The sequence below is a fragment of the Gorilla gorilla genome, chromosome 4 (genome assembly GCF_029281585.2).
Source record: "Gorilla gorilla gorilla isolate KB3781 chromosome 4, NHGRI_mGorGor1-v2.1_pri, whole genome shotgun sequence".
Classification (NCBI taxonomy): domain Eukaryota; kingdom Metazoa; phylum Chordata; class Mammalia; order Primates; family Hominidae; genus Gorilla; species Gorilla gorilla.
This window is the reverse complement of record NC_073228.2, coordinates 190,587,416-190,659,504: the sequence shown is the minus strand read 5'-3', so window position 1 is coordinate 190,659,504 and position 72,089 is coordinate 190,587,416.

Below are 72,089 nucleotides of genomic sequence, written 5' to 3'. Positions count from 1 at the left end.
CCGCTATCTGCATGAAAATGGAAATATCTACACTGCTATCTGCATATACATGGAAATATCTACACAGCTATCTCTTTACACATGGAAATAACTACACCGCTATCTGTATGAACATGGAAATATCTACACCGCCATCTGTATGAACATGGAAATATGTGCACCGCCATCTGTATGAACATATAAATATCTACACCGCCATCTGTATTAAGATGGAGATATCTACACTGCTATCTGTATAAACATGGAAATATCTACACCGCTATCTGTATAAACATGGAGATATCTACACCGCTATCTATATAAACATGGAAATATCTACCCTGCTACCTGCATAAACATGGAAATAGCAGCACTGCTATCTGTATGAACGTGGAAATATCTACACCGCTATCTGTATGAACATGGAAATATCTACACCGCCATCTGTATGAACATGGAAATATCTACACCGCAATCTGTATGAACATGGAAATATGTGCACCGCCATCTGTATGAACATATAAATATCTACACCGCCATCTGTATTAAGATGGAGATATCTACACTGCTATCTGTATAAACATGGAAATATCTACACCGCTATCTGTATAAACATGGAAATATCTACACAGCTACCTGTATAAACATGGAAATATCAGCACCGCTATCTGTATGAACATGGAAATATCTACACCGCTATCAGTATGAACATGGAAATATCTACACCGCTATCTGTATGAACATGGAAATATCTACACCGCTATGTGTATGAACATGGATATATCTACACAGCCCTCGGGATGAACATGGAAATATCCACACTGCTATCTGTATAAACATGCAAATACCTTCACCGCTATCTGTATAATCATGGAAATATCTACACCGCTATCTGTATGAACATGGAAATATCTACACCGCTATCTGTTTGAAGATGGAAATATATACACCGCTATCTGCATGAAAATGGAAATATCTACACAGCTATCTGCATATACATGGAAATATCTACACAGCTATCTCTTTACACATGGAAATAACTACACCGCTATCTGTATGAACATGGAAATATCAACACCGCCATCAGTATGAACATGGAAATATCTGCACCGCCATCTGAATGAACATATAAATATCTACACCGCCATTTGTATTAAGATGGAGATATCTACACCGCTATCTGAATATACATGGAAATATCTACACCGCTATCTGTATAAACATGGAAATATCTACACCGCTATCTGCATAAACATGGAAATATCTACACTGCTACCTGTATAAACATGGAAATATCAGCACCGCTATCTGTATGAACATGGAAATATCTACATCACTATCTGTATGAACATGGAAATATCTACACCGCTATCTGCATGAACATGGAAATATCTACAAAGCTATCTGAATGAACATGGAAATATCTACACCGCTATCTGTTTGAACATGTAAATATCTACACCGCTATCTGCATGAAAATGGAAATACCTACAAAGCTATCTGCATATACATGGAAATATCTACAATGCTATCTCTTTACACATGGAAATAACTACACCGCTATATCTATAAAGATAGAAATATCTACACCGCTATCTGTATAAACATGGAAATATCTACACCGCTATCTGTATAAACATGGAAATATCTACACCACTACCTGTATAAACATGGAAATATCAGCACCGCTATCTGTATGAACATGGAATTATCTACACTGCTATCTGTATGAACATGGAAATATCTACACCGCTATCTGTATGATCATGGATATATCTACACCGCTATCTGTATGAACATGGAATTATCTACACCGCTATCTGTTTGAACATGGAAATATCTACACCGCTGTCTGCATGAAAATGGAAATATCTACACAGCTATCTGCATACACATGGAAATATCTACACAGCTATCTCTTAACACATGGAAATAAGAAGTCTGCTATCTCTATAAACATGGAAATATCTACACCGCCATCTGTATGAACATGGAAATATCTGCACCGCCATCTGTATGAACATATAAATATCTACACCACCATATGTATTAAGAAAGAAATATCTAAACCGCTATCTGTGTGAACATTGAAATATCTACACCGCTATCTGTATGAACATTGAAATATATACACCACTGCCTGTATAAACATTGAAATATCAGCACCGCTATCTGTATGAACATGGAAATATCTACACCGCTATCTGTATGAACATGGAAATATCTACACCGCTATCTGTATGAACATGGAAATATCTACACCGCTATCTGTATTAACATGGAAATATCTACACCGCTATCTGTATGAACATGGAAATATCTACACCGCTATCTGTATGAACATGGAAATATCTACACAGCCATCTGGATGAATATGGAATTATCTACTCTGCTATCTGTGTAAACATGCATAGATCTTCACCCCTATCTGTATAAACATGGAAATATCTACACCGCTATCTGTATGAACATGGAAATATCTACACCGCTATCTGTATGAACATGGAAATATCTACACCGCTATCTGTTTGAACATGGAAATATCTACACCGCTATCTGCATGAAAATGGAAATATCTACACTGCTATCTGCATATACATGGAAATATCTACACAGCTATCTCTTTACACATGGAAATAACTACACCGCTATCTGTATGAACATGGAAATATCTACACCGCCATCTGTATGAACATGGAAATATGTGCACCGCCATCTGTATGAACATATAAATATCTACACCGCCATCTGTATTAAGATGGAGATATCTACACTGCTATCTGTATAAACATGGAAATATCTACACCGCTATCTGTATAAACATGGAAATATCTACACCGCTATCTATATAAACATGGAAATATCTACCCCGCTACCTACATAAACATGGAAATAGCAGCACCGCTATCTGTATGAACATGGAAATATCTACACCGCTATCTGTATGAACATGGAAATATCTACACCGCCATCTGTATGAACATGGAAATATCTACACCGCCATCTGTATGAACATGGAAATATGTGCACCGCCATCTGTATGAACATATAAATATCTACACCGCCATCTGTATTAAGATGGAGATATCTACACTGCTATCTGTATAAACATGGAAATATCTACAAGGCTATCAGTATAAACATGGAAATATCTACACCGCTATCTATATAAACATGGAAATATCTATTCCGCTACCTGCATAAACATGGAAATAGCAGCACCGCTATCTGTATGAACATGGAAATATCTACACCGCTATCTGTTTGAACATGGAAATATCTACACCGCTATCTGCATGAAAATGGAAATATCTACACTGCTATCTGCATATACATGGAAATATCTACACAGCTATCTCTTTACACATGGAAATAACTACACCGCTATCTGTATGAACATGGAAATATCTACACCGCCATCTGCATGAACATGGAAATATGTGCACCGCCATCTGTATGAACATATAAATATCTACACCGCCATCTATATTAAGATGGAGATATCTACACTGCTATCTGTATAAACATGGAAATATCTACACCGCTATCTGTATAAACATGGAAATATCTACACCGCTATCTATATAAACATGGAAATATCTACCCCGCTACCTGCATAAACATGGAAATAGCAGCACCGCTATCTGTATGAAAATGGAAATATCTACACCGCTATCTGTATGAACATGGAAATATCTACACCGCCATCTGTATGAACATGGAAATATGTGCACTGCCATCTGTATGAACATATAAATATCTACACCGCCATCTGTATTAAGATGGAGATATCTACACTGCTATCTGTATAAACATGGAAATATCTACACCGCTATCAGTATAAGCATGGATATATCTACACTGCTACCTGTATAATCAAGGAAATATCAGCACCGCTATCTGTATGAACATGGAAATATCTACACCGCTATCTGTATGAACATGGAAATGTCTACACCGCTATCAGTATGAACATGGAAATATCTACACCGCTATGTGTATGAACATGGATATATCTACACAGCCCTCGGGATGAACATGGAAATATCCACACCGCTATCTGTATAAACATGCATATACCTTCACCGCTATCTGTATAAACATGGAAATATCTACACCGCTATCTGTATGAACATGGAAATATCTACACCGCTATCTGTTTGAAGATGGAAATATATACACCGCTATCTGCATGAAAATGGAAATATCTACACAGCTATCTGCATATACATGGAAATATCTACACAGCTATCTCTTTACACATGGAAATAACTACACCGCTATCTGTATGAACATGGAAATATCAACACCGCCATCTGTATGAACATGGAAATATCTGCACCGCCATCTGAATGAACATATAAATATCTACACCGCCATTTGTATTAAGATGGAGATATCTACACCGCTATCTGAATAAACATGGAAATATCTACACCGCTATCTGTATAAACATGGAAATATCTACACCGCTATCTGCATAAACATGGAAATATCTACACTGCTACCTGTATAAACATGGAAATATCAGCACCGCTATCTGTATGAACATGGAAATATCTACATCGCTATCTGTATGAACATGGAAATATCTACACCGCTATCTGCATGAACATGGAAATATCTACAAAGCTATCTGAATGAACATGGAAATATCTACACCGCTATCTGTTAGAACATGTAAATATCTACACCGCTATCTGCATGAAAATGGAAATATCTACAAAGCTATCTGCATATACATGGAAATATCTACACTGCTATCTCTTTACACATGGAAATAACTACACCGCTATATCTATAAAGATAGAAATATCTACACCGCTATCTGTATAAACATGGAAATATCTACACCGCTATCTGTATAAACATGGAAATATCTACACCACTACATGTATAAACATGGAAATATCAGCACCGCTATCTGTATGAACATGGAATTATCTACACCGCTATCAGTATGAACATGGAAATATCTACACCGCCATCTGTATGAACATGGAAATATCTGCACCGCCATCTGTATGAATATATAAATATCTACACCACCATATGTATTAAGAAAGAAATATCTAAACGGCTATCTGTGTTAACATTGAAATATCTACACCGCTATCTGTATGAACATTGAAATATATACACCACTGCCTGTATAAACATTGAAATATCAGCACCGCTATTTGTATGAACATGGAAATATCTACACCGCTATCTGTATGAACATGGAAATATCTACACCGCTATCTGTATGAACATGGAAATATCTACACCGCTATCTGTATTAACATGGAAATATCTACACCGCTATCTGTATGAACATGGAAATATCTACACCGCTATCTGTATGAACATGGAAATATCTACACAGCCATCTGGATGAACATGGAAATATCTACTCTGCTATCTGTGTAAACATGCATAGATCTTCACCCCTATCTGTATAAACATGGAAATATCTACACCGCTATCTGTATGAACATGGAAATATCTACACCGCTATCTGTATGAACATGGAAATATCTACACCGCTATCTGTTTGAACATGGAAATATCTACACCGCTATCTGCATGAAAATGGAAATATCTACACTGCTATCTGCATATACATGGAAATATCTACACAGCTATCTCTTTACACATGGAAATAACTACACCGCTATCTGTATGAACATGGAAATATCTACACCGCCGTCTGTATGAACATGGAAATATGTGCACCGCCATCTGTATGAACATATAAATATCTACACCGCCATCTGTATTAAGATGGAGATATCTACACTGCTATCTGTATAAACATGGAAATATCTACACCGCTATCTGTATAAACATGGAGATATCTACACCGCTATCTATATAAACATGGAAATATCTACCCTGCTACCTGCATAAACATGGAAATAGCAGCACTGCTATCTGTATGAACGTGGAAATATCTACACCGCTATCTGTATGAACATGGAAATATCTACACCGCCATCTGTATGAACATGGAAATATCTACACCGCCATCTGTATGAACATGGAAATATGTGCACCGCCATCTGTATGAACATATAAATATCTACACCGCCATCTGTATTAAGATGGAGATATCTACACTGCTATCTGTATAAACATGGAAATATCTACAAGGCTATCAGTATAAACATGGAAATATCTACACCGCTATCTATATAAACATGGAAATATCTATTCCGCTACCTGCATAAACATGGAAATAGCAGCACCGCTATCTGTATGAACATGGAAATATCTACACCGCTATCTGTTTGAACATGGAAATATCTACACCGCTATCTGTATGAACATGGAAATATCTACACCGCTATCTGTATGAACATGGAAATATCTACACAGCCATCTGGATGAACATGGAAATATCTACTCTGCTATCTGTGTAAACATGCATAGATCTTCACCCCTATCTGTATAAACATGGAAATATCTACACCGCTATCTGTATGAACATGGAAATATCTACACCGCTATCTGTATGAACATGGAAATATCTACACCGCTATCTGTTTGAACATGGAAATATCTACACCGCTATCTGCATGAAAATGGAAATATCTACACTGCTATCTGCATATACATGGAAATATCTACACAGCTATCTCTTTACACATGGAAATAACTACACCGCTATCTGTATGAACATGGAAATATCTACACCGCCGTCTGTATGAACATGGAAATATGTGCACCGCCATCTGTATGAACATATAAATATCTACACCGCCATCTGTATTAAGATGGAGATATCTACACTGCTATCTGTATAAACATGGAAATATCTACACCGCTATCTGTATAAACATGGAGATATCTACACCGCTATCTATATAAACATGGAAATATCTACCCTGCTACCTGCATAAACATGGAAATAGCAGCACTGCTATCTGTATGAACGTGGAAATATCTACACCGCTATCTGTATGAACATGGAAATATCTACACCGCCATCTGTATGAACATGGAAATATCTACACCGCCATCTGTATGAACATGGAAATATGTGCACCGCCATCTGTATGAACATATAAATATCTACACCGCCATCTGTATTAAGATGGAGATATCTACACTGCTATCTGTATAAACATGGAAATATCTACAAGGCTATCAGTATAAACATGGAAATATCTACACCGCTATCTATATAAACATGGAAATATCTATTCCGCTACCTGCATAAACATGGAAATAGCAGCACCGCTATCTGTATGAACATGGAAATATCTACACCGCTATCTGTTTGAACATGGAAATATCTACACCGCTATCTGCATGAAAATGGAAATATCTACACTGCTATCTGCATATACATGGAAATATCTACACAGCTATCTCTTTACACATGGAAATAACTACACCGCTATCTGTATGAACATGGAAATATCTACACCGCCATCTGTATGAACATGGAAATATGTGCACCGCCATCTGTATGAACATATAAATATCTACACCGCCATCTATATTAAGATGGAGATATCTACACTGCTATCTGTATAAACATGGAAATATCTACACCGCTATCTGTATAAACATGGAAATATCTACACCGCTATCTATATAAACATGGAAATATCTACCCCGCTACCTGCATAAACATGGAAATAGCAGCACCGCTATCTGTATGAAAATGGAAATATCTACACCGCTATCTGTATGAACATGGAAATATCTACACCGCCATCTGTATGAACATGGAAATATGTGCACTGCCATCTGTATGAACATATAAATATCTACACCGCCATCTGTATTAAGATGGAGATATCTACACTGCTATCTGTATAAACATGGAAATATCTACACCGCTATCTGTATAAGCATGGATATATCTACACTGCTACCTGTATAATCAAGGAAATATCAGCACCGCTATCTGTATGAACATGGAAATATCTACACCGCTATCTGTATGAACATGGAAATGTCTACACCGCTATCAGTATGAACATGGAAATATCTACACCGCTATGTGTATGAACATGGATATATCTACACAGCCCTCGGGATGAACATGGAAATATCCACACCGCTATCTGTATAAACATGCATATACCTTCACCGCTATCTGTATAAACATGGAAATATCTACACCGCTATCTGTATGAACATGGAAATATCTACACCGCTATCTGTTTGAAGATGGAAATATATACACCGCTATCTGCATGAAAATGGAAATATCTACACAGCTATCTGCATATACATGGAAATATCTACACAGCTATCTCTTTACACATGGAAATAACTACACCGCTATCTGTATGAACATGGAAATGTCAACACCGCCATCTGTATGAACATGGAAATATCTGCACCGCCATCTGAATGAACATATAAATATCTACACCGCCATTTGTATTAAGATGGAGATATCTACACCGCTATCTGAATAAACATGGAAATATCTACACCGCTATCTGTATAAACATGGAAATATCTACACCGCTATCTGCATAAACATGGAAATATCTACACTGCTACCTGTATAAACATGGAAATATCAGCACCGCTATCTGTATGAACATGGAAATATCTACATCGCTATCTGTATGAACATGGAAATATCTACACCGCTATCTGCATGAACATGGAAATATCTACAAAGCTATCTGAATGAACATGGAAATATCTACACCGCTATCTGTTAGAACATGTAAATATCTACACCGCTATCTTCATGAAAATGGAAATATCTACAAAGCTATCTGCATATACATGGAAATATCTACACTGCTATCTCTTTACACATGGAAATAACTACACCGCTATATCTATAAAGATAGAAATATCTACACCGCTATCTGTATAAACATGGAAATATCTACACCGCTATCTGTATAAACATGGAAATATCTACACCACTACATGTATAAACATGGAAATATCAGCACCGCTATCTGTATGAACATGGAATTATCTACACCGCTATCAGTATGAACATGGAAATATCTACACCGCCATCTGTATGAACATGGAAATATCTGCACCGCCATCTGTATGAATATATAAATATCTACACCACCATATGTATTAAGAAAGAAATATCTAAACGGCTATCTGTGTTAGCATTGAAATATCTACACCGCTATCTGTATGAACATTGAAATATATACACCACTGCCTGTATAAACATTGAAATATCAGCACCGCTATCTGTATGAACATGGAAATATCTACACCGCTATCTGTATGAACATGGAAATATCTACACCGCTATCTGTATGAACATGGAAATATCTACACCGCTATCTGTATTAACATGGAAATATCTACACCGCTATCTGTATGAACATGGAAATATCTACACCGCTATCTGTATGAACATGGAAATATCTACACAGCCATCTGGATGAACATGGAAATATCTACTCTGCTATCTGTGTAAACATGCATAGATCTTCACCCCTATCTGTATAAACATGGAAATATCTACACCGCTATCTGTATGAACATGGAAATATCTACACCGCTATCTGTATGAACATGGAAATATCTACACCGCTATCTGTTTGAACATGGAAATATCTACACCGCTATCTGCATGAAAATGGAAATATCTACACTGCTATCTGCATATACATGGAAATATCTACACAGCTATCTCTTTACACATGGAAATAACTACACCGCTATCTGTATGAACATGGAAATATCTACACCGCCATCTGTATGAACATGGAAATATGTGCACCGCCATCTGTATGAACATATAAATATCTACACCGCCATCTGTATTAAGATGGAGATATCTACACTGCTATCTGTATAAACATGGAAATATCTACACCGCTATCTGTATAAACATGGAGATATCTACACCGCTATCTATATAAACATGGAAATATCTACCCTGCTACCTGCATAAACATGGAAATAGCAGCACTGCTATCTGTATGAACGTGGAAATATCTACACCGCTATCTGTATGAACATGGAAATATCTACACCGCCATCTGTATGAACATGGAAATATCTACACCGCAATCTGTATGAACATGGAAATATGTGCACCACCATCTGTATGAACATATAAATATCTACACCGCCATCTGTATTAAGATGGAGATATCTACACTGCTATCTGTATAAACATGGAAATATCTACACCGCTATCTGTATAAACATGGAAATATCTACACAGCTACCTGTATAAACATGGAAATATCAGCACCGCTATCTGTATGAACATGGAAATATCTACACCGCTATCAGTATGAACATGGAAATATCTACACCGCTATCTGTATGAACATGAAAATATCTACAAAGCTATCTAAATGAACATGGAAATATCTACACCGCTATCTGTTTGAACATGGAAATATCTACACCGCTATCTGCATGAAAATGGAAATATCTACAAAGCTATCTGCATATACATGGAAATACCTACACAGCTATCTCTTTACACATGGAAATAACTACACCGCTATATCTATAAACTTGGAAATATCTACACCGCCATCTGTAGAAACAAGGAAATATCTGCACCGCCATCTGTATGAACATATAAATATCTACACCGCCATCTGTACTAAGAAGGAAATATCTAAACCTCTATCTGTATAAATATGGAAACATCTACACCGCTGCCTGTATAAACATGGAAATATCAGCACCGCTATCTGTATGAACATGGAAATATCTACACCGCTATCTGTATAAACATGGAAATATCTACACCGCCATCTGTATGAACATATAAATATCTACACCGCCATCTGTATTAAGAAGGAAATATCTAAACCGCTATCTGTATAAACGTGGAAATATCTACACCGCTGCCTGTATAAACATGGAAATATCTACACCGCGATCTGTATGAACATGGAAATATCTACACCGCTATCTGTATGAACATGGAAATATCTACACCGCTATCTGTATGAACATGGAAATAGCTACACCGCTATCTGTGTGAACATGGATATATCTACACAGCCATCTGGAAGAACATGGAAATACCTACACCGCTATCTGTGTAAACATGCATACATCTTCACCGCTATCTGTATAAACATGGAAAAATCTACACCGCTATCTGTATGAACATGGAAATATCTACACTGCTATCTGTATGAACTTGGAAATATCTACACCACTATCTGTTTGAACATGGAAATATCTACACCGCTATCTGCATGAAAATGGAAATATCTACACTGCTGTCTGCATATACATTTAAATATCTACACAGCTATCTCTTTACACATGGAAATAACTACACCGCTATCTGTATGAACATGGAAATATCTACACCGCCATCTGTATGAAAATGGGAATATGTGAACCGCCATCTGTATGAACATATAAATATGTACACCGCCATCTGTATTAAGATGGAGATATCTACACTGCTATCTGCATAAACATGGAAATATCTACACCGCTATCTGTATAAACATGGAAATATCTACACAGCTATCTGTATAAACATGGAAATATCTACACCACTACCTGTATAAACATGGAAATATCAGCACCGCTATCTGTATGAACATGGAAGTATCTACACCGCTATCTGTATGAACATGGAAATATCTACACCGCTATCTGTATGAACATGGAAATATCTACACCGCTATCTGTATGAACATGGAAATATCTACACCGCTATCTGTTTGAACATGGAAATATCCACACCGCTGTCTACATGAAAATGGAAATATCTACACAGCTATCTGCATACACATGGAAATATCTACACAGCTATCTCTTAACACATGGAAATAAGTACACCGCTATCGCTATAAACATGGAAATATCTACACCGCCATCTGTATGAACATGGAAATATCTGCACCGCCATCTGTATGAACATATAAATATCTACACCGCCATCTGTATTAAGAAGGAAATATCTAAACCGCTATCTGTATGAACATTGAAATATCTACACCGCTATCTGTATGAACATTGAAATATCTACACCGCTGCCTGTATAAACATGGAAATATCAGCACAGCTATCTGTATGAACATGGAAATATCTACACCGCTATCTGTATGAACATGGAAATATCTACACCGCTATCTGTATGAACATGGAAATAGCTACACCGCTATCTGTATGAACATGGAAATATCAACACAGCCATCTGGATGAACATGGAAATATCTACTCCGCTATCTGTGTAAACATGCATAGATCTTCACCGCTATCTGTATAAACATGGAAATATCTACACCGCTATCTGTATGAACATGGAAATATCTACACCGCTATCTGTATGTACATGGAAATATCTTCACCGCTTTCTGTTTGAACATGGAAATATCTACACCGCAATCTGCATGAAAAAGGAAATATCCACACTGCTATCTGCATATACATGGAAATAACTACACAGCTATCTCTTTACACATGGAAATATCTACACCGCTATCTGTATGAACATGGAAATATCTACACAGCTATCTGTTTGAAGATGGAAATATATACACCGCTATCTGCATGAAAATGGAAATATCTACACAGCTATCTGCATATACATGGAAATATCTACACAGCTATCTCTTTACACATGGAAATAACTACACCGCTATCTGTATGAACATGGAAATATCAACACCGCCATCTGTATGAACATGGAAATATCTGCACCGCCATCTGAATGAACATATAAATATCTACACCGCCATTTGTATTAAGATGGAGATATCTACACCGCTATCTGAATAAACATGGAAATATCTACACCGCTGTCTGTATAAACATGGAAATATCTACACCGCTATCTGAATAAACATGGAAATATCTAAACTGCTACCTGTATAAACATGGAAATATCAGCACCGCTATCTGTATGAACATGGAAATATCTACATCGCTATCTGTATGAACATGGAAATATCTACACCGCTATCTGCATGAACATGGAAATATCTACAAAGCTATCTGAATGAACATGGAAATATCTACACCGCTATCTGTTTGAACATGTAAATATCTACACCGCTATCTGCATGAAAATGGAAATATCTACAAAGCTATCTGCATATACATGGAAATATCTACACTGCTATCTCTTTACACATGGAAATAACTACACCGCTATATCTATAAAGATAGAAATATCTACACCGCTATCTGTATAAACATGGAAATATCTACACCGCTATCTGTATAAACATGGAAATATCTACACCACTACCTGTATAAACATGGAAATATCAGCACCGCTATCTGTATGAACATGGAATTATCTACACTGCTATCTGTATGAACATGGAAATATCTACACCGCTATCTGTATGATCATGGAAATAATTACACCGCTATCTGTATGAACATGGAATTATCTACACCGCTATCTGTTTGAACATGGAAATATCTACACCGCTGTCTGCATGAAAATGGAAATATCTACACAGCTATCTGCATACACATGGAAATATCTACACAGCTATCTCTTAACACATGGAAATAAGAAGTCTGCTATCTCTATAAACATGGAAATATCTACACCGCCATCTGTATGAACATGGAAATATCTGCACCGCCATCTGTATGAACATATAAATATCTACACCACCATATGTATTAAGAAAGAAATATCTAAACCGCTATCTGTGAGAACATTGAAATATATACACCACTGCCTGTATAAACATTGAAATATCAGCACCGCTATCTGTATGAACATGGAAATATGTACACCGCTATCTGTATGAACATGGAAATATCTACACCGCTATCTGTATGAACATGGAAATATCTACACCGCTATCTGTATGAACATGGAAATATCTACACCGCTATCTGTATGAACATGGAAATATCTACACCGCTATCTGTATGAACATGGAAATATCTACACAGCCATCTGGATGAACATGGAAATATCTACTCTGCTATCTGTGTAAACATGCATAGATCTTCACCCCTATCTGTATAAACATGGAAATATCTACACCGCTATCTGTATGAACATGGAAATATCTACACCGTTATCTGTATGAACATGGAAATATCTACACCGCTATCTGTTTGAACATGGAAATATCTACACCGCTATCTGCATGAAAATGGAAATATCTACACTGCTATCTGCATATACATGGAAATATCTACACAGCTATCTCTTTACACATGGAAATAACTACACCGCTATCTGTATGAACATGGAAATATCTACACCGCCATCTGTATGAACATGGAAATATGTGCACCGCCATCTGTATGAACATATAAATATCTACACCGCCATCTGTATTAAGATGGAGATACCTACACTGCTATCTGTATAAACATGGAAATATCTACACCGCTATCTGTATAAACATGGAAATATCTACACCGCTATCTATATAAACATGGAAATATCTACCCCGCTACCTGCATAAACATGGAAATAGCAGCACCGCTATCTGTATGAACATGGAAATATCTACACCGCTATCTGTATGAACTTGGAAATATCTACACCGCTATCTGTATGAACATGGAAATATCTACACCGCTATCTGTTTGAAGGTGGAAATATATACACCGCTATCTGCATGAAAATGGAAATATCTACACAGCTATCTGCATATACATGGAAATATCTACACAGCTATCTCCTTACACATGGAAATAACTACACCGCTATCTGTATGAACATGGAAATATCAACACCGCCATCTGTATGAACATGGAAATATCTGCACCGCCATCTGAATGAACATATAAATATCTACACCGCCATTTGTATTAAGATGGAGATATCTACACCGCTATCTGAATAAACATGGAAATATCTACACCGCTATCTGTATGAACATGGAAATATCTACACCGCTATCTGTATGTACGTGGAAATATCTACACAGCCATCTGGATGAACATGGAAATATCTACTCTGCTATCTGTGTAAACATGCATAGATCTTCACCCCTATCTGTATAAACATGGAAATATCTACACCGCTATCTGTATGAACATGGAAATATCTACACCGCTATCTGTATGAACATGGAAATATCTACACCGCTATCTGTTTGAACATGGAAATATCTACACCGCTATCTGCATGAAAATGGAAATATCTACACTGCTATCTGCATATACATGGAAATATCTACACAGCTATCTAATTACACATGGAAATAACTACACCGCTATCTGTATGAACATGGAAATATCTACACCGCCATCTGTATGAACATGGAAATATGTGCACCGCCATCTGTATGAACACATAAATATCTACAACGCCATCTGTATTAAGATGGAGATATCTACACTGCTATCTGTATAAACATGGAAATATCTACACCGCTATCTGTATAAACATGGAAATATCTACACTGCTACCTGTATAAACATGGAAATATCAGCACCGCTATCTGTATGAACATGGAAATATATACACCGCTATCTGTATGAACATGGAAATGTCTACACCGCTATCAGTATGAACATGGAAATATCTACACCGCTATGTGTATGAACATGGATATATCTACACAGCCCTCGGGATGAACATGGAAATATCCACACCGCTATCTGTATAAACATGCATATACCTTCACCGCTATCTGTATAAACATGGAAATATCTACACCGCTATCTGTATGAACATGGAAATATCTACACCGCTATCTGTTTGAAGATGGAAATATATACACCGCTATCTGCATGAAAATGGAAATATCTACACAGCTATCTGCATATACATGGAAATATCTACACAGCTATCTCTTTACACATGGAAATAACTACACCGCTATCTGTATGAACATGGAAATATCAACACCGCCATCTGTATGAACATGGAAATATCTGCACCGCCATCTGAATGAACATATAAATATCTACACCGCCATTTGTATTAAGATGGAGATATCTACACCGCTATCTGAATAAACATGGAAATATCTACACAGCTATCTGTATAAACATGGAAATATCTACACCGCTATCTGCATAAACATGGAAATATCTACACTGCTACCTGTATAAACATGGAAATATCAGCACCGCTATCTCTATGAACATGGAAATATCTACATCGCTATCTGTATGAACATGGAAATATCTACACGGCTATCTGCATGAACATGGAAATATCTACAAAGTTATCTGAATGAACATGGAAATATCTACACCGCTATCTGTTTGAACATGTAAATATCTACACCGCTATCTGCATGAAAATGGAAATATCTACAAAGCTATCTGCATATACATGGAAATATCTACACTGCTATCTCTTTACACATGGAAATAACTACACCGCTATATCTATAAAGATAGAAATATCTACACCGCTATCTGTATAAACATGGAAATATCTACACCGCTATCTGCTTAAACATGGAAATATCTACACCACTACCTGTATAAACATGGAAATATCAGCACCGCTATCTGTATGAACATGGAATTATCTACACTGCTATCTGTATGAACATGAAAATATCTACACCGCTATCTGTATGATCATGGAAATATCTACACCGCTATCTGTATGAACATGGAATTATCTACACCGCTATCTGTTTGAACATGGAAATATCTACACCGCTGTCTGCATGAAAATGGAAATATCTACACAGCTATCTGCATACACATGGAAATATCTACACAGCTATCTCTTAACACATGGAAATAAGAAGTCTGCTATCTCTATAAACATGGAAATATCTACACCGCCATCCGTATGAACATGGAAATATCTGCACCGCCATCTGTATGAACATATAAATATCTACACCGCCATATGTATTAAGAAAGAAATATCTAAACCGCTATCTGTGTGAACATTGAAATATCTACACCGCTATCTGTATGAACATTGAAATATATACACCACTGCCTGTATAAACATTGAAATATCAGCACCGCTATCTCTATGAACATGGAAATATCTACACCGCTATCTGTATGAACATGGAAATATCTACACCGCTATCTGTATGAACATGGAAATATCTACACCGCTCTCTGTATGAACATGGAAATATCTACACCGCTATCTGTATGAACATGGAAATATCTACACCGCTATCTGTATGAACGTGGAAATATCTATACAGCCATCTGGATGAACATGGAAATATCTACTCTGCTATCTGTGTAAACATGCATAGATCTTCACCCCTATCTCTATAAACATGGAAATATCTACACCGCTATCTGTATGAACATGGAAATATCTACACCGCTATCTGTATGAACATGGAAATATCTACACCGCTATCTGTTTGAACATGGAAATATCTACACCGCTATCTGCATGAAAATGGAAATATCTACACTGCTATCTGCATATACATGGAAATATCTACACAGCTATCTCTTTACACATGGAAATAACTACACCGCTATCTGTATGAACATGGAAATATCTACACCGCCATCTGTATGAACATGGAAATATGTGCACCGACATCTGTATGAACTTATAAATATCTACACCGCCATCTGTATTAAGATGGAGATATCTACACTGCTATCTGTATAAACATGGAAATATCTACACCGCTATCTGTATAAACATGGAAATATCTACACCGCTATCTATATAAACATGGAAATATCTACTCCGCTACCTGCATAAACATGGAAATAGCAGCACCGCTATCTGTATGAACATGGAAATATCTACACCGCTATCTGTATGAACATGGAAATATCTACACCGCCATCTGTATGAACATGGAAATATGTGCACCGCCATCTGTATGAACATATAAATATCTACACCGCCATCTGTATTAAGATGGAGATATCTACACTGCTATCTGTATAAACATGGAAATATCTACACCGCTATCTGTATAAACATGGAAATATCTACACTGCTACCTGTATAATCATGGAAATATCATCACCGCTATCTGTATGAACATGGAAATATCTACACCGCTATCTGTATGAACATGGAAATATCTACACCGCTATCTGTATGAACATGGAAATATCTACACCGCTATCTGTATGAACATGGAAATATCTACACCGCTATCTGTATGAACATGGAAATATCTACACCGCTATCTGTATGAACATGGAAATATCTACACAGCCATCTGGATGAACATGGAAATATCTACTCTGCTATCTGTGTAAACATGCATAGATCTTCACCCCTATCTGTATAAACATGGAAATATCTACACCGCTATCTGTATGAACATGGAAATATCTACACCGCTATCTGTATGAACATGGAAATATCTACACCGCTATCTGTTTGAACATGGAAATATCTACACCGCTATCTGCATGAAAATGGAAATATCTACACTGCTATCTGCATATACATGGAAATATCTACACAGCTATCTGTATGAACATGGAAATATCTACACCGCCATCTGTATGAACATGGAAATATGTGCACCGCCATCTGTATGAACATATAAATATCCACACCGCCATCTGTATTAAGATGGAGATATCTACACTGCTATCTGTATAAACATGGAAATATCTACACCGCTATCTGTATAAACATGGAAATATCTACACCGCTATCTATATAAACATGGAAATATCTACCCCGCTACCTGCATAAACATGGAAATAGCAGCACCGCTATCTGTATGAACATGGAAATATCTACACTGCTATCTGTATGAACATGGAAATATCTACACCGCCATCTGTATGAACATGGAAATATGTGCACCGCCATCTGTATGAACATATAAATATCTACACCGCCATCTGTATTAAGATGGAGATATCTACACTGCTATCTGTATAAACATGGAAATATCTACACCGCTATCTGTATAAACATGGAAATATCTACACTGCTACCTGTATAAACATGGAAATATCAGCACCGCTATCTGTATGAACATGGAAATATCTACACCGCTATCTGTATGAACATGGAAATGTCTACACCGCTATCAGTATGAACATGGAAATATCTACACCGCTATGTGTATGAACATGGATATATCTACACAGCCCTCGGGATGAACATGGAAATATCCACACCGCTATCTGTATAAACATGCATATACCTTCACCGCTATCTGTATAAACATGGAAATATCTACACCGCTATCTGTATGAACATGGAAATATCTACACCGCTATCTGTTTGAAGATGGAAATATATACACCGCTATCTGCATGAAAATGGAAATATCTACACAGCTATCTGCATATACATGGAAATATCTACACAGCTATTTCTTTACACATGGAAATAACTACACCGCTATCTGTATGAACATGGAAATATCAACACCGCCATCTCTATGAACATGGATATATCTGCACCGCCATCTGAATGAACATATAAATATCTACACCGCCATTTGTATTAAGATGGAGATATCTACACCGCTATCTGAATAAACATGGAAATATCTACACCGCTATCTGTATAAACATGGAAATATCTACACTGCTATCTGCATAAACATGGAAATATCTACACTGCTACCTGTATAAACATGGAAATATCAGCACCGCTATCTGTATGAACATGGAAATATCTACATCGCTATCTGTATGAACATGGAAATATCTACACCGCTATCTGCATGAACATGGAAATATCTACAAAGCTATCAGAATGAACATGGAAATATCTACACCGCTATCTGTTTGAACATGTAAATATCTACACCGCTATCTGCATGAAAATGGAAATATCTACAAAGCTATCTGCATATACATGGAAATATCTACACTGCTATCTCTTTACACATGGAAATAACTACACCGCTATATCTATAAAGATAGAAATATCTACACCGCTATCTGTATAAACATGGAAATATCTACACCGCTATCTGCATAAACATGGAAATATCTACACCACTACCTGTATAAACATGGAAATATCAGCACCGCTATCTGTATGAACATGGAATTATCTACACTGCTATCTGTATGAACATGGAAATATCTACACCGCTATCTGTATGATCATGGAAATATCTACACCGCTATCTGTATGAACATGGAATTATCTACACCGCTATCTGTTTGAACATGGAAATATCTACACCGCTGTCTGCATGAAAATGGAAATATCTACACAGCTATCTGCATACACATGGAAATATCTACACAGCTATCTCTTAACACATGGAAATAAGAAGTCTGCTATCTCTATAAACATGGAAATATCTACACCGCCATCCGTATGAACATGGAAATATCTGCACCGCCATCTGTATGAACATATAAATATCTACACCGCCATATGTATTAAGAAAGAAATATCTAAACCGCTATCTGTGTGAACATTGAAATATCTACACCGCTATCTGTATGAACATTGAAATATATACACCACAGCCTGTATAAACATTGAAATATCAGCACCGCTATCTCTATGAAGATGGAAATATCTACACCGCTATCTGTATGAACATGGAAATATCTACACCGCTATCTGTATGAACATGGAAATATCTACACCGCTCTCTGTATGAACATGGAAATATCTACACAGCTATCTGTATGAACATGGAAATATCTACACCGCTATCTGTATGAACGTGGAAATATCTACACAGCCATCTGGATGAACATGGAAATATCTACTCTGCTATCTGTGTAAACATGCATAGATCTTCACCCCTATCTGTATAAACATGGAAATATCTACACCGCTATCTGTATGAACATGGAAATATCTACACCGCTATCTGTATGAACATGGAAATATCTACACCGCTATCTGTTTGAACATGGAAATATCTACACCGCTATCTGCATGAAAATGGAAATATCTACACTGCTATCTGCATATACATGGAAATATCTACACAGCTATCTCTTTACACATGGAAATAACTACACCGCTATCTGTATGAACATGGAAATATCTACACCGCCATCTGTATGAACATGGAAATATGTGCACCGCCATCTGTATGAACATATAAATATCTACACCGCCATCTGTATTAAGATGGAGATATCTACACTGCTATCTGTATAAACATGGAAATATCTACACCGCTATCTGTATAAACATGGAAATATCTACACCGCTATCTATATAAACATGGAAATATCTACCCCGCTACCTGCATAAACATGGAAATAGCAGCACAGCTATCTGTATGAACATGGAAATATCTACACCGCTATCTGTATGAACATGGAAATATCTACACCGCCATCTGTATGAACATGGAAATATGTGCACCGCCATCTGTATGAACATATAAATATCTACACCGCCATCTGTATTAAGATGGAGATATCTACACTGCTATCTGTATAAACATGGAAATATCTACACCGCTATCTGTATAAACATGGAAATATCTACACTGCTACCTGTATAATCATGGAAATATCAGCACCGCTATCTGTATGAACATGGAAATATCTACACCGCTATCTGTATGAACATGGAAATATCTACACCGCTATCTGTATGAACATGGAAATATCTACACCGCTATCTGTATGAACATGGAAATATCTACACCGCTATCTATATGAACATGGAAATATCTACACCGCTATCTGTATGAACATGGAAATATCTACACAGCCATCTGGATGAACATGGAAATATCTACTCTGCTATCTGTGTAAACATGCATAGATCTTCACCCCTATCTGTATAAACATGGAAATATCTACACCGCTATCTGTATGAACATGGAAATATCTACACCGCTATCTGTATGAACATGGAAATATCTACACCGCTATCTGTTTGAACATGGAAATATCTACACCGCTATCTGCATGAAAATGGAAATATCTACACTGCTATCTGCATATACATGGAAATATCTACACAGCTATCTCTTTACACATGGAAATAACTACACCGCTATCTGTATGAACATGGAAATATCTACACCGCCATCTGTATGAACATGGAAATATGTGCACCGCCATCTGTATGAACATATAAATATCCACACCGCCATCTGTATTAAGATGGAGATATCTACACTGCTATCTGTATAAACATGGAAATATCTACACCGCTATCTGTATAAACATGGAAATATCTACACCGCTATCTATATAAACATGGAAATATCTACCCCGCTACCTGCATAAACATGGAAATAGCAGCACCGCTATCTGTATAAACATGCATATACCTTCACCGCTATCTGTATAAACATGGAAATATCTACACCGCTATCTGTATGAACATGGAAATATCTACACCGCTATCTGTTTGAAGATGGAAATATATACACCGCTATCTGCATGAAAATGGAAATATCTACACAGCTATCTGCATATACATGGAAATATCTACACAGCTATTTCTTTACACATGGAAATAACTACACCGCTATCTGTATGAACATGGAAATATCAACACCGCCATCTGTATGAACATGGATATATCTGCACCGCCATCTGAATGAACATATAAATATCTACACCGCCATTTGTATTAAGATGGAGATATCTACACTGCTATCTGAATAAACATGGAAATATCTACACCGCTATCTGTATAAACATGGAAATATCTACACTGCTATCTGCATAAACATGGAAATATCTACACTGCTACCTGTATAAACATGGAAATATCAGCACCGCTATCTGTATGAACATGGAAATATCTACATCGCTATCTGTATGAACATGGAAATATCTAAACCGCTATCTGCATGAACATGGAAATATCTACAAAGCTATCTGAATGAACATGGAAATATCTACACCGCTATCTGTTTGAACATGTAAATATCTACACCGCTATCTGCATGAAAATGGAAATATCTACAAAGCTATCTGCATATACATGGAAATATCTACACTGCTATCCCTTTACACATGGAAATAACTACACCGCTATATCTATAAAGATAGAAATATCTACATCGCTATCTGTATATAAACATGGAAATATCTACACCGCTATCTGTATAAACATGGAAATATCTACACCACTACCTGTATAAACATGGAAATATCAGTACCGCTATCTGTATGAACATGGAATTATCTACACTGCTATCTGTATGAACATGGAAATATCTACACCGCTATCTGTATGATCATGGAAATATCTACACCGCTATCTGTATGAACATGGAATTATCTACACCGCTATCTGTTTGAACATGGAAATATCTACACCGCTGTCTGCATGAAAATGGAAATATCTACACAGCTATCTGCATACACATGGAAATATCTACACAGCTATCTCTTAACACATGGAAATAAGAAGTCTGCTATCTCTATAAACATGGAAATATCTACACCGCCATCTGTATGAACATGGAAATATCTGCACCGCCATCTGTATGAACATATAAATATCTACAACACCATATGTATTAAGAAAGAAATATCTAAACCGCTATCTGTGTGAACATTGAAATATCTACACCGCTATCTGTATGAACATGGAAATATATACACCACTGCCTGTATAAACATTGAAATATCAGCACCGCTATCTGTATGAACATGGAAATATGTACACCGCTATCTGTATGAACATGGAAATATCTACACCGCTATCTGTATGAACATGGAAATATCTACACCGCTATCTGTATGAACATGGAAATATCTACACTGCTATCTGTATGAACATGGAAATATCTACACCGCTATCTGTATGAACATGGAAATATCTACACAGCCATCTGGATGAACATGGAAATATCTACTCTGCTATCTGTGTAAACATGCATAGATCTTCACCCCTATCTGTATAAACATGGAAATATCTACACCGCTATCTGTATGAACATGGAAATATCTACACCGTTATCTGTATGAACATGGAAATATCTACACCGCTATCTGTTTGAACATGGAAATATCTACACCGCTATCTGCATGAAAATGGAAATATCTACACTGCTATCTGCATATACATGGAAATATCTACACAGCTATCTCTTTACACATGGAAATAACTACACCGCTATCTGTATGAACATGGAAATATCTACACCGCCATCTGTATGAACATGGAAATATGTGCACCGCCATCTGTATGAACATATAAATATCTACACCGCCATCTGTATTAAGATGGAGATACCTACACTGCTATCTGTATAAACATGGAAATATCTACACCGCTATCTGTATAAACATGGAAATATCTACACCGCTATCTATATAAACATGGAAATATCTACCCCGCTACCTGCATAAACATGGAAATAGCAGCACCGCTATCTGTATGAACATGGAAATATCTACACCGCTATCTGTATGAACATGGAAATATCTACACCGCTATCTGTATGAACATGGAAATATCTACACCGCTATCTGTTTGAAGGTGGAAATATATACACCGCTATCTGCATGAAAATGGAAATATCTACACAGCTATCTGCATATACATGGAAATATCTACACAGCTATCTCCTTACACATGGAAATAACTACACCGCTATCTGTATGAACATGGAAATATCAACACCGCCATCTGTATGAACATGGAAATATCTGCACCGCCATCTGAATGAACATATAAATATCTACACCGCCATTTGTATTAAGATGGAGATATCTACACCGCTATCTGAATAAACATGGAAATATCTACACCGCTATCTGTATGAACATGGAAATATCTACACCGCTATCTGTATGAACGTGGAAATATCTACACAGCCATCTGGATGAACATGGAAATATCTACTCTGCTATCTGTGTAAACATGCATAGATCTTCACCCCTATCTGTATAAACATGGAAATATCTACACCGCTACCTGTATGAACATGGAAATATCTACACCGCTATCTGTATGAACATGGAAATATCTACACCGCTATCTGTTTGAACATGGAAATATCTACACCGCTATCTGCATGAAAATGGAAATATCTACACTGCTATCTGCATATACATGGAAATATCTACACAGCTATCTCTTTACACATGGAAATAACTACACCGCTATCTGTATGAACATGGAAATATCTACACCGCCATCTGTATGAACATGGAAATATGTGCACCGCCATCTGTATGAACATATAAATATCTACACCGCCATCTGTATTAAGATGGAGATATCTACACTGCTATCTGTATAAACATGGAAATATCTACACCGCTATCTGTATAAACATGGAAATATCTACACTGCTACCTGTATAAACATGGAAATATCAGCACCGCTATCTGTATGAACATGGAAATATATACACCGCTATCTGTATGAACATGGAAATGTCTACACCGCTATCAGTATTAACATGGAAATATCTACACCGCTATGTGTATGAACATGGATATATCTACACAGCCCTCGGGATGAACATGGAAATATCCACACCGCTATCTGTTTAAACATGCATATACCTTCACCGCTATCTGTATAAACATGGAAATATCTACACCGCTATCTGTATGAACATGGAAATATCTACACCGCTATCTGTTTGAAGATGGAAATATATACACCGCTATCTGCATGAAAATGGAAATATCTACACAGCTATCTGCATATACATGGAAATATCTACACAGCTATCTCTTTACACATGGAAATAACTACACCGCTATCTGTATGAACATGGAAATATCAACACCGCCATCTGTATGAACATGGAAATATCTGCACCGCCATCTGAATGAACATATAAATATCTACACCGCCATTTGTATTAAGATGGAGATATCTACACCGCTATCTGAATAAACATGGAAATATCTACACCGCTATCTGTATAAACATGGAAATATCTACACCGCTATCTGCATAAACATGGAAATATCTACACTGCTACCTGTATAAACATGGAAATATCAGCACCGCTATCTGTATGAACATGGAAATATCTACATCGCTATCTGTATGAACATGGAAATATCTACACCGCTATCTGCATGAACATGGAAATATCTACACCGCTATCTGCATGAACATGGAAATATCTACAAAGCTATCTGAATGAACATGGAAATATCTACACCGCTATCTGTTTGAACATGTAAATATCTACACCGCTATCTGCATGAAAATGGAAATATCTACAAAGCTATCTGCATATACATGGAAATATCTACACTGCTATCTCTTTACACATTGAAATAACTACACCGCTATATCTATAAAGATAGAAATATCTACACCGCTATCTGTATAAACATGGAAATATCTACACCGCTATCTGCAGAAACATGGAAATATCTACACCACTACCTGTATAAACATGGAAATATCAGCACCGCTATCTATATAAACATGGAAATATCTACCCCGCTACCTGCATAAACATGGAAATAGCAGCGCCGCTATCTGTATGAACATGGAAATATCTACACCGCTATCTGTTTGAACATGGAAATATCTACACCGCCATCTGTATGAACATGGAAATATGTGCACCGCCATCTGTATGAACATATAAATATCTACACCGCCATCTGTATTAAGATGGAGATATCTACACTGCTATCTGTATAAACATGGAAATATCTACACCGCTATCTGTATAAACATGGAAATATCTACACTGCTACCTGTATAATCATGGAAATATCAGCACCGCTATCTGTATGAACATGGAAATATCTACACCGCTATCTGTATGAACATGGAAATATCTACACCGCTATCTGTATGAACATGGAAATATCTACACCGCTATCTGTATGAACATGGAAATATCTACACCGCTATCTGTATGAACATGGAAATATCTACACAGCCATCTGGATGAACATGGAAATATCTACTCTGCTATCTGTGTAAACATGCATAGATCTTCACCCCTATCTGTATAAACATGGAAATATCTACACCGCTATCTGTATGAACATGGAAATAACTACACCGCTATCTGTATGAACATGGAAATATCTACACCGCTATCTGTTTGAACATGGAAATATCTACTCCGCTATCTGCATGAAAATGGAAATATCTACACTGCTATCTGCATATACATGGAAATATCTACACAGCTATCTCTTTACACATGGAAATAACTACACCGCTATCTGTATGAACATGGAAATATCTACACCGCCATCTGTATGAACATGGAAATATGTGCACCGCCATCTGTATGAACATATAAATATCTACACCGCCATCTGTATTAAGATGGAGATATCTACACTGCTATCTGTATAAACATGGAAATATCTACACCGCTATCTGTATACACATGGAAATATCTACACCGCTATCTATATAAACATGGAAATATCTACCCCGCTACCTGCATAAACATGGAAATAGCAGCACCGCTATCTGTATGAACATGGAAATATCTACACCGCTATCTGTATGAACATGGAAATATCTACACCGCCATCTGTATGAACATGGAAATATGTGCACCGCCATCTGTATGAACATATAAATATCTACACCGCCATCTGTATTAAGATGGAGATATCTACACTGCTATCTGTATAAACATGGAAATATCTACACCGCTATCTGTATAAACATGGAAATATCTTCACTGCTACCTGTATAATCATGGAAATATCAGCACCGCTATCTGTATGAACATGGAAATATCTACACCGCTATCTGTATGAACATGGAAATGTCTACACCGCTATCAGTATGAACATGGAAATATCTACACCGCTATGTGTATGAACATGGATATATCTACACAGCCCTCGGGATGAACATGGAAATATCCACACCGCTATCTGTATAAACATGCATATACCTTCACCGCTATCTGTATAAACATGGAAATATCTACACCGCTATCTGTATGGACATGGAAATATCTACACCGCTATCTGTTTGAAGATGGAAATATATACACCGCTATCTGCATGAAAATGGAAATATCTACACAGCTATCTGCATATACATGGAAATATCTACACAGCTATCTCTTTACACATGGAAATAACTACACCGCTATCTGTATGAACATGGAGATATCAACACCGCCTTCTGTATGAACATGGAAATATCTGCACCGCCATCTGAATGAACATATAAATATCTACACCGCCATTTGTATTAAGATGGAGATATCTACACCGCTATCTGAATAAACATGGAAATATCTACAACGCTATCTGTATAAACATGGAAATATCTACACCGCTATCTGCATAAACATGGAAATATCTACACTGCTACCTGTATAAACATGGAAATATCAGCACCGCTATCTGTATGAACATGGAAATATCTACATCGCTATCTGTATGAACATGGAAATATCTACACCGCTATCTGCATGAACATGGAAATATCTACAAAGCTATCTGAATGAACATGGAAATATCTACACCGCTATCTGTTTGAACATGTAAATATCTACACCGCTATCTGCATGAAAATGGAAATATCTACAAAGCTATCTGCATATACATGGAAATATCTACACTGCTATCTCTTTACACATGGAAATAACTACTCCGCTATATCTATAAAGATAGAAATATCTACACCGCTATCTGTATAAACATGGAAATATCTACACCGCTATCTGTATAAACATGGAAATATCTACACCACTACCTGTATAAACATGGAAATATCAGCACCGCTATCTGTATGAACATGGAATTATCTACACTGCTATCTGTATGAACATGGAAATATCTACACCGCTATCTGTATGATCATGGAAATATCTACACCGCTATCTGTATGAACATGGAATTATCTACACCGCTATCTGTTTGAACATGGAAATATCTACACCGCTGTCTGCATGAAAATGGAAATATCTACACAGCTATCTGAATACACATGGAAATATCTACACAGCTATCTCTTAACACATGGAAATAAGAAGTCTGCTATCTCTATAAACATGGAAATATCTACACTGCCATCTGTATGAACATGGAAATATCTGCACCGCCATCTGTATGAACATATAAATATCTACACCACCATATGTATTAAGAAAGAAATATCTAAACCGCTATCTGTGTGAACATTGAAATATCTACACCGCTATCTGTATGAACATTGAAATATATACACCACTGCCTGTATAAACATTGAAATATCAGCACCGCTATCTGTATGAACATGGAAATATCTACACCGCTATCTGTATGAACATGGAAATATCTACACCGCTATCTGTATGAACATGGAAATATCTACACCGCTATCTGTATGAACATGGAAATATCTACACCGCTATCTGTATGAACATGGAAATATCTACACCGCTATCTGTATGAACATGGAAATATCTACACAGCCATCTGGATGAACATGGAAATATCTACTCTGCTATCTGTGTAAACATGCATAGATCTTCACCCCTATCTGTATAAACATGGAAATATCTACACCGCTATCTGTATGAACATGGAAATACCTACACCGCTATCTGTATGAACATGGAAATATCTACACCGCTATCTGTTTGAACATGGAAATATCTACACCGCTATCTGCATGAAAATGGAAATATCTACACTGCTATCTGCATATACCTGGAAATATCTACACAGCTATCTCTTTACACATGGAAATAACTACACCGCTATCTGTATGAACATGGAAATATCTACACCGCCATCTGTATGAACATGGAAATATGTGCACCGCCATCTGTATGAACATATAAATATCTACACCGCCATCTGTATTAAGATGGAGATATCTACACTGCTATCTGTATAAACATGGAAATATCTACACCGCTATCTGTATAAACATGGAAATATCTACACCGCTATCTATATAAACATGGAAATATCTACACTGCTACCTGTATAAACATGGAAATATCAGCACAGCTATCTGTATGAACATGGAAATATCTACACCGCTATCTGTATGAACATGGAAATGTCTACACCGCTATCAGTATGAACATGGAAATATCTACACCGCTATGTGTATGAACATGGATATATCTACACAGCCCTCGGGATGAACATGGAAATATCCACACCGCTATCTGTGTAAACATGCATATACCTTCACCGCTATCTGTATAAACATGGAAATATCTACACCGCTATCTGTATGAACATGGAAATATCTACACCGCTATCTGTTTGAAGATGGAAATATATACACCGCTATCTGCATGAAAATGGAAATATCTACACAGCTATCTGCATATACATGGAAATATCTACACAGCTATCTCTTTACACATGGAAATAACTACACCGCTATCTGTATGAACATGGAAATATCAACACCGCCATCTGTATGAACATGGAAATATCTGCACCGCCATCTGAATGAACATATAAATATCTACACCGCCATTTGTATTAAGATGGAGATATCTACACCGCTATCTGAATAAACATGGAAATATCTACACCGCTATCTGTATAAACATGGAAATATCTACACCGCTATCTGCAAAAACATGGAAATATCTACACTGCTACCTGTATAAACATGGAAATATCAGCACCGCTATCTGTATGAACATGGAAATATCTACATCGCTATCTGTATGAACATGGAAACATCTACACCGCTATCTGCATGAACATGGAAATATCTACAAAGCTATCTGAATGAACATGGAAATATCTACACCGCTATCTGTTTGAACATGTAAATATCTACACCGCTATCTGCATGAAAATGGAAATATCTACAAAGCTATCTGCATATACATGGAAATATCTACACTGCTATCTCTTTACACATGGAAATAACTACACTGCTATATCTATAAAGATAGAAATATCTACACCGCTATCTGTATAAAAATGGCAATATCTACACTGCTATCTGTATAAACATGGAAATATCTACACCACTACCTGTATAAACATGGAAATATCAGCACCGCTATCTGTATGAACATGGAATTATCTACACTGCTATCTGTATGAACATTGAAATATCTACACCGCTATCTGTATGATCATGGAAATATCTACACCGCTATCTGTATGAACATGGAATTATCTACACCGCTATCTGTTTGAACATGGAAATATCTTCACCGCTGTCTGCATGAAAATGGAAATATCTACACAGCTATCTGCATACACATGGAAATATCTACACAGCTATCTCTTAACACATGGAAATAAGAAGTCTGCTATCTCTATAAACATGGAAATATCTACACCGCCATCTGTATGAACATGGAAATATCTGCACCGCCATCTGTATGAACATATAAATATCTACACCACCATATGTATTAAGAAAGAAATATCTAAACCGCTATCTGTGTGAACATTGAAATATCTACACCGCTATCTGTATGAACATTGAAATAAATACACCACTGCCTGTATAAACATTGAAATATCAGCACCGCTATCTGTATGAACATGGAAATATCTACACCGCTATCTGTATGAACATTGAAATATCTACACCGCTATCTGTATGAACATTGAAATATCTACACCGCTGCCTGTATAAACATGGAAATATCAGCACCGCTATCTGTATGAACATGGAAATATCTACACCGCTATCTGTATGAACATGGAAATATCTACACCGCTATCTGTATGAACATGGAAATAGCTACACCGCTATCTGTATGAACATGGAAATATCAACACAGCCATCTGGATGAACATGGAAATATCTACTCCGCTATCTGTGTAAACATGCATAGATCTTCACCGCTATCTGTATAAACATGGAAATATCTACACCGCTATCTGTATGAACATGGAAATATCTACACCGCTATCTGTATGTACATGGAAATATCTTCACCGCTATCTGTTTGAACATGGAAATATCTACACCGCAATCTGCATGAAAAAGGAAATATCCACACTGCTATCTGCATATACATGGAAATAACTACACAGCTATCTCTCTACACATGGAAATATCTACACCGCTATCTGTATGAACATAGAAATATCTACACCGCCATCTGTATGAACATGGAAATATCTGCACCGCCATCTGTATGAACATATAAATATCTACACCGCCATCTGTATTAAGATGGAGATATCTACACTGCTATCTGTGTAAACATGGAAATATCTACACCGCTATCTGTATAAACATGGAAATATCTACACCACTACCTGTATAAACATGGAAATATCAGCACCGCTATCTGTATGAACATGGAAATATCTACACCGCTATCTGTATGAACATGGAAATATCTACACCGCTATCTGTATGAACATGGAAATATCTACACCGCTATCTGTATGAACATGGAAATATCTACACCGCTATCTGTTTGAACATGGAAATATCTACACCGCTGTCTGCATGAAAATGGAAATATCTACACAGCTATCTGCATATACATGGAAATATCTACACAGGTATCTCTTTACACAAGGAAATAACTACACCACTATCTCTATAAACATGGAAATATCTACACCGCCATCTGTAGAAACAAGGAAATATCTACACCACTACCTGTATAAACATGGAAATATCAGCACCGCTATCTGTATGAACATGGAAATATCTACACCGCTCCCTGTATAAACATGGAAATATCTACACCGCCATCTGTATGAACATATAAATATCTACACCGCCATCTGTATTAAGAAGGAAATATCTAAACCGCTATCTGTATAAACGTGGAAATATCTACACCGCTGCCTGTATAAACATGGAAATATCTACACCGCGATCTGTATGAACATGGAAATATCTACAACGCTATCTGTATGAACATGGAAATATCTACACCGCTATCTGTATGAACATGGAAATAGCTACACCGCTATCTGTGTGAACATGGATATATCTACACAGCCATCTGGATGAACATGGAAATATCTACACCGCTATCTGTGTAAACATGCATACATCTTCACCGCTATCTGTATAAACATGGAAAAATCTACACCGCTATCTGTATGAACATGGAAATATCTACACTGCTATCTGTATGAACTTGGAAATATCTACACCACTATCTGTTTGAACATGGAAATATCTACACCGCTATCTGCATGAAAATGGAAATATCTACACTGCTGTCTGCATATACATTTAAATATCTACACAGCTATCTCTTTACACATGGAAATAACTACACCGCTATCTGTATGAACATGGAAATATCTACACCGCCATCTGTATGAACATGGGAATATGTGAACCGCCATCTGTATGAACATATAAATATGTACACCGCCATCTGTATTAAGATGGAGATATCTACACTGCTATCTGCATAAACATGGAAATATCTACACCGCTATCTGTATAAACATGGAAATATCTACACAGCTATCTGTATAAACATGGAAATATCTACACCACTACCTGTATAAACATGGAAATATCAGCACCGCTATCTGTATGAACATGGAATTATCTACACCGCTATCTGTATGAACATGGAAATATCTACACCGCTATCTGTATGAACATGGAAATATCTACACCGCTATCTGTATGAACATGGAAATATCTACACCGCTATCTGTTTGAACATGGAAATATCCACACCGCTGTCTACATGAAAATGGAAATATCTACACAGCTATCTGCATACACATGGAAATATCTACACAGCTACCTCTTAACACATGGAAATAAGTACACCGCTATCTCTATAAACATGGAAATATCTACACCGCCATCTGTATGAACATGGAAATATCTGCACCGCCATCAGTATGAACATATAAATATCTACACCGCCATCTGTATTAAGAAGGAAATATCTAAACCGCTATCTGTATGAACATTGAAATATCTACACCGCTATCTGTATGAACATTGAAATATCTACACCGCTGCCTGTATAAACATGGAAATATCAGCACCGCTATCTGTATGAACATGGAAATATCTACACCGCTATCTGTATGAACATGGAAATATCTACACCGCTATCTGTATGAACATGGAAATAGCTACACCGCTATCTGTATGAACATGGAAATATCAACACAGCCATCTGGATGAACATGGAAATATCTACTCCGCTATCTGTGTAAACATGCATAGATCTTCACCGCTATCTGTATAAACATGGAAATATCTACACCGCTATCTGTATGAACATGGAAATATCTACACCGCTATCTGTATGTACATGGAAATATCTTCACCGCTATCTGTTTGAACATGGAAATATCTACACCGCAATCTGCATGAAAAAGGAAATATCCACACTGCTATCTGCATATACATGGAAATATCTACACAGCTATCTCTTTACACATGGAAATATCTACACCGCTATCTGTATGAACATAGAAATATCTACATCGCCATCTGTATGAACATGGAAATATCTGCACCGCCATCTGTATGAACATATAAATATCTACACCGCCATCTGTATTAAGATGGAGATATCTACACTGCTATCTGCATATACATGGAAATATCTACACCGCTATCTGTATAAACATGGAAATATCTACACCGCTATCTGCATAAACATGGAGATATCTACACCACTACCTGTATAAACATGGAAATAACAGCACCGCTATCTGTATGAACATGGAAATATCTACACCGCTATCTGTATGAACATGGAAATATCTACACCGTTATCTGTATGAACATGGAAATATCTACGCCACTATCTGAATGAACATGGAAATATCTACTCCTCTATCTGTATGAACATGGATATATCTACACCGCTATCTGTATGAACATGGATATATCTACACAGCCATCTGGATGAACATGGAAATATCTACACCGATATCTGTATGAACATGGAAATATCTACACCGCTATCTGTATGAACATGGAAATATCTACAAAGCTATCTGAATGAACATGGAAATATCTACACCGCTATCTGTTTGAACATGTAAATATCTACACCGCTATCTGCATGAAAATGGAAATATCTACAAAGCTATCTGAATATACATGGAAATATCTACACTGCTATCTCTTTACACATGGAAATAACTACACCGCTATATCTATAAAGATAGAAATATCTACACCGCTATCTGTATAAACATGGAAATATCTACACCGCTATCTGTATAAACATGGAAATATCTACACCACTACCTGTATAAACATGGAAATATCAGCACCGCTATCTGTATGAACATGGAATTATCTACACTGCTATCTGTATGAACATGGAAATATCTACACCGCTATCTGTATGATCATGGAAATATCTACACCGCTATCTGTATGAACATGGAATTATCTACACCGCTATCTGTTTGAACATGGAAATATCTACACCGCTGTCTGCATGAAAATGGAAATATCTACACAGCTATCTGCATACACATGGAAATATCTACACAGCTATCTCTTAACACATGGAAATAAGAAGTCTGCTATCTCTATAAACATGGAAATATCTACACCGCCATCTGTATGAACATGGAAATATCTGCACCGCCATCTGTATGAACATATAAATATCTACACCACCATATGTATTAAGAAAGAAATATCTAAACCGCTATCTGTGTGAACATTGAAATATCTACACCGCTATCTGTATGAACATTGAAATATATACACCACTGCCTGTATAAACATTGAAATATCAGCACCGCTATCTGTATGAACATGGAAATATCTACACCGCTATCTGTATGAACATGGAAATATCTACACCGCTATCTGTATGAACATGGAAATATCTACACCGCTATCTGTATGAACATGGAAATATCTACACCGCTATCTGTATGAACATGGAAATATCTACACCGCTATCTGTATGAACATGGAAATATCTACACAGCCATCTGGATGAACATGGAAATATCTACTCTGCTATCTGTGTAAACATGCATAGATCTTCACCCCTATCTGTATAAACATGGAAATATCTACACCGCTATCTGTATGAACATGGAAATATCTACACCGCTATCTGTATGAACATGGAAATATCTACACCGCTATCTGTTTGAACATGGAAATATCTACACCGCTATCTGCATGAAAATGGAAATATCTACACTGCTATCTGCATATACATGGAAATATCTACACAGCTATCTCTTTACACATGGAAATAACTACACCGCTATCTGTATGAACATGGAAATATCTACACCACCATCTGTATGAACATGGAAATATGTGCACCGCCATCTGTATGAACATATAAATATCTACACCGCCATCTGTATTAAGATGGAGATATCTACACTGCTATCTGTATAAACATTGAAATATCTACACCGCTATCTGTATAAACATGGAAATATCTACACCGCTATCTATATAAACATGGAAATATCTACCCCGCTACCTGCATAAACATGGAAATAGCAGCACCGCTATCTGTATGAACATGGAAATATCTACACCGCTATCTGTATGAACATGGAAATATCTACACCGCCATCTGTATGAACATGGAAATATGTGCACCGCCATCTGTATGAACATATAAATATCTACACCGCCATCTGTATTAAGATGGAGATATCTACACTGCTTTCTGTATATACATGGAAATATCTACACCGCTATCTGTATAAACATGGAAATATCTACACCGCTATCTATATAAACATGGAAATATCTACCCCGCTACCTGCATAAACATGGAAATAGCAGCACCGCTATCTGTATGAACATGGAAATATCTACACCGCTATCTGTTTGAACATGGAAATATCTACACCGCTATCTGCATGAAAATGGAAATATCTACACTGCTATCTGCATATACATGGAAATATCTACACAGCTATCTCTTTACACATGGAAATAACTACACCGCTATCTGTATGAACATGGAAATATCTACACCGCCATCTGTATGAACATGGAAATATGTGCACCTCTATCTGTATGAACATATAAATATCTACACCGCCATCTGTATTAAGATGGAGATATCTACACTGCTATCTGTATAAACATGGAAATATCTACACCGCTATCTGTATAAACATGGAAATATCTACACCGCTATCTATATAAACATGGAAATATCTACCCCGCTACCTGCATAAACATGGAAATAGCAGCACCGCTATCTGTATGAACATGGAAATATCTACACCGCTATCTGTATGAACATGGAAATATCTACACCGCCATCTGTATGAACATGGAAATATGTGCACCGCCATCTGTATGAACATATAAATATCTACACCGCCATCTGTATTAAGATGGAGATATCTACACTGCTATCTGTATAAACATGGAAATATCTACACCGCTATCTGTATAAACATGGAAATATCTACACTGCTACCTGTATAAACATGGAAATGTCAGCACCGCTATCTGTATGAACATGGAAATATCTACACCGCTATGTGTATGAACATGGATATATCTACACAGCCCTCGGGATGAACATGGAAATATCCACACCGCTATCTGTATAAACATGCATATACCTTCACCGCTATCTGTATAAACATGGAAATATCTACACCGCTATCTGTATAAACATGCATATACCTTCACCGCTATCTGTATAAACATGGAAATATCTACACCGCTATCTGTATGAACATGGAAATATCTACACCGCTATGTGTATGAACATGGATATATCTACACAGCCCTCGGGATGAACATGGAAATATCCACACCGCTATCTGTATAAACATGCATATACCTTCACCGCTATCTGTATAAACATGGAAATATCTACACCGCTATCTGTATGAACATGGAAATATCTACACCGCTATCTGTTTGAAGATGGAAATATATACACCGCTATCTGCATGAAAATGGAAATATCTACACAGCTATCTGCATATACATGGAAATATCTACACAGCTATCTCTTTACACATGGAAATAACTACACCGCTATCTGTATGAACATGGAAATATCAACACCGCCATCTGTATGAACATGGAAATATCTGCACCGCCATCTGAATGAACATATAAATATCTACACCGCCATTTGTATTAAGATGGAGATATCTACACCGCTATCTGAATAAACATGGAAATATCTACACCGCTATCTGTATAAACATGGAAATATCTACACCGCTATCTGCATAAACATGGAAATATCTACACTGCTACCTGTATAAACATGGAAATATCAGCACCGCTATCTGTATGAACATGGAAATATCTACATCGCTATCTGTATGAACATGGAAATATCTACACCGCTATCTGCATGAACATGGAAATATCTACAAAGCTATCTGAATGAACATGGAAATATCTACACCGCTATCTGTTAGAACATGTAAATATCTACACCGCTATCTGCATGAAAATGGAAATATCTACAAAGCTATCTGCATATACATGGAAATATCTACACTGCTATCTCTTTACACATGGAAATAACTACACCGCTATATCTATAAAGATAGAAATATCTACACCGCTATCTGTATAAACATGGAAATATCTACACCGCTATCTGTATAAACATGGAAATATCTACACCACTACATGTATAAACATGGAAATATCAGCACCGCTATCTGTATGAACATGGAATTATCTACACTGCTATCTGTATGAACATGGAAATATCTACACCGCTATCTGTATGATCATGGAAATATCTACACCGCTATCTGTATGAACATGGAATTATTTACACCGCTATCTGTTTGAACATGGAAATATCTACACCGCTGTCTGCATGAAAATGGAAATATCTACACAGCTATCTGCATACACATGGAAATATCTACACAGCTATCTCTTAACACATGGAAATAAGAAGTCTGCTATCTCTATAAACATGGAAATATCTACACCGCCATCTGTATGAACATGGAAATATCTGCACCGCCATCTGTATGAATATATAAATATCTACACCACCATATGTATTAAGAAAGAAATATCTAAACGGCTATCTGTGTGAACATTGAAATATCTACACCGCTATCTGTATGAACATTGAAATATATACAACACTGCCTGTATAAACATTGAAATATCAGCACCGCTATCTGTATGAACATGGAAATATCTACACCGCTATCTGTATGAACATGGAAATATCTACACCGCTATCTGAATGAACATGGAAATATCTACACCGCTATCTGTATTAACATGGAAATATCTACACCGCTATCTGTATGAACATGGAAATATCTACACCGCTATCTGTATGAACATGGAAATATCTACACAGCCATCTGGATGAACATGGAAATATCTACTCTGCTATCTGTGTAAACATGCATAGATCTTCACCCCTATCTGTATAAACATGGAAATATCTACACCGCTATCTGTATGAACATGGAAATATCTACACCGCTATCTGTATGAACATGGAAATATCTACACCGCTATCTGTTTGAACATGGAAATATCTACACCGCTATCTGCATGAAAATGGAAATATCTACACTGCTATCTGCATATACATGGAAATATCTACACAGCTATCTCTTTACACATGGAAATAACTACACCGCTATCTGTATGAACATGGAAATATCTACACCGCCATCTGTATGAACATGGAAATATGTGCACCGCCATCTGTATGAACATATAAATATCTACACCGCCATCTGTATTAAGATGGAGATATCTACACTGCTATCTGTATAAACATTGAAATATCTACACCGCTATCTGTATAAACATGGAAATATCTACCCCGCTACCTGCATAAACATGGAAATAGCAGCACCGCTATCTGTATGAACATGGAAATATCTACACCGCTATCTGTATGAACATGGAAATATCTACACCGCCATCTGTATGAACATGGAAATATGTGCACCGCCATCTGTATGAACATATAAATATCTACACCGCCATCTGTATTAAGATGGAGATATCTACACTGCTATCTGTATAAACATGGAAATATCTACACCGCTATCTGTATAAACATGGAAATATCTACACTGCTGCCTGTATAAACATGGAAATATCAGCACCGCTATCTGCATGAACATGGAAATATTTACACCGCTATCTGTATGAACATGGAAATGTCTACACCGCTATCAGTATGAACTTGGAAATATCTACACCGCTATGTGTATGAACATGTATATATCTACACAGCCCACAGGATGAACATGGAAATATCCACACCGCTATCTGTATAAACATGCATATACCTTCACCGCTATCTGTATAAACATGGAAATATCTACACCGCTATCTATATGAACATGGAAATATCTACACCGCTATCTGTTTGAAGATGGAAATATATACACCGCTATCTGCATGAAAATGGAAATATCTACACAGCTATCTGCATATACATGGAAATATCTACACAGCTATCTCTTTACACATGGAAATAACTACACCGCTATCTGTATGAACATGGAAATATCAACACCGCCATCTGTATGAACATGGAAATATCTGCACCGCCATCGGAATGAACATATAAATATCTACACCGCCATTTGTATTAAGATGGAGATATCTACACTGCTATCTGAATAAACATGGAAATATCTACACCGCTATCTGTATAAACATGGAAATATCTACACAGCTATCTGCATAAACATGGAAATATCTACACTGCTACCTGTATAAACATGGAAATATCAGCACCGCTATCTGTATGAACATGGAAATATCTACATCGCTATCTGTATGAACATGGAAATATCTACACCGCTATCTGCATGAACATGGAAATATCTACAAAGCTATCTGAATGAACATGGAAATATCTACACCGCTATCTGTTTGAACATGTAAATATCTACACCGCTATCTGCATGAAAATGGAAATATCTACAAAGCTATCTGCATATACATGGAAATATCTACACTGCTATCTCTTTACACATGGAAATAACTACACCGCTATATCTATAAAGATAGAAATATCTACACCGCTATCTGTATAAACATGGAAATATCTACACCGCTATCTGTATAAACATGGAAATATCTACACCACTACCTGTATAAACATGGAAATATCAGCACCGCTATCTGTATGAACATGGAATTATCTACACTGCTATCTGTATGAACATGGAAATATCTACACCGCTATCTGTATAATCATGGAAATATCTACACCGCTATCTGTATGAACATGGAATTATCTACACCGCTATCTGTTTGAACATGGAAATATCTACACCGCTGTCTGCATGAAAATGGAAATATCTACACAGCTATCTGCATACACATGGAAATATCTACACAGCTATCTCTTAACACATGGAAATAAGAAGTCTGCTATCTCTATAAACATGGAAATATCTACACCGCCATCCGTATGAACATGGAAATATCTGCACCGCCATCTGTATGAACATATAAATATCTACACCACCATATGTATTAAGAAAGAAATATCTAAACCGCTATCTGTGTGAACATTGAAATATCTACACCGCTATCTGTATGAACATTGAAATATATACACCACTGCCTGTATAAACATTGAAATATCAGCACCGCTATCTGTATGAACATGGAAATATCTACACCGCTATCTGTATGAACATGGAAATATCTACACCGCTATCTGTATGAACATGGAAATATCTACACCGCTCTCTGTATGAACATGGAAATATCTACACCGCTATCTGTATGAACATGGAAATATCTACACCGCTATCTGTATGAACATGGAAATATCTACACAGCCATCTGGATGAACATGGAAATATCTACTCTGCTATCTGTGTAAACATGCATAGATCTTCACCCCTATCTGTATAAACATGGAAATATCTACACCGCTATCTGTATGAACATGGAAATATCTACACCGCTATCTGTATGAACATGGAAATATCTACACCGCTATCTGTTTGAACATGGAAATATCTACACCGCTATCTGCATGAAAATGGAAATATCTACACTGCTATCTGCATATACATGGAAATATCTACACAGCTATCTCTTGACACATGGAAATAGCTACACCGCTATCTGTATGAACATGGAAATATCTAAACCGCCATCTGTATGAACATGGAAATATGTGCACCGCCATCTGTATGAACATATAAATATCTACACCGCCATCTGTATTAAGATGGAGATATCTACACTGCTATCTGTATAAACATGGAAATATCTACACCGCTATCTGTATAAACATGGAAATATCTACACCGCTATCTATATAAACATGGAAATATCTACCCCGCTACCTGCATAAACATGGAAATAGCAGCACCGCTATCTGTATGAACATGGAAATATCTACACCGCTATCTGTATGAACATGGAAATATCTACACCGCCATCTGTATGAACATGGAAATATGTGCACCGCCATCTGTATGAACATATAAATATCTACACCGCCATCTGTATTAAGATGGAGATATCTACACTGCTATCTGTATAAACATGGAAATATCTACACCGCTATCTGTATAAACATGGAAATATCTACACTGCTACCTGTATAAACATGGAAATATCAGCACCGCTATCTGTATGAACATGGAAATATCTACACCGCTATCTGTATGAACATGGAAATGTCTACACCGCTATCAGTATGAACATGGAAATATCTACACCGCTATGTGTATGAACATGGATATATCTACACAGCCCTCGGGATGAACATGGAAATATCCACACCGCTATCTGTATAAACATGCATATACCTTCACCGCTATCTGTATAAACATGGAAATATCTACACCGCTATCTGTATGAACATGGAAATATCTACACCGCTATCTTTTTGAAGATGGAAATATATACACCGCTATCTGCATGAAAACGGAAATATCTACACAGCTATCTGCATATACATGGAAATCTCTACACAGCTATCTCTTTACACATGGAAATAACTACACCGCTATCTGTATGAACATGGAAATATCAACACCGCCATCTGTATGAACATGGAAATATCTGCACCGCCATCTGAATGAACATATAAATATCTACACCGCCATTTGTATTAAGATGGAGATATCTACACCGCTATCTGAATAAACATGGAAATATCTACACCGCTATCTGTATAAACATGGAAATATCTACACCGCTATCTGCATAAACATGGAAATATCTACACTGCTACCTGTATAAACATGGAAATATCAGCACCGCTATATGTATGAACATGGAAATATCTACATCGCTATCTGTATGAACATGGAAATATCTACACCGCTATCTGCATGAACATGGAAATATCTACAAAGCTATCTGAATGAACATGGAAATATCTACACCGCTATCTGTTTGAACATGTAAATATCTACACCGCTATCTGCATGAAAATGGAAATATCTACAAAGCTATCTGCATATACATGGAAATATCTACACTGCTATCTCTTTACACATGGAAATAACTACACCGCTATATCTATAAAGATAGAAATATCTACACCGCTATCTGTATAAACATGGAAATATCTACACCGCTATCCGTATAAACATGGAAATATCTACACCACTACCTGTATAAACATGGAAATATCAGCACCGCTATCTGTATGAACATGGAATTATCTACACTGCTATCTGTATGAACATGGAAATATCTACACCGCTATCTGTATGATCATGGAAATATCTACACCGCTATCTGTATGAACATGGAACTATCTACACCGCTATCTGTTTTAACATGGAAATATCTACACCGCTGTCTGCATGAAAATGGAAATATCTACACAGCTATCTGCATACACATGGAAATATCTACACAGCTATCTCTTAACACATGGAAATAAGAAGTCTGCTATCTCTATAAACATGGAAATATCTACACCGCCATCTGTATGAACATGGAAATATCTGCACCGCCATCTGTATGAACATATAAATATCTACACCACCATATGTATTAAGAAAGAAATATCTAAACCGCTATCTGTGTGAACATTGAAATATCTACACCGCTATCTGTATGAACATTGAAATATATACACCACTGCCTGTATAAACATTGAAATATCAGCACCGCTATCTGTATGAACATGGAAATATCTACACCGCTATCTGTATGAACATGGAAATATCTACACCGCTATCTGTATGAACATGGAAATATCTACACCGCTATCTGTATGAACATGGAAATATCTACACCGCTATCTGTATGAACATGGAAATATCTACACCGCTATCTGTATGAACATGGAAATATCTACACCGCTATCTGTAAGAACATGGAAATATCTACACCGCTATCTGTATGAACATGGAAATATCTACACCGCTATCTGTATGAACATGGAAATATCTACACAGCCATCTGGATGAACATGGAAATATCTACTCTGCTATCTGTGTAAACATGCATAGATCTTCACCCCTATCTGTATAAACATGGAAATATCAGCACCGCTATCTGTATGAACATGGAAATATCTACACCGCTATCTGTATGAACATGGAAATATCTACACCGCTATCTGTATGAACATGGAAATATCTACACCGCTATCTGTTTGAACATGGAAATATCTACACCGCTATCTGCATGAAAATGGAAATATCTACAAAGCTATCTGCATATACATGGAAATATCTACACTGCTATCTCTTTACACATGGAAATAACTACACCGCTATATCTATAAAGATAGAAATATCTACACCGCTATCTGTATAAACATGGAAATATCTACACCGCTATCCGTATAAACATGGAAATATCTACACCACTACCTGTATAAACATGGAAATATCAGCACCGCTATCTGTATGAACATGGAATTATCTACACTGCTATCTGTATGAACATGGAAATATCTACACCGCTATCTGTATGATCATGGAAATATCTACACCGCTATCTGTATGAACATGGAACTATCTACACCGCTATCTGTTTGAACATGGAAATATCTACACCGCTGTCTGCATGAAAATGGAAATATCTACACAGCTATCTGCATACACATGGAAATATCTACACAGCTATCTCTTAACACATGGAAATAAGAAGTCTGCTATCTCTATAAACATGGAAATATCTACACCGCCATCTGTATGAACATGGAAATATCTGCTCCGCCATCTGTATGAACATATAAATATCTACACCACCATATGTATTAAGAAAGAAATATCTAAACCGCTATCTGTGTGAACATTGAAATATCTACACCGCTATCTGTATGAACATTGAAATATATACACCACTGCCTGTATAAACATTGAAATATCAGCACCGCTATCTGTATGAACATGCAAATATCTACACCGCTATCTGTATGAACATGGAAATATCTACACCGCTATCTGTATGAACATGGAAATATCTACACCGCTATCTGTATGAACATGGAAATATCTACACCGCTATCTGTATGAACATGGAAATATCTACACCGCTATCTGTATGAACATGGAAATATCTACACCGCTATCTGTATGAACATGGAAATATCTACACCGCTATCTGTATGAACATGGAAATATCTACACCGCTATCTGTATGAACATGGAAATATCTACACAGCCATCTGGATGAACATGGAAATATCTACTCTGCTATCTGTGTAAACATGCATAGATCTTCACCCCTATCTGTATAAACATGGAAATATCTACACCGCTATCTGTATGAACATGGAAATATCTACACCGCTATCTGTTTCAACATGGAAATATCTACACCGCTATCTGTTTGAACATGGAAATATCTACACTGCTATCTGCATATACATGGAAATATCTACACAGCTATCTCTTTACACATGGAAATAACTACACCGCTATCTGTATGAACATGGAAATATCTACACCGCCATCTGTATGAACATGGAAATATGTGCACCGCCATCTGTATGAACATATAAATATCTACACCGCCATCTGTATTAAGATGGAGATATCTACACTGCTATCTGTATAAACATGGAAATATCTACACCGCTATCTGTATAAACATGGAAATATCTACACCGCTATCTATATAAACATGGAAATATCTACCCCGCTACCTGCATAAACATGGAAATAGCAGCACCGCTATCTGTATGAACATGGAAATATCTACACCGCTATCTGTATGAACATGGAAATATCTACACCGCCATCTGTATGAACATGGAAATATGTGCACCGCCATCTGTATGAACATATAAATATCTACACCGCCATCTGTATTAAGATGGAGATATCTACACTGCTATCTGTATAAACATGGAAATATCTACACCGCTATCTGTATAAACATGGAAATATCTACACTGCTACCTGTATAAACATAGAAATATCAGCACCGCTATCTGTATGAACATGGAAATATCTACACCGCTATCTGTATGAACATGGAAATGTCTACACCGCTATCAGTATGAACATGGAAATATCTACACCGCTATGTGTATGAACATGGATATATCTACACAGCCCTCGGGATGAACATGGAAATATCCACACCGCTATCTGTATAAACATGCATATGCCTTCACCGCTATCTGTATAAACATGGAAATATCTACACCGCTATCTGTATGAACATGGAAATATCTACACCGCTATCTGTTTGAAGATGGAAATATATACACCGCTATCTGCATGAAAATGGAAATATCTAAACAGCTATCTGCATATACATGGAAATATCTACACAGCTATCTCTTCACACATGGAAATAACTACACCGCTATCTGTATGAACATGGAAATATCAACACCGCCATCTGTATGAACATGGAAATATCTGCACCGCCATCTGAATGAACATATAAATATCTACACCGCCATTTGTATTAAGATGGAGATATCTACACCGCTATCTGAATAAACATGGAAATATCTACACCGCTATCTGTATAAACATGGAAATATCTACACCGCTATCTGCATAAACATGGAAATATCTACACTGCTACCTGTATAAACATGGAAATATCAGCACCGCTATCTGTATGAACATGGAAATATCTACATCGCTATCTGTATGAACATGGAAATATCTACACCGCTATCTGCATGAACATGGAAATATCTACAAAGCTATCTGAATGAACATGGAAATATCTACACCGCTATCTGTTTGAACATGTAAATATCTACACCGCTATCTGCATGAAAATGGAAATATCTACAAAGCTATCTGCATATACATGGAAATATCTACACTGCTATCTCTTTACACATGGAAATAACTACACCGCTATATCTATAAAGATAGAAATATCTACACCGCTATCTGTATAAACATGGAAATATCTACACCGCTATCTGTATAAACATGGAAATATCTACACCACTACCTGTATAAACATGGAAATATCAGCACCGCTATCTGTATGAACATGGAATTATCTACACTGCTATCTGTATGAACATGGAAATATCTACACCGCTATCTGTATAATCATGGAAATATCTACACCGCTATCTGTATGAACATGGAATTATCTACACCGCTATCTGTTTGAACATGGAAATATCTACACCGCTGTCTGCATGAAAATGGAAATATCTACACAGCTATCTGCATACACATGGAAATATCTACACAGCTATCTCTTAACACATGGAAATAAGAAGTCTGCTATCTCTATAAACATGGAAATATCTACACCGCCATCCATATGAACATGGAAATATCTGCACCGCCATCTGTATGAACATATAAATATCTACACCACCATATGTATTAAGAAAGAAATATCTAAACCGCTATCTGTGTGAACATTGAAATATCTACACCGCTATCTGTATGAACATTGAAATATATACACCACTGCCTGTATAAACATTGAAATATCAGCACCGCTATCTGTATGAACATGGAAATATCTACACCGCTATCTGTATGAACATGGAAATATCTACACCGCTATCTGTATGAACATGGAAATATCTACACCGCTCTCTGTATGAACATGGAAATATCTACACCGCTATCTGTATGAACATGGAAATATCTACACCGCTATCTGTATGAACGTGGAAATATCTACACAGCCATCTGGATGAACATGGAAATATCTACTCTGCTATCTGTGTAAACATGCATAGATCTTCACCCCTATCTGTATAAACATGGAAATATCTACACCGCTATCTGTATGAACATGGAAATATCTACACCGCTATCTGTATGAACATGGAAATATCTACACCGCTATCTGTTTGAACATGGAAATATCTACACCGCTATCTGCATGAAAATGGAAATATCTACACTGCTATCTGCATATACATGGAAATATCTACACAGCTATCTCTTTACACATGGAAATAACTACACCGCTATCTGTATGAACATGGAAATATCTACACCGCCATCTGTATGAACATGGAAATATGTGCACCGCCATCTGTATGAACATATAAATATCTACACCGCCATCTGTATTAAGATGGAGATATCAACATTGCTATCTGTATAAACATGGAAATATCTACACCGCTATCTGTATAAACATGGAAATATCTACACCGCTATCTATATAAACATGGAAATATCTACCCCGCTACCTGCATAAACATGGAAATAGCAGCACCGCTATCTGTATGAACATGGAAATATCTACACCGCTATCTGTATGAACATGGAAATATCTACACCGCCATCTGTATGAACATGGAAATATGTGCACCGCCATCTGTATGAACATATAAATATCTACACCGCCATCTGTATTAAGATGGAGATATCTACACTGCTATCTGTATAAACATGGAAATATCTACACCGCTATCTGTATAAACATGGAAATATCTACACTGCTACCTGTATAAACATGGAAATATCAGCACCGCTATCTGTATGAACATGGAAATATCTACACCGCTATCTGTATGAACATGGAAATGTCTACACCGCTATCAGTATGAACATGGAAATATCTACACCGCTATGTGTATGAACATGGATATATCTACACAGCCCTCGGGATGAACATGGAAATATCCACACCGCTATCTGTATAAACATGCATATACCTTCACCGCTATCTGTATAAACATGGAAATATCTACACCGCTATCTGTATGAACATGGAAATATCTACACCGCTATCTGTTTGAAGATGGAAATATATACACCGCTATCTGCATGAAAATGGAAATATCTACACAGCTATCTGCATATACATGGAAATATCTACACAGCTATCTCTTTACACATGGAAATAACTACACCGCTATCTGTATGAACATGGAAATATCAACACCGCCATCTGTATGAACATGGAAATATCTGCACCGCCATCTGAATGAACATATAAATATCTACACCGCGATTTGTATTAAGATGGAGATATCTACACCGCTATCTGAATAAACATGGAAATATCTACACCGCTATCTGTATAAACATGGAAATATCTACACCGCTATCTGCATAAACATGGAAATATCTACACTGCTACCTGTATAAACATGGAAATATCAGCACCGCTATATGTATGAACATGGAAATATCTACATCGCTATCTGTATGAACATGGAAATATCTACACCGCTATCTGCATGAACATGGAAATATCTACAAAGCTATCTGAATGAACATGGAAATATCTACACCGCTATCTGTTTGAACATGTAAATATCTACACCGCTATCTGCATGAAAATGGAAATATCTACAAAGCTATCTGCATATACATGGAAATATCTACACTGCTATCTCTTTACACATGGAAATAACTACACCGCTATATCTATAAAGATAGAAATATCTACACCGCTATCTGTATAAACATGGAAATATCTACACCGCTATCTGTATAAACATGGAAATATCTACACCACTACCTGTATAAACATGGAAATATCAGCACCGCTATCTGTATGAACATGGAATTATCTACACTGCTATCTGTATGAACATGGAAATATCTACACCGCTATCTGTATGATCATGGAAATATCTACACCGCTATCTGTATGAACATGGAATTATCTACACCGCTATCTGTTTGAACATGGAAATATCTACACCGCTGTCTGCATGAACATGGAAATATCTACACCGCTATCTGTATGAACGTGGAAATATCTACACAGCCATCTGGATGAACATGGAAATATCTACTCTGCTATCTGTGTAAACATGCATAGATCTTCACCCCTATCTGTATGAACATGGAAATATCTACACCGCCATCTGTATGAACATGGAAATATGTGCACCGCCATCTGTATGAACATATAAATATCTACACCGCCATCTGTATTAAGATGGAGATATCTACACTGCTATCTGTATAAACATGGAAATATCTACACAGCTATCTGTATAAACATGGAAATATCTACACTGCTACCTGTATAATCATGGAAATATCAGCACCGCTATCTGTATGAACATGGAAATATCTACACCGCTATCTGTATGAACATGGAAATGTCTACACCGCTATCAGTATGAACATGGAAATATCTACACCGCTATGTGTATGAACATGGATATATCTACACAGCCATCTGGATGAACATGGAAATATCCACACCGCTATCTGTATAAACATGCATATACCTTCACCGCTATCTGTATAAAGATGGAAATATCTACACTGCTATCTGTATGAACATGGAAATATCTACACCGCTATCTCTTTGAAGATGGAAATATATACACCGCTATCTGCATGAAAATGGAAATATCTACACAGCTATCTGCATATAAATGGAAATATCTACACAGCTATCTCTTTACACATGGAAATAACTACACCGCTATCTGTATGAACATGGAGATATCAACACCGCCATCTGTATGAACATGGAAATATCTGCACCGCCATCTGAATGAACATATAAATATCTACACCGCCATTTGTATTAAGATGGAGATATCTACACCGCTATCTGAATAAACATGGAAATATCTACACAGCTATCTGTATAAACATGGAAATATCTACACCGCTATCTGCATAAACATGGAAATATCTACACTGCTACCTGTATAAACATGGAAATATCAGCACCGCTATCTGTATGAACATGGAAATATCTACATCGCTATCTGTATGAACATGGAAATATCTACACCGCTATCTGCATGAACATGGAAATATTTACAAAGCTATCTGAATGAACATGGAAATATCTACACCGCTATCTGTTTGAACATGTAAATATCTACACCGCTATCTGCATGAAAATGGAAATATCTACAAAGCTATCTGCATATACATGGAAATATCTACACTGCTATCTCTTTACACATGGAAATAACTACACCGCTATATCTATAAAGATAGAAATATCTACACCGCTATCTGTATAAACATGGAAATATCTACACCGCTATCTGTATAAACATGGAAATATCTACACCACTACCTGTATAAACATGGAAATATCAGCACCGCTATCTGTATGAACATGGAATTATCTACACTGCTATCTGTATGAACATGGAAATATCTACACTGCTATCTGTATGATCATGGAAATATCTACACCGCTATCTGTATGAACATGGAATAATCTACACCGCTATCTGTTTGAACATGGAAATATCTACACCGCTGTCTGCATGAAAATGGAAATATCTACACAGCTATCTGCATACACATGGAAATATCTACACAGCTATCTCTTAACACATGGAAATAAGAAGTCTGCTATCTCTATAAACATGGAAATATCTACACCGCCATCTGTATGAACATGGAAATATCTGCACCGCCATCTGTATGAACATATAAATATCTACACCACCATATGTATTAAGAAAGAAATATCTAAACCGCTATCTGTGTGAACATTGAAATATCTACACCGCTATCTGTATGAACATTGAAATATATACACCACTGCCTGTATAAACATTGAAATATCAGCACCGCTATCTGTATGAACATGGAAATATCTACACCGCTATCTGTATGAACATGGAAATATCTACACCGCTATCTGTATGAACATGGAAATATCTACACCGCTATCTGTATGAACATGGAAATATCTACACCGCTATCTGTATGAACATGGAAATATCTACACCGCTATCTGTATGAACATGGAAATATCTACACAGCCATCTGGATGAACATGGAAATATCTACTCTGCTATCTGTGTAAACATGCATAGATCTTCACCCCTATCTGTATAAACATGGAAATATCTACACCGCTATCTGTATGAACATGGAAATATCTACACCGCTATCTGTATGAACATGGAAATATCTACACCGCTATCTGTTTGAACATGGAAATATCTACACCGCTATCTGCATGAAAATGGAAATATCTAAACTGCTATCTGCATATACATGGAAATATCTACACAGCTATCTCTTAACACATGGAAATAACTACACCGCTATCTGTATGAACATGGAAATATCTACACCGCCGTCTGTATGAACATGGAAATATGTGCACCGCCATCTGTATGAACATATAAATATCTACACCGCCATCTGTATTAAGATGGAGATATCTACACTGCTATCTGTATAAACATGGAAATATCTACACCGCTATCTGTATAAACATGGAAATATCTACACCGCTATCTATATAAACATGGAAATATCTACCCCGCTACCTGCATAAACATGGAAATAGCAGCACCGCTATCTGTATGAACATGGAAATATCTACACCGCTATCTGTATGAACATGGAAATATCTACACCGCCATCTGTATGAACATGGAAATATGTGCACCGCCATCTGTATGAACATATAAATATCTACACCGCCATCTGTATTAAGATGGAGATATCTACACTGCTATCTGTATAAACATGGAAATATCTACACAGCTATCTGTATAAACATTGAAATATCTACACTGCTACCTGTATAAACATGGAAATATCAGCACCGCTATCTGTATGAACATTGAAATATCTACACCGCTATCTGTATGAACATGGAAATGTCTACACCGCTATCAGTATGAACATGGAAATATCTACACCGCTATGTGTATGAACATGGATATATCTACACAGCCCTCGGGATGAACATGGAAATATCCACACCGCTATCTATATAAACATGCATATACCTTCACCGCTATCTGTATAAACATGGAAATATCTACACCGCTATCTGTATGAACATGGAAATATCTACACAGCTATCTGTTTGAAGATGGAAATATATACACCGCTATCTGCATGAAAATGGAAATATCTACACAGCTATCTGCATATACATGGAAATATCTACACAGCTATCTCTTTACACATGGAAATAACTACACCGCTATCTGTATGAACATGGAAATATCAACACCGCCATCTGTATGAACATGGAAATATCTGCACCGCCATCTGAATGAACTTATAAATATCTACACCGCCATTTGTATTAAGATGGAGATATCTACACCGATATCTGAATAAACATGGAAATATCTACACCGCTATCTGTATAAACATGGAAATATCTACACCGCTATCTGCATAAACATGGAAATATCTACACTGCTACCTGTATAAACATGGAAATATCAGCACCGCTATCTGTATGAACATGGAAATATCTACATCGCTATCTGTATGAACATGGAAATATCTACACCGCTATCTGCATGAACATGGAAATATCTACAAAGCTATCTGAATGAACATGGAAATATCTACACCGCTATCTGTTTGAACATGTAAATATCTACACCGCTATCTGCATGAAAATGGAAATATCTACAAAGCTATCTGCATATACATGGAAATATCTACACTGCTATCTCTTTACACATGGAAATAACTACACCGCTATATCTATAAAGATAGAAATATCTACACCGCTATCTGTATAAACATGGAAATATCTACACCGCTATCTGTATAAACATGGAAATATCTACACCACTACCTGTATAAACATGGAAATATCAGCACCGCTATCTGTATGAACATGGAATTATCTACACTGCTATCTGCATGAACATGGAAATATCTACACCGCTATCTGTATAATCATGGAAATATCTACACCGCTATCTGTATGAACATGGAATTATCTACACCGCTATCTGTTTGAACATGGAAATATCTACACCGCTGTCTGCATGAAAATGGAAATATCTACACAGCTATCTGCATACACATGGAAATATCTACACAGCTATCTCTTAACACATGGAAATAAGAAGTCTGCTATCTCTATAAACATGGAAATATCTACACCGCCATCCGTATGAACATGGAAATATCTGCACCGCCATCTGTATGAACATATAAATATCTACACCACCATATGTATTAAGAAAGAAATATCTAAACCGCTATCTGTGTGAACATTGAAATATCTACACCGCTATCTGTATGAACATTGAAATATATACACCACTGCCTGTATAAACATTGAAATATCAGCACCGCTATCTGTATGAACATGGAAATATCTACACCGCTATCTGTATGAACATGGAAATATCTACACCGCTATCTGTATGAACATGGAAATATCTACACCGCTCTCTGTATGAACATGGAAATATCTACACCGCTATCTGTATGAACATGGAAATATCTACACTGCTATCTGTATGAACGTGGAAATATCTACACAGCCATCTGGATGAACATGGAAATATCTACTCTGCTATCTGTGTAAACATGCATAGATCTTCACCCCTATCTGTATAAACATGGAAATATCTATACCGCTATCTGTATGAACATGGAAATATCTACACCGCTATCTGTATGAACATGGAAATATCTACACCGCTATCTGTTTGAACATGGAAATATCTACACCGCTATCTGCATGAAAATGGAAATATCTACACTGCTATCTGCATATACATGGAAATATCTACACAGCTATCTCTTTACACATGGAAATAACTACACCGCTATCTGTATGAACATGGAAATATCTACACCGCCATCTGTATGAACATGGAAATATGTGCACCGCCATCTGTATGAACATATAAATATCTACACCGCCATCTGTATTAAGATGGAGATATCTACACTGCTATCTGTATAAACATGGAAATATCTACACCGCTATCTGTATAAACATGGAAATATCTACACCGCTATCTATATAAACATGGAAATATCTACCCCGCTACCTGCATAAAGATGGAAATAGCAGCACCGCTATCTGTATGAACATGGAAATATCTACACCGCTATCTGTATGAACATGGAAATATCTACACCGCCATCTGTATGAACATGGAAATATCTGCACCGCCATCTGTATGAACATATAAATATCTACACCACCATATGTATTAAGAAAGAAATATCTAAACCGCTATCTGTGTGAACATTGAAATATCTACACCGCTATCTGTATGAACATTGAAATATATACACCACTGCCTGTATAAACATTGAAATATCAGCACCGCTATCTGTATGAACATGGAAATATCTACACCGCTATCTGTATGAACATGGAAATATCTACACCGCTATCTGTATGAACATGGAAATATCTACACCGCTCTCTGTATGAACATGGAAATGTCTACACCGCTATCTGTATGAACATGGAAATATCTACACCGCTATCTGTATGAACGTGGAAATATCTACACAGCCATCTGGATGAACATGGAAATATCTACTCTGCTATCTGTGTAAACATGCATAGATCTTCACCCCTATCTGTATAAACATGGAAATATCTACACCGCTATCTGTATGAACATGGAAATATCTACACCGCTATCTGTATGAACATGGAAATATCTACACCGCTATCTGTTTGAACATGGAAATATCTACACCGCTATCTGCATGAAAATGGAAATATCTACACTGCTATCTGCATATACATGGAAATATCTACACAGCTATCTCTTTACACATGGAAATAACTACACCGCTATCTGTATGAACATGGAAATATCTACACCGCCATCTGTATGAACATGGAAATATGTGCACCGCCATCTGTATGAACATATAAATATCTACACCGCCATCTGTATTAAGATGGAGATATCTACACTGCTATCTGTATAAACATGGAAATATCTACACCGCTATCTGTATAAACATGGAAATATCTACACCGCTATCTATATAAACATGGAAATATCTACCCCGCTACCTGCATAAACATGGAAATAGCAGCACCGCTATCTGTATGAACATGGAAATATCTACACCGCTATCTGTATGAACATGGAAATATCTACACCGCCATCTGTATGAACATGGAAATATGTGCACCGCCATCTGTATGAACATATAAATATCTACACCGCCATCTGTATTAAGATGGAGCTATCTACACTGCTATCTGTATAAACATGGAAATATCTACACCGCAATCTGTATAAACATGGAAATATCTACACTGCTACCTGTATAAACATGGAAATATCAGCACCGCTATCTGTATGAACATGGAAATATCTACACCGCTATCTGTATGAACATGGAAATATCTACACCGCTATCTGTTTGAAGATGGAAATATATACACCGCTATCTGCATGAAAATGGAAATATCTACACAGCTATCTGCATATACATGGAAATATCTACACAGCTATCTCTTTACACATGGAAATAACTACACCGCTATCTGTAAGAACATGGAAATATCAACACCGCCATCTGTATGAACATGGAAATATCTGCACCGCCATCTGAATGAACATATAAATATCTACACCGCCATTTGTATTAAGATGGAGATATCTACACCGCTATCTGAATAAACATGGAAATATCTACACCGCTATCTGTATAAACATGGAAATATCTACACCGCTATCTGCATAAACATGGAAATATCTACACTGCTACCTGTATAAACATGGAAATATCAGCACCGCTATCTGTATGAACATGGAAATATCTACATCGCTATCTGTATGAACATGGAAATATCTACACCGCTATCTGCATGAACATGGAAATATCTACAAAGCTATCTGAATGAACATGGAAATATCTACACCGCTATCTGTTTGAACATGTAAATATCTACACCGCTATCTGCATGAAAATGGAAATATCTACAAAGCTATCTGCATATACATGGAAATATCTACACTGATATCTCTTTACACATGGAAATAACTACACCGCTATATCTTTAAAGATAGAAATATCTACACCGCTATCTGTATAAACATGGAAATATCTACACCGCTATCTGTATAAACATGGAAATATCTACACCACTACCTGTATAAACATGGAAATATCAGCACCGCTATCTGTATGAACATGGAATTATCTACACTGCTATCTGTATGAACATGGAAATATCTACACCGCTATCTGTATGATCATGGAAATATCTACACCGCTATCTGTATGAACATGGAATTATCTACACCGCTATCTGTTTGAACATGGAAATATCTACACCGCTGTCTGCATGAAAATGGAAATATCTACACAGCTATCTGCATACACATGGAAATATCTACACAGCTATCTCTTAACACATGGAAATAAGAAGTCTGCTATCTCTATAAACATGGAAATATCTACACCGCCATCCGTATGAACATGGAAATATCTGCACCGCCATCTGTATGAACATATAAATATCTACACCACCATATGTATTAAGAAAGAAATATCTAAACCGCTATCTGTGTGAACATTGAAATATCTACACCGCTATCTGTATGAACATTGAAATATATACACCACTGCCTGTATAAACATTGAAATATCAGCACCGCTATCTGTATGAACATGGAAATATCTACACCGCTATCTGTATGAACATGGAAATATCTACACCGCTATCTGTATGAACATGGAAATATCTACACCTCTCTCTGTATGAACATGGAAATATCTACACCGCTATCTGTATGAACATGGAAATATCTACACCGCTATCTGTATGAACGTGGAAATATCTACACAGCCATCTGGATGAACATGGAAATATCTACTCTGCTATCTGTGTAAACATGCATAGATCTTCACCCCTATCTGTATAAACATGGAAATATCTACACCGCTATCTGTATGAACATGGAAATATCTACACCGCTATCTGTATGAACATGGAAATATCTACACCGCTATCTGTATGAACATGGAAATATCTGCACCGCCATCTGTATGAACATATAAATATCTACACCACCATATGTATTAAGAAAGAAATATCTAAACCGCTATCTGTGTGAACATTGAAATATCTACACCGCTATCTGCATGAAAATGGAAATATCTACACTGCTATCTGCATATACATGGAAATATCTACACAGCTATCTCTTTACACATGGAAATAACTACACCGCTATCTGTATGAACATGGAAATATCTACACGGCCATCTGTATGAACATGGAAATACCTGCACCGCCATCTGTATGAACATATAAATATCTACACCGCCATCTGTATGAAGATGGAGATATCTACACAGCTATCTGAATAAACATGGAAATGTCTACACCGCTATCTGTATTAAGAAGTAAATATCTAAACCGCTATCTGTATAAACATGGAAATATCTACCCCGCTACCTGCATAAACATGGAAATAGCAGCACCGCTATCTGTATGAACATGGAAATATCTACACTGCTACCTGTATAAACATGGAGATATCAGCACCGCTATCTGTATGAACATGGAAATATCTACACCGCTATCTGTATGAACATGGAAATGTCTACACCGCTATCAGTATGAACATGGAAATATCTACACCGCTATGTGTATGAACATGGATATATCTACACAGCCCTCGGGATGAACATGGAAATATCCACACCGCTATCTGTATAAACATGCATATACCTTCACCGCTATCTGTATAAACATGGAAATATCTACACCGCTATCTGTATGAACATGGAAATATCTACACCGCTATCTGTTTGAAGATGGAAATATATACACCGCTATCTGCATGAAAATGGAAATATCTACACAGCTATCTGCATATACATGGAAATATCTACACAGCTATCCCTTTACACATGGAAATAACTACACCGCTATCTGTATGAACATGGAAATATCAACACCGCCATCTGTATGAACATGGAAATATCTGCACCGCCATCTGAATGAACATATAAATATCTACACCGCCATTTGTATTAAGATGGAGATATCTACACCGCTATCTGAATAAACATGGAAATATCTACACCGCTATCTGTATAAACATGGAAATATCTACACCGCTATCTGCATAAACATGGAAATATCTACACTGCTACCTGTATAAACATGGAAATATCAGCACCGCTATCTGTATGAACATGGAAATATCTACATCGCTATCTGTATGAACATGGAAATATCTACACCGCTATCTGCATGAACATGGAAATATCTACAAAGCTATCTGAATGAACATGGAAATATCTACACCGCTATCTGTTTGAACATGTAAATATCTACACCGCTATCTGCATGAAAATGGAAATATCTACAAAGCTATCTGCATATACATGGAAATATCTACACTGATATCTCTTTACACATGGAAATAACTACACCGCTATATCTATAAAGATAGAAATATCTACACCGCTATCTGTATAAACATGGAAATATCTACACCGCTATCTGTATAAACATGGAAATATCTACACCACTACCTGTATAAACATGGAAATATCAGCACCGCTATCTGTATGAACATGGAATTATCTACACTGCTATCTGTATGAACATGGAAATATCTACACCGCTATCTGTATGATCATGGAAATATCTACACCGCTATCTGTATGAACATGGAATTATCTACACCGCTATCTGTTTGAACATGGAAATATCTACACCGCTGTCTGCATGAAAATGGAAATATCTACACAGCTATCTGCATACACATGGAAATATCTACACAGCTATCTCTTAACACATGGAAATAAGAAGTCTGCTATCTCTATAAACATGGAAATATCTACACCGCCATCTGTATGAACATGGAAATATCTGCACCGCCATCTGTATGAACATATAAATATCTACACCACCATATGTATTAAGAAAGAAATATCTAAACCGCTATCTGTGTGAACATTGAAATATCTACACCGCTATCTGCATGAACATTGAAATATATACACCACTGCCTGTATAAACATTGAAATATCAGCACCGCTATCTGTATGAACATGGAAATATCTACACCGCTATCTGTATGAACATGGAAATATCTACACCGCTCTCTGTATGAACATGGAAATATCTACACCGCTCTCTGTATGAACATGGAAATATCTACACCGCTATCTGTATGAACATGGAAATATCTACACCGCTATCTGTATGAACGTGGAAATATCTACACAGCCATCTGGATGAACATGGAAATATCTACTCTGCTATCTGTGTAAACATGCATAGATCTTCACCCCTATCTGTATAAACATGGAAATATCTACACCGCTATCTGTATGAACATGGAAATATCTACACCGCTATCTGTATGAACATGGAAATATCTACACCGCTATCTGTTTGAACATGGAAATATCTACACCGCTATCTGCATGAAAATGGAAATATCTACACTGCTATCTGCATATACATGGAAATATCTACACAGCTATCTCTTTACACATGGAAATAACTACACCGCTATCTGTATGAACATGGAAATATCTACACCTCCATCTGTATGAACATGGAAATATGTGCACCGCCATCTGTATGAACATATAAATATCTACACCGCCATCTGTATTAAGATGGAGATATCTACACTGCTATCTGTATAAACATGGAAATATCTACACCGCTATCTGTATAAACATGGAAATATCTACACCGCTATCTATATAAACATGGAAATATCTACCCCGCTACCTGCATAAACATGGAAATAGCAGCACCGCTATCTGTATGAACATGGAAATATCTACACCGCTATCTGTATGAACATGGAAATATCTACACCGCCATCTGTATGAACATGGAAATATGTGCACCGCCATCTGTATGAACATATAAATATCTACACCGCCATCTGTATTAAGATGGAGATATCTACACTGCTATCTGTATAAACATGGAAATATCTACACCGCTATCTGTATAAACATGGAAATATCTACACTGCTACCTGTATAAACATGGAAATATCAGCACCGCTATCTGTATGAACATGGAAATATCTACACCGCTATCTGTATGAACATGGAAATGTCTACACCGCTATCAGTATGAACATGGAAATATCTACACCGCTATGTGTATGAACATGGATATATCTACACAGCCCTTGGGATGAACATGGAAATATCCACACCGCTATCTGTATAAACATGCATATACCTTCACCGCTATCTGTATAAACATGGAAATATCTACACCGCTATCTGTATGAACATGGAAATATCTAAACCGCTATCTTTTTGAAGATGGAAATATATACACCGCTATCTGCATGAAAACGGAAATATCTACACAGCTATCTGCATATACATGGAAATATCTACACAGCTATCTCTTTACACATGGAAATAACTACACCGCTATCTGTATGAACATGGAAATATCAACACCGCCATCTGTATGAACATGGAAATATCTGCACCGCCATCTGAATGAACATATAAATATCTACACCGCCATTTGTATTAAGATGGAGATATCTACACCGCTATCTGAATAAACATGGAAATATCTACACCGCTATCTGTATAAACATGGAAATATCTACACCGCTATCTGAATAAACATGGAAATATCTAAACTGCTACCTGTATAAACATGGAAATATCAGCACCGCTATCTGTATGAACATGGAAATATCTACATCGCTATCTGTATGAACATGGAAATATCTACACCGCTATCTGCATGAACATGGAAATATCTACAAAGCTATCTGAATGAACATGGAAATATCTACACCGCTATCTGTTTGAACATGTAAATATCTACACCGCTATCTGCATGAAAATGGAAATATCTACAAAGCTATCTGCATATACATGGAAATATCTACACTGCTATCTCATTACACATGGAAATAACTACACCGCTATATCTATAAAGATAGAAATATCTACACCGCTATCTGTATAAACATGGAATTATCTACACCGCTATCTGTATAAACATGGAAATATCTACACCACTACCTGTATAAACATGGAAATATCAGCACCGCTATCTGTATGAACATGGAATTATCTACACTGCTATCTGTATGAACATGGAAATATCTACACCGCTATCTGTATGATCATGGAAATATCTACACCGCTATCTGTATGAACATGGAATTATCTACACCGCTATCTGTTTGAACATGGAAATATCTACACCGCTGTCTGCATGAAAATGGAAATATCTACACAGCTATCTGCATACACATGGAAATATCTACACAGCTATCTCTTAACACATGGAAATAAGAAGTCTGCTATCTCTATAAACATGGAAATATCTACACCGCCATCTGTATGAACATGGAAATATCTGCACCGCCATCTGTATGAACATATAAATATCTACACCACCATATGTATTAAGAAAGAAATATCTAAACCGCTATCTGTGTGAACATTGAAATATCTACACCGCTATCTGTATGAACATTGAAATATATACACCACTGCCTGTATAAACATTGAAATATCAGCACCGCTATCTGTATGAACATGGAAATATCTACACCGCTATCTGTATGAACATGGAAATATCTACACCGCTATCTGTATGAACATGGAAATATCTACACCGCTATCTGTATTAACATGGAAATATCTACACCGCTATCTGTATGAACATGGAAATATCTAAACCGCTATCTGTATGAACATGGAAATATCTACACAGCCATCTGGATGAACATCGAAATATCTACTCTGCTATCTGTGTAAACATGCATAGATCTTCACCCCTATCTGTATAAACATGGAAATATCTACACCGCTATCTGTATGAACATGGAAATATCTACACCGCTATCTGTATGAACATGGAAATATCTACACCGCTATCTGTTTGAACATGGAAATATCTACAGCGCTATCTGTTTGAACATGGAAATATCTACACCGCTATCTGCATGAAAATGGAAATATCTACACTGCTATCTGCATATACATGGAAATATCTACACAGCTATCTCTTTACACATGGAAATAACTACACCGCTATCTGTATGAACATGGAAATATCTACACCGCCATCTCTATGAACATGGAAATATGTGCACCGCCATCTGTATGAACATATAAATATCTACACCGCCATCTGTATTAAGATGGAGATATCTACACTGCTATCTGTATAAACATGGAAATATCAACACCGCTATCTGTATAAACATGGAAATATCTACACCGCTATCTATATAAACATGGAAATATCTACCCCGCTACCTGCATAAACATGGAAATAGCAGCACCACTATCTGTATGAACATGGAAATATCTACACCGCTATCTGTATGAACATGGAAATATCTACACCTCCATCTGTATGAACATGGAAATATGTGCACCGCCATCTGTATGAACATATAAATATCTACACCGCCATCTGTATTAAGATGGAGATATCTACACTGCTATCTGTATAAACATGGAAATATCTACACCGCTATCTGTATAAACATGGAAATATCTACACTGCTACCTGTATAAACATGGAAATATCAGCACCGCTATCTGTATGAACATGGAAATATCTACACCGCTATCTGTATGAACATGGAAATGTCTACACCGCTATCAGTATGAACATGGAAATATCTACACCGCTATGTGTATGAACATGGATATATCTACACAGCCCTCGGGATGAACATGGAAATATCCACACCGCTATCTGTATAAACATGCATATACCTTCACCGCTATCTGTATAAACATGGAAATATCTACACCGCTATCTGTATGAACATGGAAATATCTACACCGCTATCTGTTTGAAGATGGAAATATATACACCGCTATCTGCATGAAAATGGAAATATCTACACAGCTATCAGCATATACATGGAAATATCTACACAGCTATCTCTTTACACATGGAAATAACTACACCGCTATCTGTATGAACATGGAAATATCAACACCGCCATCTGTATGAACATGGAAATATCTGCACCGCCATCTGAATGAACATATAAATATCTACACCGCCATTTGTATTAAGATGGAGATATCTACACCGCTATCTGAATAAACATGGAAATATCTACACCGCTATCTGTATAAACATGGAAATATCTACACCGCTATCTGCATAAACATGGAAATATCTACACTGCTACCTGTATAAACATGGAAATATCAGCACCGCTATCTGTATGAACATGGAAATATCTACATCGCTATCTGTATGAACATGGAAATATCTACACCGCTATCTGCATGAACATGGAAATATCTACAAAGCTATCTGAATGAACATGGAAATATCTACACCGCTATCTGTATAATCATGGAAATATCTACACCGCTATCTGTATGAACATGGAATTATCTACACCGCTATCTGTTTGAACATGGAAATATCTACACCGCTGTCTGCATGAAAATGGAAATATCTACACAGCTATCTGCATACACATGGAAATATCTACACAGCTATCTCTTAACACATGGAAATAAGAAGTCTGCTATCTCTATAAACATGGAAATATCTACACCGCCATCCGTATGAACATGGAAATATCTGCACCGCCATCTGTATGAACATATAAATATCTACACCACCATATGTATTAAGAAAGAAATATCTAAACCGCTATCTGTGTGTACATTGAAATATCTACACCGCTATCTGTATGAACATTGAAATATATACACCACTGCCTGTATAAACATTGAAATATCAGCACCGCTATCTGTATGAACATGGAAATATCTACACCGCTATCTGTATGAACATGGAAATATCTACACCGCTATCTGTATGAACATGGAAATATCTACACCGCTATCTGTATGAACATGGAAATATCTACACCGCTATCTGTATGAACATGGAAATATCTACACCGCTATCTGTATGAACGTGGAAATATCTACACAGCCATCTGGATGAACATGGAAATATCTACTCTGCTATCTGTGTAAACATGCATAGATCTTCACCCCTATCTGTATAAACATGGAAATATCTAGACCGCTATCTGTATGAACATGGAAATATCTACACCGCTATCTGTATGAACATGGAAATATCTACACCGCTATCAGTTTGAACATGGAAATATCTACACCGCTATCTGCATGAAAATGGAAATATCTACACTGCTATCTGCATAAACATGGAAATATCTACACCGCTATCTGTATAAACATGGAAATATCTACACTGCTACCTGTATAAACATGGAAATATCAGCACCGCTATCTGTATGAACTTGGAAATATATACACCGCTATCTGTATGAACATGGAAATGTCTACACCGCTATCAGTATGAACATGGAAATATCTACACCGCTATGTGTATGAACATGGATATATCTACACAGCCCTCGGGATGAACATGGAAATATCCACACCGCTATCTGTATAAACATGCATATACCTTCACCGCTATCTGTATAAACATGGAAATATCTACACCGCTATCTGTATGAACATGGAAATATCTACACTGCTATCTGTTTGAAGATGGAAATATATACACCGCTATCTGCATGAAAATGGAAATATCTACACAGCTATCTGCATATACATGGAAATATCTACACAGCTATCTCTTTACACATGGAAATAACTACACCGCTATCTGTATGAACATGGAAATATCAACACCGCCATCTGTATGAACATGGAAATATCTGCACCGCCATCTGAATGAACATATAAATATCTACACCGCCATTTGTATTAAGATGGAGATATCTACACCGCTATCTGAATAAACATGGAAATATCTACACCGCTATCTGTATAAACATGGAAATATCTACACCGCTATCTGCATAAACATGGAAATATCTACACTGCTACCTGTATAAACATGGAAATATCAGCACCGCTATCTGTATGAACATGGAAATATCTACATCGCTATCTGTATGAACATGGAAATATCTACACCGCTATCTGCATGAACATGGAAATATCTACAAAGCTATCTGAATGAACATGGAAATATCTACACCGCTATCTGTTTGAACATGTAAATATCTACACCGCTATCTGCATGAAAATGGAAATATCTACAAAGCTATCTGCATATACATGGAAATATCTACACTGCTATCTCTTTACACATGGAAATAACTACACCGCTATATCTATAAAGATAGAAATATCTACACCGCTATCTGTATAAACATGGAAATATCTACACCGCTATCTGTATAAACATGGAAATATCTACACCACTACCTGCATAAACATGGAAATATCAGCACCGCTATCTGTATGAACATGGAATTATCTACACTGCTATCTGTATGAACATGGAAATATCTACACCGCTATCTGTATAATCATGGAAATATCTACACCGCTATCTGTATGAACATGGAATTATCTACACCGCTATCTGTTTGAACATGGAAATATCTACACCGCTGTCTGCATGAAAATGGAAATATCTACACAGCTATCTGCATACACATGGAAATATCTACACAGCTATCTCTTAACACATGGAAATAAGAAGTCTGCTATCTCTATAAACATGGAAATATCTACACCGCCATCCGTATGAACATGGAAATATCTGCACCGCCATCTGTATGAACATATAAATATCTACACCACCATATGTATTAAGAAAGAAATATCTAAACCGCTATCTGTGTGAACATTGAAATATCTACACCGCTATCTGTATGAACATTGAAATATATACACCACTGCCTGTATAAACATTGAAATATCAGCACCGCTATCTGTATGAACATGGAAATATCTACACCGCTATCTGTATGAACATGGAAATATCTACACCGCTATCTGTATGAACATGGAAATATCTACACCGCTCTCTGTATGAACATGGAAATATCTACACCGCTATCTGTATGAACATGGAAATATCTACACCGCTATCTGTATGAACGTGGAAATATCTACACAGCCATCTGGATGAACATGGAAATATCTACTCTGCTATCTGTGTAAACATGCATAGATCTTCACCCCTATCTGTATAAACATGGAAATATCTACACCGCTATCTGTATGAACATGGAAATATCTACACCGCTATCTGTATGAACATGGAAATATCTACACCGCTATCTGTTTGAACATGGAAATATCTACACCACTATCTGCATGAAAATGGAAATATCTACACTGCTATCTGCATATACATGGAAATATCTACACAGCTATCTCTTTACACATGGAAATAACTACACCGCTATCTGTATGAACATGGAAATATCTACACCGCCATCTGTATGAACATGGAAATATGTGCACCGCCATCTGTATGAACATATAAATATCTACACCGCCATCTGTATTAAGATGGAGATGTCTACACTGCTATCTGTATAAACATGGAAATATCTACACCGCTATCTGTATAAACATGGAAATATCTACACCGCTATCTATATAAACATGGAAATATCTACCCCGCTACCTGCATAAACATGGAAATAGCAGCACCGCTATCTGTATGAACATGGAAATATCTACACCGCTATCTGTATGAACATGGAAATATCTACACCGCCATCTGTATGAACATGGAAATATGTGCACCGCCATCTGTATGAACATATAAATATCTACACCGCCGTCTGTATTAAGATGGAGATATCTACACTGCTATCTGTATAAACATGGAAATATCTACACCGCTATCTGTATAAACATGGAAATATCTACACTGCTACCTGTATAAACATGGAAATATCAGCACCGCTATCTGTATGAACATGGAAATAGCTACACCGCTATCTGTGTGAACATGGAAATGTCTACACCGCTATCAGTATGAACATGGAAATATCTACACCGCTATGTGTATGAACATGGATATATCTACACAGCCCTCGGGATGAACATGGAAATATCCACACCGCTATCTGTATAAACATGCATATACCTTCACCGCTATCTGTATAAACATGGAAATATCTACACCGCTATCTGTATGAACATGGAAATATCTACACCGCTATCTGTTTGAAGATGGAAATATATACACCGCTATCTGCATGAAAATGGAAATATCTACACAGCTATCTGCATATACATGGAAATATCTACACAGCTATCTCTTTACACATGGAAATAACTACACCGCTATCTGTATGAACATGGAAATATCAACACCGCCATCTGTATGAACATGGAAATATCTGCACCGCCATCTGAATGAACATATAAATATCTACACCGCCATTTGTATTAAGATGGAGATATCTACACCGCTATCTGAATAAACATGGAAATATCTACACCGCTATCTGTATAAACATGGAAATATCTACACCGCTATCTGCATAAACATGGAAATATCTACACTGCTACCTGTATAAACATGGAAATATCAGCACCGCTATCTGTATGAACATGGAAATATCTACATCGCTATCTGTATGAACATGGAAATATCTACACCGCTATCTGCATGAACATGGAAATATCTACAAAGCTATCTGAATGAACATGGAAATATCTACACCGCTATCTGTTTGAACATGTAAATATCTACACCGCTATCTGCATGAAAATGGAAATATCTACAAAGCTATCTGCATGTACATGGAAATATCTACACTGCTATCTCTTTACACATGGAAATAACTACACCGCTATATCTATAAAGATAGAAATATCTACACCGCTATCTGTATAAACATGGAAATATCTACACCGCTATCTGTATAAACATGGAAATATCTACACCACTACCTGTATAAACATGGAAATATCAGCACCGCTATCTGTATGAACATGGAATTATCTACACTGCTATCTCTATGAACATGGAAATATCTACACCGCTATCTGTATGATCATGGAAATATCTACACCGCTATCTGTATGAACATGGAATTATCTACACCGCTATCTGTTTGAACATGGAAATATCTACACCGCTGTCTGCATGAAAATGGAAATATATACACAGCTATCTGCATACACATGGAAATATCTACACAGCTATCTCTTAACACATGGAAATAAGAAGTCTGCTATCTCTATAAACATGGAAATATCTACAGAGCCATCCGGATGAACATGGAAATATCTACACCGCCATCTGTATGAACATATAAATATCTACACCACCATATGTATTAAGAAAGAAATATCTAAACCGCTATCTGTGTGAACATTGAAATATCTACACCGCTATCTGTATGAACATTGAAATATATACACCACTGCCTGTATAAACATTGAAATATCAGCACCGCTATCTGTATGAACATGGAAATATCTACACCGCTATCTGTATGAACATGTAAATATCTACACCGCTATCTGTATGAACATGGAAATATCTACACCGCTCTCTGTATGAACATGGAAATATCAACACCGCTATCTGTATGAACATGGAAATATCTACACCGCTATCTGTATGAACGTGGAAATATCTACACAGCCATCTGGATGAACATGGAAATATCTACTCTGCTATCTGTGTAAACATGCATAGATCTTCACTGCTATCTGTATAAACATGGAAATACCTAGACCGCTATCTGTATGAACATGGAAATATCTACACCGCTATCTGTATGAACATGGAAATATCTACAACGCTATCTGTTTGAACATGGAAATATCTACACCGCTATCTGCATGAAAATGGAAATATCTACACTGCTATCTGCATATACATGGAAATATCTACACAGCTATCTCTTTACACATGGAAATAACTACACCGCTATCTGTATGAACATGGAAATATCTACACCGCCATCTGTATGAACATGGAAATATGTGCACCGCCATCTGTATGAACATATAAATATCTACACCGCCATCTGTATTAAGATGGAGATATCTACACTGCTATCTGTATAAACATGGAAATATCTACACCGCTATCTGTATAAACATGGAAATATCTACACCGCTATCTATATAAACATGGAAATATCTACCCCGCTACCTGCATAAACATGGAAATAGCAGCACCGCTATCTGTATGAACATGGAAATATCTACACCGCTATCTGTATGAACATGGAAATATCTACACCGCCATCTGTATGAACATGGAAATATGGGCACCGCCATCTGTATGAACATATAAATATCTACACCGCCATCTGTATTAAGATGGAGATATCTACACTGCTATCTGTATAAACATGGAAATATCTACACCGCTATCTGTATAAACATGGAAATATCTACACTGCTACCTGTATAAACATGGAAATATCAGCACCGCTATCTGTATGAACATGGAAATATCTACACCGCTATCTGTGTGAACATGGAAATGTCTACACCGCTATCAGTATGAACATGGAAATATCTACACCGCTATGTGTATGAACATGGATATATCTACACAGCCCTCGGGATGAACATGGAAATATCCACACCGCTATCTGTATAAACATGCATATACCTTCACCGCTATCTGTATAAACTTGGAAATATCTACACCGCTATCTGTATGAACATGGAAATATCTACACCGCTATCTGTTTTGAAGATGGAAATATATACACCGCTATCTGCATGAAAATGGAAATATCTACACAGCTATCTGCATATACATGGAAATATCTACACAGCTATCTCTTTACACATGGAAATAACTACACCGCTATCTGTATGAACATGGAGATATCAAAACCGCCATCTGTATGAACATGGAAATATCTGCACCGCCATCTGAATGAACATATAAATATCTACACCGCCATTTGTATTAAGATGGAGATATCAACACCGCTATCTGAATAAACATGGAAATATCTACACCGCTATCTGTATAAACATGGAAATATCTACACCGCTATCTGCATAAACATGGAAATATCTACACTGCTACCTGTATAAACATGGAAATATCAGCACCGCTATCTGTATGAACATGGAAATATCTACATCGCTATCTGTATGAACATGGAAATATCTACACCGCTATCTGCATGAACATGGAAATATCTACAAAGCTATCTGAATGAACATGGAAATATCTACACCGCTATCTGTTTGAACATGTAAATATCTACACCGCTATCTGCATGAAAATGGAAATATCTACAAAGCTATCTGCATATACATGGAAATATCTACACTGCTATCTCTTTACACATGGAAATAACTACACCGCTATATCTATAAAGATAGAAATATCTACACCGCTATCTGTATAAACATGGAAATATCTACACCGCTATCTGTATAAACATGGAAATATCTACACCACTACCTGTATAAACATGGAAATATCAGCACCGCTATCTGTATGAACATGGAATTATCTACACTGCTATCTGTATGAACATGGAAATATCTACACTGCTATCTGTATGATCATGGAAATATCTACACCGCTATCTGTATGAACATGGAATTATCTACACCGCTATCTGTTTGAACATGGAAATATCTACACCGCTGTCTGCATGAAAATGGAAATATCTACACAGCTATCTGCATACACATGGAAATATCTACACAGCTATCTCTTAACACATGGAAATAAGAAGTCTGCTATCTCTATAAACATGGAAATATCTACACCGCCATCCGTATGAACATGGAAATATCTGCACCGCCATCTGTATGAACATATAAATATCTACACCACCATATGTATTAAGAAAGAAATATCTAAACCGCTATCTGTGTGAACATTGAAATATCTACACCGCTATCTGTATGAACATTGAAATATATACACCACTGCCTGTATAAACATTGAAATATCAGCACCGCTATCTGTATGAACATGGAAATATCTACACCGCTATCTGTATGAACATGGAAATATCTACACCGCTATCTGTATGAACATGGAAATATCTACACCGCTATCTGTATGAACATGGAAATATCTACACCGCTATCTGTATGAACATGGAAATATCTACACCGCTATCTGTATGAACATGGAAATATCTACACAGCCATCTGGATGAACATGGAAATATCTACTCTGCTATCTGTGTAAACATGCATAGATCTTCACCCCTATCTGTATAAACATGGAAATATCTACACCGCTATCTGTATGAACATGGAAATATCTACACCGCTATCTATATGAACATGGAAATATCTACACCGCTATCTGTTTGAACATGGAAATATCTACACCGCTATCTGCATGAAAATGGAAATATCTACACTGCTATCTGCATATACATGGAAATATCTACACAGCTATCTCTTTACACATGGAAATAACTACACCGCTATCTGTATGAACATGGAAATATCTACACCGCCGTCTGTATGAACATGGAAATATGTGCACCGCCATCTGTATGAACATATAAATATCTACACCGCCATCTGTATTAAGATGGAGATATCTACACTGCTATCTGTATAAACATGGAAATATCTACACCGCTATCTGTATGAACATGGAAATAGCTACACCGCTATCTGTATGAACATGGAAATATCAACACAGCCATCTGGATGAACATGGA